Raw genomic sequence first — 72,089 nt, 5'->3', positions numbered from 1 at the left:
TGCACAGGCCTTATTCAGATTTCATCAGCTTTACCTTCACTCGTGTGTGTGTGTGTGTGTGTGTGTGTGTGTCTGTGTGTGTGTGTGTGTGTTTGGTTTTCTGAAAAATTTTCCATGTATATTCATATAAATACTAGTAGATTCAAAGATACAGAGTTCCATCAAGATGATCCTTTGTGCTACCCTTTATGGCCACAGCCAATTCCCTCTCTTCTCCCCTGTTCTTCTGGCAAACACTAATCTGTTCTCTGTCTCTATAAGTTTGTCATTTCAAAAATGTTATGTAAAAGATATCATACCATATGTTACCTTTGGGTTTGCCTTTTTTAATTCAGCATAACTCTCTTTAGATTCATCCAAATTGTTGCATGTATCAACATTTCCTCCTTTTTATTGCTCAGTAGTGTTCCATGGTGTGAATGCACCAGTTTGTTAAACCGTTCACCCACTGAAGGACATCTATTTTTTACAGTTATAAACATCAGTGTACAGGTTTCTATGTGGACATAAGGTTATCATTTCTGGGGTAAATGCCAACAGTGCAATTGCTGGGTCACATGGTAGTAGCATATTCAGTTCTGTAAAAAGTACCATGCCCATTTCCAGAATGGCTATCCCATTTTATATTCCTACTAGTGGCCTGGTGCACGGATTCCTACAAATTGAAAGGAAATTAATGAGAACGTGGCTGGTGGGGCGAGAATGGGTGAGATGGGCCAAACATGCCCTGGGGCCAACCTCCCATGGTTTCTCCCCAGCCGGCTGCACCTGGGATGGCACCACAGCTCAAAGGGCGTCTGCAGAGTGAGTGGGGTCCCTCAATGGGCCTCTGTGGAGTGAGAGGGTTCCTCCAGTTGGTGGGGTCCCTTGGCCTGGCCTGTGAGGATTAGGCCAAAACCAGCTCTCTGACATCCCCTGAGGGGTCCCAGATTGTGAGAGGGCACTCTGCGACGTTGCTTTTGCTCTGTAGCACCTGCTTTGAGCATCTGCCCCCTGGTGGTCAGTGCAAGTCATACCTACCAGCTGGTTGGATGGTTGGTCAGTCAGATTGTGTTAGCCTTTTATATGTATAGATTAGCAAATGTACTGTATTAGTGATCTATTTTCTTTGCATTCTTGCCAGCATTTAGTGTTAGCACTGTTTTTTATTTTGATATTCTGACAATTTCTAGCAATATCTGTTTGGTTGGTAAGGTGGAGGTGTTTAATGCAAGCAGTTCCAGGCAGACATGAGTTTTGGTGGGATACTGGTCAACCCAGTACACTGGGGCATAAGGACTGTCTAGGCACTTGCGCACGCACGCACACACGCACGCACACACGCGCGCGCGCACACACACACACACACACACACACACTGAAATGTATTACAAGGATATAAGGAATTGGTTTTCATTTTTATGGATTAATAAGAAGACCTGAGAGAGTTGATGATGTGGTTTCAGTCCAAAGGCCAGCAGGCTTGACACTCAGGAAGATGTGTTTCAGTTTGAGTGCAAAAACAGGAGACACCAAAGCTCCCTCCTCCCCCATGTCCCAGCGTGAAGACACTCAGGCTAGAGGAATTCCCTTTTATTGGAAAAGGGTCAACCTTTTGCTGTATTCAGGCCTCAACTGATTGGATGAGGCCACTCATAAAGGGAGCACAATCGGCTATATTCAGTCTTGCCATTTGTACGTTCAAGTCATCCAAAAACACCCTCACAGAAACACCCACAATAATGATTGACTGAATATTGGTGGCCAGCTAAGTTGATAATAAAATTAATTATATGTTAGTATTTCTTTTATATTGTCTTTAAATCATGGACATGGCATATTATGAAAAATTTCCAATTTCTAAGGACTAATTCTGATTAAAATTGAAAACATCCACCTTTTACATTTACGAACCAAGTCTTAAAATTCTTTAAATTGTTTAAAAGCAGTGACAGCACAAGCATTCCTCTTGTGAGCCAGTGTCTAAGGTAGGGGTCTTCAAACTACGGCCCGCGGGCCACATGCGGCCCGCAGAGGAGTCTGATCTGGCCCGCCAGGTTTTTTGGGCAGTGAGCGCAGCCGAGGTGTTACAGTAGGAATTAGTAGTTCATATAGTCCAGCCCTCCAGCTCTCTGAGGGACCGTGATCTGGCCCCCACTTTAAAAAGTTTGAGGACCCCTGGTCTAAGGCCATTCCCTTAACAGCTGTTTTTATACTGCACCCAACAGCTACAGACGGAAACATTTCCTTAGTGAGCCATCAGGCATTGGTTTTTCTCTTTGTGTTGGAAAGCTTTGAGTTCATGTAAATTAATATACTTTTATTGATCTCAATAATCAATCGGCCCAAGAGCAGTTGTAGATTTTTTAAGAGTTTATGAGCTGATTTTTCTTCTACATCATGGAAATTTTTTTGATTCACTGAAAATCATTACTTTGCTAAGTGTTATTTTTATTTATGTTTTTATTCAGGAACTTCTGGATTTTTCATCAGCTTCAGGTAGACAGAACCATAGGTTAAAACCATGTTAAAGTTTAGGGTTATCCAAAGTGGACATTGGAATTCCAAATCACTTTTAACTAAAATGTGCCATGTTACTAGCTAAACACAAAATTTATAATGGATGAATATTATTATTAGATGAATGGTGAGAATTTGTTCCCATAAAGGTAATATTTTTATCTCAGTCACCATATTTAATACAGAAGACTCTCAACATAAGAAACATTCAAACCTGTAGAGAATTTTAATGGATTGAGAGAATGCACTGTCTTTTTCTATTAGGATGCTAGAAAAGTCACTACAGAAATCTATTACTGAAAAATATTGGCAGTCCAAGCCATGGTTGATAAAATATGTGGATTTAGAACACAGGATGTCTTGGAATAACTATCTTATGTATAGCTCAGATCCTGTACAAATTTCTATCCTTTCCATTTAGCTTCTTTACTAGGATAGGAGAATTATAGGGCTTGTACATGGAATGATAAGTCCCCTTTTTAACTAATCCTATCTAATAAAAACCCTAATATGTAAATCGACAGAATGGTGGAATGACCAGTTGCTATTATGCACACCGACCACCAGGGAACAGAGGCTCAACGTAGGAGCTGCCCCCTGGTGGTCAGTGCACACCCACAGGGAGAGTGCTGCTCAGCCAGAAGCAGGGCTCACACTGGCGAGTGCAGCAGGGAGTGCAGCAGCGGTGGCGGAGCCTCTCCCGCTTCCATGGCAGTGCTAAGGCTCTTGGGTCCTGGACTGCTAGAGGGTGCAGGCCAGGCTGAGGGACACACACCTCCCCTCCTCCCCAGTGCTTGAATGTCATGCACTGGGCCTCTAGTTTTGTATAATGGGCTTACTTCCAGATAGTGCATCAGGTCTTAAAGGATACTGGTGAATATTAGGTAGAGGCAAAGTATTATCAAAAGTTATTTTAATAGGAGTGGCTGAATTGATCTTGACAATATCTGTACTGGAAAGGATCCAAAGGTGCATTGGAAGATACTTCAACAAATGTTCAGTTTTAACATTACTTTTATCTTGTGGGAAGTTCCTTTAAAATAATAATTTCCCCAATTGTTTCAGTATCTGATTGATTTAGTCCTGAATACTGGTACATTTCGCCTTCCTGGGAAAAGGATATGTGGGCATCATGGATTTCAAGAAAATCTTTTTCTACCCACTAAATTGGCACTGATTTGACCAGTAAAAATATATGTTGGCTCATAGCATTCCCTAATTGAAAGGAGACAGGTCCTGATTTAAAAACAGTCATTGGATGGTTATACATCCCTACCATGTGCGCAGAAGCTTTACTCTGATAGGGAAGCTTAGCTGGGTAGGGTTAAGAATGGATAACATAGGACCATAGTAACTTGTATCTCCAAGGACCTGAGTAACTTGTCCTTTCATGATAATTTCAGTTTCTCCTAAAGTATTAGTAAACAGTGCAAATACCCTCTCATAGGCCTTAAAGCAGCCCTATGCTTGCTTCTGTTCTTCTACTCTTTGTAAATCTCATTTCACTTTCCTACAGTCCTGATGCTGACCTGGCTTTTTATAGTAAAAAGATTCCTCTATGCCCTTGTCTAAGAAACCTCTGTATAGATCTGACTCGATTCCTTAATTGTTGGAGCTTTAAGTTCATAAAATTGGCAATTTTATGTTTTTCTTTCTTTTGAATAGGTTGATAGTTGACCAGCCAGAATAGCCAGTTCTGATGGTTGTCTGCCATTTCATGTTGTTTGACCAAAGTTACAAGCTCTTTATCTAGTCCTTCCAAAAATGCCAAGTTAAGGGATTATTTTGATGATTCTTAAAACTGTGTGGAGACAACTGAGAATTGTTTGCAAGTTTTTCAAAATGTCAAAGAAATTCAGCACTAATTCATCAGACTTTCTTTTATATTGTTGGATCTTGGTTCACTCCATTTTCCAGGCAAGAACCTCAGGTATGGCTTGGTAAACTGGTAAGATAATGACCTGCATTTTCCCCAGTCTGTCTCCATTTTTTTTTTTTTTTAAATCCTCAGGAATATGCCAGCAAACCTGATTCAGCCATCCTATTGCCTTGTTCTCAGAAACCAGTGTAAGTGTATTAATTTGAATAGGTCAAAATAGCCATAATCATATATCCTAACAGTTAAATCTAATGGCTTTGCAAACCTGTTGTGATCCTGAAGAGGGTCAGGGAAATCTTTGGTTAAATTTCTTAATTCTGTGCTAGTCCAAGGAATACATACAATCACTGGTTTTCCTCTACCTGAGACAAGCTGCTAAAGTCCCTGAATTATCTTCTCTGAATTTTTATAATTTTTCCTTTGGACAGTAGGAAGTGGTAGTAGAGGGGAGAGAGAAGGAGAAGGAAGAGGGAGGTGGAGGGCAAGTCTGTATAAGGAAGCTCAGAGAACAAAGGGTATAGTGGAGGAGCTGTAGAAGGGGAGGAATGAGGTCTTGGCATTTAGTGGCTCTGGAAGCCTTCTTTAGTTCAGAGACAGTCTCTTACATTTTCTTATTAACTTGCTGCAGGGAAGATATTTTAGGTGAGCCTTTCCTAAAAAGTTCCCAATTTCCAATCAAGATAAGCTTCCGATTCGTTCATTTTAGAGCTGGCTTTTTCTAATTGAGCATGCAGAAAAATCAATTTGGAGATCTTAAAAATCCCCCACTTTGCCCATTTCAAGCTGATACCATTTTTAGTTAAATTTTCCTATTTCTGTAGTGACTTGCAAGTTGAGATTCCATATGAATTATACATGTTCTCTGAGGGAGTATTAATGGGGAGCTGGGATTCTTGGGATTCATGGACCTTAGAGACACAACTGAGACCCATTTTAATTATAGGCTTCCTTTGGATATCTGCAGTCTGAACAAATTTTCTAGAAGGTTATATAGTGGGTCGAAGTGTGCTGCTTATAACATGAGCTCCTCTAGGCCAAGCATGTCAAACTCAAAGGCTAACACGGGCCAACTAAACAAGGTTTAATTTTATGAAGGCCACAAAAAAACAAAAACTTCAATTTTCATAGAAACATAGGTTTATTTCAATAGAGACATGTTGAATACAAAGGGCTGAAATAAATGAGTAATTGTTAACATAAAATAATAGAACATTTTAATAAAAATATTTTTTCTTGAACATTAATTTACTAGAAAATGAATAACCTCACACATTAATGTGTAATGCAAATAAATCTATTTTTCTTGTTCTCCGAAAGTGAAATATTTCCTTGTTGCACACATCAAACAAGTTAGTCCAAGACTAATGACGTGGCAATCAGCTGCTAAAATATTTGCTGTTAGTATTAGTGGAGAGAAATAGTGCACTGGCGAGTAAGGGAAGCAAATGCAACACAATTATAGTAATCAGTCATTAGTGAACACTGTAGCTTGTTATTAATAATTATAACAGGCTATTGTAAAAATTAAGTTATGAATTTTTTATTAAAATGTTTCTTACATACTGCTATATTGGCTGGGCCGCAAAAAAATTAGCTGTGGGCTGCAAGTTTGACATGCTTGCTCAACACGTGCTTCAGTTTGTCTCCCCAGTTGTTTAATATAGCTGTGAGGACTCAGAGGTAAACCACTAGGTAAACCACCTTTATATGTGGGTCTCCGTAGAAGTCAATTGTTTAATTCCAGCTGACTTGGAATTTTCCTATTGGGCTTCTGCAGGTTGTGAGGAACGTCCTCGGACACATCCACTGAGATTCCTAAAAACACCCCAGGTTCTGGCTGGAGGCTGGGTATGTCCTCATCTTCACAGCCCGAGTTCAGGGTCTCATCAGCAAAGGCCTTGGCTCAGATGTAGTGGAATGGTCCCAACTGAAAAGCCCAAATCAAAGCCAGCCACGCCTCTCAACTCCGATGTTTTAGTGCCACCTTGAGGATTTTCTAAGAACAGTTCAAATAAAGTCTGTCCCTCTACACAAGCAAGGGAAGGTCCTGGCTCTGAGACCACTCATCCAATTCCCTCAGTGTGGCGGGAGCCAGCGGGGCTCAGTGGGCTCTTGGTGGATCCTGTCAACGGACCGGATCCATCGGGGGTCCTGGGGGAGCTTCACTGAATCCTGCCAACTACTCTAAGTAAATGTGCTGTAAGAAACATTCAAACCTGTAAAGATTTTTGTGATTCTTTTCTTGGTGCCAAACTGATGGCAACTGCCAGGAAGCAAAGTTTCACCAGATTGAGAAAATGTCAGTTTTTGTATTGTTTTCAGCTCCAGAAAATGGCAGTTTTGCACCTTATTTTACACATTACAATCAAAAGAGGAGACCGTTGTGTGTTATATAAAATCTATTTGTGACAGATTAGGGAGGTGGGAGAAAGCAATAAAGGGGAGTCTCTGGGGTGGGGTAAAAAGTAAAATAATAGAGCCAAGACCGGTTTGGCTCAATGGATAGAGAGTCGGCTTGGGGACTGAAGGGTCCTGGGTTTGATTCCGGTCAACGGCATGTACCTTGGTTGCGGGCATATCCCCAGTAGGGGGTGTGCCAGAGGCAGCTGATTGATGACTCTTTCTATCAATGTTTCTAACTCTCTATCTCTCTCCCATCCTCTCTGTACAAAATCAATAAAATATATTTTTTTAAAAAGTAAAATAATAGACACACACTTCTGTATATAGGTGGGTGCAGAACAGTTAACAGTCAACAATTTTAATTCAATAACAATGAGGGGATGTTTTATGTCTACAGAGTGGCACCTGTGCTTCGAGGGGTCCAGAAAAAGGAATAAATTTCACATTCCAAAGATATGTTATCATAGACCAAAACAACAGACGTAGTGAAGGTGAACACTGACCTTTATCAGGAAAGATTTCTAGCCTAGGACATGACTACCCGTAATGAACTGCTTTTAGTTAAAAAGTTTTAATTTTGGACCATCCTTTGTGAGTTTGTGAGGCCACCATGCAGGCCTCCCCTGAGCTTGTCAGGTTTAGTATGTAGCGCTTTTTCGTGTGCAAGACACACAAAGTGCTTCCTTTTCCAGGGAAAGGCACTGCCGTCACGACGTGCTGTGCAGCACTGGCTTTAGGGTTTGTGTGATTAGTGTACAAGCAAGACAAGAAGGCAGTGGCTGCTTTCTCTTCCCATCAATTCAGAGACAAGCAGACAATTGTGTGATACTGCAGAATTCTAGAATTACAACAAAGAATTGGAAACTGCTGCTCAGAGATATATACACCTTCCTCGGCCTGTGAAAATGTGGACAGCCCGGACTAACAAAATAAACGGACAGTTCAGTGAACTGCACTGGAGCACATTTGCTGTTGAGACCTACCACGGGGGGACCTCCTGTGGCCAGAAATAGATGCAAGACTGAAAGGATGTTCATGTCACATCTGGCTGTCCAGTGCAGTCAGCACTTGTGATTGTCAAGGCCATTTCACAGGAGATTTTAGATCTAGCTACATATACATACATACACACATGTATACACACACACACGCACACATAGCTAAGTTTATTAAGAACTTGTTGAAAAGCAAATCTAGGGAGCCTGAGGTATTAGGAAGGGGTTTCATAGTAGCTATCCCTGTTTACAGTATTTCATATGGAAAACAATACAAAAATGAGAATAAACTGTGCTTCACCTACTCACAACTGTAAACCGGCTTTTGCTCCAATCTGTGTTTGTGACAATGTTCCTATCAGGGATAATGCCTGTGGGCTGTGAGATAACTGTACTGCGGGAAATGTATGACTCTAATGGCTGCCCTTTATGGGGCTGAAGCCATCTCTCAGGCTTTCTTCAAACTATTTGCCAGGCTGATCATTAGAGCTGCTCGTCTTGTGCCTTTTCTGGTTGCAGCAGTGTCACAGCGGGAGGAAGGAGCTCTCTAAAGTAAGTCTTTGTGGGACCTGAGGGAGGACTGCTGGGTGAGTTTCACCGTCCACAGGTACCGTGGTGGTTATGACGGATTTTCTCTCCAGCAGAACCAAGGACAGATTCCAGCCCAGTCTCTCCTGCCCGGGGGCCTTTTCTAGTCCACAGATCCTCAGACAACACGTGCTGTGTGGCCACCCCCTGCGACTTCCCCAAGCTCTTCTGCAGGAAGTCACTTCCCACTGGAAGCTCCAAGCTGCGTGAGAGGAAAAGCAGAAGATGGGAAGAGCGGAGCCTCTGGCACCGCGGTCAGCAGGCTGCAGCTAAGTGGGACTGCAAGCATATTCTTTGGCCCATTTCAAGGTCAGCCATACACAGGGTAGAAGGCAACAGAGGTGAAGGAACAGCCCAGAAGATGAATCCTGAGGGGGCAGACATGTTGACAGGGACAGGCTGCTCAGAATCTGGAGCAGTGCTGTGTGGAAGATACACCCGAGGCCGCAGCAGAGTCAGGCCTGGTTCGCCTCCAGAAGCATCATGTGTGCCGGGAATGTGGCCGAGGTTTCTGCCAGGTCAGCCTTCCTCGAGCTCCAGAGGATGCACACAGGGGAGAAGCCTCACGGTTGTGTGGAGTGTGGACGAGGCTTTGGCCGGAAGTCCTCCCTCACCACACACCAGAGGAAACACTCAGGGGAGAAACCGGACACGTGCAGGAATGTGCGACACTTCAGGTACAAGTCCTCGCTCTCTAACCACTAGAGGACACACCGGGAGAGAGGCCCTGTCTGTCCTGAGTGCGGGAGAGGCTTTTGCCAGAAGGCATCGCTCCCCCAACACCAGAGCTCCCATTCTGGTGAGAGGCCCTTCTTGTGCCTGCAGTGCGGCATGGCTGCAGGCAGCAGGCCCTGCTCCTCATTCACCAGGTCGCACACTCAGGGGAGAAGCCTTACATCTGTGCTGACTGTGGGCACGGCTTTGGCCAGAATGCCACCCTCATCAGACCCCGGAGGACGCACACGGGGGGGAAAGCCTTACCGGTGCTCTGTGTGTGGGCGGGCTTTCGGCAGGCCGCCCTCAGAAGACACCAGGGACTCACAAGGGAGAGAAGCCTACCGTATTTTCCGGTGTATAAGATGACTTTTGAAACGAAAAAAAGTAAACTGAAAATCGGGGGTCATCTTATACGCGGAGTATATCCCAAAAAACGTCTCCATATGCCGCTAAACGAATTTTCCAACTCGATTCCGCACCAATCACTGCAAGGGTGCTCGGACCACCTCTCTATCTCAGCCAATCCAAGCAGGCTTTTTATGCATGCAAATTATACATGGTCTGTACCCGAAGCTACAATGTGTTCTAGTAAAAAGCCTGCTCAGATTGGCCAGAGTCAATGGCCAATGAACCTTTGCTTGTTGTGATTGGCTCACTGTGGTACATACAGTTGCAGCACAGGAACATTCTATGTAGCCAAAGCTGCTGTATCAGGACACATAGAGTGAGTTAAAAGGTACCGTAATAGAACATTCTGTGTGTAGCTGAAGCTACAGTACTGTATAACCCCGGCCTAAAAGATTAGTGGGTGTACAACAAATGGCTGGTAGAAAAGAACCTATCATGGCTCCAGCAAGAAGAAGGAAATTTGAAGCCAGTTTCAAACTGAAAGTTGTAAACTTTGCCAAGGAACACAATAACTGTGCTGCGGCAAGACAATATGGAGTAACAGAAAAGATGGTCTGAGACTGGAAAGCAAATGAAGATGCATTAAAGAGTATGCCAAGGAGTAAATGTGCATTAAGAAGAGGCACCCCTTATTGGCCAGAACTCGAAAAGCATGTAGCAGACATGGTTCTTGAGCATCGTCAAAATGGTTATGTAGTGACATGAAACAAAATACGTATGTTTGCACTTCAGTGGGCCAAAGCTAACCCAGATAACAGTAAAGGATTTAAGGCCACTGTATCCTGGAGTACTAGGTTCTTGGAAAGGCACAATCTGGTACTGAGGCAAAAGACCAAAATTGCACAAAAATTACCTGCAGATCTTGACGTCAAAGTAAGTCTTTTCTATCAATATGTAATACAACAGTACAAGAAACATGGCTATACATTAAGTCAGATCGGAAATATGGATGAAACTCCTATGAATTTTGATATGGTTGGAAATAAAACTGTTAATCCAAAAGGTGCAAAAACAGTGTTAATTAAAACAACAGGAGATGAGAAGCCCAGTTTTACGGTGGTACTAGCAGGTACAGCTGATGGTGCCAAACTAAGACCAATGATTATTTTTAAAAGAAAAACAATGCCGAAAATCAAGTTCCCTGTTGGAGTTTTTGTACATGTGAATGAAAAAGGATGGATGGATGAAGAAGGGGTAAAGAGCCAAGTGCCATAAGCACATATAGTTTGTCAACTTTTTAAGAACAAAGGGAAAATAATGAACATAGTATTTTACAGTATTATCCTCAGTCTTGGGCAGAGTTTAATTTTACATGTGTGTGTTAGAATTATAAACAAATCCTAAACTCTTTAATGGGTTTGCTTCCTGTAGCTATATGGTGAAACAATTCTGAAACTATTTTGGTGGGGAACCTTTTTCTGCCAAGGGCCATTTTGATATTTATAACATCATTCACGGGTCACACAATATTATCAAGTTAAAAATTAGCCTGCTATCTCTGGTCAAACATTTAATTCATTCCTAATGCCTTGGCAGGATAGACTAAATGATTTCACGGGCCCCATAGTCCCAAAGGCCAGACATTCCTCACCCCTGCATTATAGGACTGAACAAGTGCTGATGTGGTTGAGAGCTAGAGTTCTCACTGTGGAAGGAAAGCCATTCAAATGGAGAATGGGACCAAGCAAGGAAGAACCATGTGAGGATGTACTAGCGTAAATTTAAGATTCTTAGACATTTGCACATGTGTGTCTGTATGTGTTTATGTGCTAATACATATTTGTGCATATGTATATATACACTTGTATTTATTTTCTATGTCTGCCTGCTGAAAAGACTAAGAAGCAAGGACAATCCTGAAGCAGCAAGCACATCTAGCATCCAGATTTTAGTCCTGACACCATTTTCCATTAGTAAAAACACAGGTTTCTTGGATTAATGGCGGGCAGGGTAGGTAAGAGATGATCCCAATCTTCTGGTAATGCCAAGGGGGCAGGAAGTGTAAAAAAAATACACCCCAAAACAAAAACTAGGATAAAGCATGATACTAAAACACAGGACCCAGTTTGAAGATTCCAACCCAGTGGCTGGAATCTGGGACAAGTCAAGCACAAACTAATTGAGTTCACTGAGCCATAATCCATTGGGGGAAAAAGAAACTAATGGGTCTATAACATCCTAATATACAAAAAGCCAGGGTCGTCATGACATAAACGACCAGACAGACAACCAAACAGCAGGCTGTGTGGGGAGACCAGGCCGGCAAAGGGGTTAGTGATGGACTGTTACATCCAGATTTTGTGATCCCCATGGACCACCAGGGAGCTGAGTCCGATGCAACTGCAGAAAGCCTGAATTCCACGCTAGCAATGACTCTATCCCACTCACTCGGACAGCCTGGCGGAAGAGAGACCAAAGTTCTGCAGGTCAAGGGGTTTTATAGGGGTGGTGATGTCACTGCATTGGCTGACCCTGATTGGTTGGGTGAGGGCTAGGGTCCAGTTACACAAAATGGAGGATAGCTCCCCCCTGCCCCACAGTACAAAATGGAGTCAGGAGTTAGCCTTGCCCCACCCTGCCCTCTCAGGACAATTAAACAACCAAACAGCAGGCTGCATGGGGCAACCAGGTCAGCAGGGAGGTTAGGGAAGGATGACCAAACAACTGAACAGCAGGCTTTGTGGGCTGACCAGGTCAGCAGGGAGGGCAATTGAAGGTGACCAGGCCAGCAGAGGGAGGCAGTAAGGGGCAACCAGGATGGAAGGGGAGCACTTAGGGGCGATCAGGCTGGCAGGCAGAGGTGGTTAAGGGTAATCAGGCAGGCAGGCAGGTGAGTAGTTAGGAGCCAGTGGTCCTGGATTGTGAGAGGGATTGGGCCTAAACCGGCAGTGGGACATCCCCCAAGGGGTCCTGGATTGGAGAGGATGCAGGCTGGGCTGAGGGGACCCCTCTTCCTGTGCATGAATTTCATGCACTGGGCGACTAGTATATAAATAAATGAAGTCTGTTGCTTATTGTACAGTGCCAACAGCAAATGGTAACCACTTTTTTCTCCTAAAATTAACATCTTACATAATTATATTTGTTGAAGTGAAGAGATTAACCTTGTGACAACACCACTAGAAACTGCACACTGTCTTAGAATTTTCCACCATTGTCTCTTTTCTAATCTAGAATCCAACGCAGGACTCCCCATTGCATTTAGTCACTATATGTTTTTAGTCTTCTCCCATCTGTGAAAGTTCCTCAGTCTTTCTTTGTCTTTCATAACCTGGATACTTGAAGAGAGCAGGTCGGGTATTTTATTGAATGCCCCTCAAGTTGCAATTGTGTGATGTTCTATTAGATGTGAATTATGAACTCTTTGGAAGAATAACACAGAAGTAAAATGTCCTGACTGCATCTCATCCAGAGGTACATGATGCCAACAGGACTTACTCCTAGTGATGTTAACCTTGATCACTTGGTACAAGTAGTTTGGTAAGTCTAGCCCATACTCCAAGGGTGGGAATTAAGCTCCATCTGTGCACAGTGGACCTTGTGACTAGAAGAGCAACATAGGGACCAGTGATTCTTACATCCTCCCCCTCCCAAAGGGAGTGGCCTGGTGTTTCTTGGTTCCCAAAGTAGGCCAGGCACATTTTCTTCCCCTGGATGGGGTATGAGTCCTGCTGCTAACACCAGGTAAGCCCCATAGCACCAGTGGGTGGGACATCCGGATTAGGCCCCCTACAGACAGTGATAAAGAGGACTGTTTTTTCACAGGATTGACACTGTCTTCACTCTGAGACAACAAGCAGTTAGGTGGCACCAGCCAGGGGGATTCTGCCACAGAAATACCTGTTCTGAGAAGTGCTCTTTATCCCCATAGACCTGAGACTCCCCACCTAGATCCAAGACAACTGGTAGCCAGGCAGTACCAGAAATGACATTCCTTGTAAAGTGCCCAGCCCAGGAAGGGGCTCCTGTCCCCTGACAGACATCTGGTGGCCAAGAGGCACAGGGAAGAGGAACCCTGACACCTTAGTGGCTAAGCTTGTGAAGTTTTTCCTCCCTTTTGCCCTAGAGCACATGTGTCAAACACAAGGCCCGCGGGCCAAATCCAGCCCGCCAGGCCTTGCAATGTGGCCCGCACCGCGCTGTCATCACAGCACTCCGCTGTCAGTTTATGACATTGTCAGTTTATGACTGTTCAGTAAACCATTCGGCCCGCGATTTAGGCTGGATTTTAGATTTTGGCCCCTTCTCTGATTGAGTTCGACACCCCTACCCTAGAGCATCCATTTCATTATCCTGAGATAAAGCAGCCTGTTTTGGAGAAGCTTATAATGCAAAAATAGCAAGGGAAAGTGCAAGCAATGATGCTACCAAACAGACTGAGCAGATTTACCTAGCATCCCAAGGGCTTTGAAAGTTAAATTGTTGTTGGAATAAGAAAAACAGGCCAGCATCTGTGTGCTAATCTTAAAAACAGGGAGGCTTCCTGCTAAAACTAAGGTTTTAAATAGGAACAAGAATCTCTTAACAGTTAAAGTTTAGAATACAATGGAAGATTAACCAGCATAACAAGAACCAGGAAATCACAACCTCAGTGAGGAAAGATGATCAACTGGCACCAGCAGTGAGAGAGTACAGCATTGGAATCATCTGACAGGGGTGCTAAAGCAGCTATTATTACAATGCTATAAGCAACTACAAGTTTTCTTGAAGTGAATGTACAAGATATTATCAAAAAGTAAAAGTTATACCAAAAATTCAAGTGGAAATTATAGGACAAACATATGCCTCATGATTCCACTTATGTGTAGTATATAAAATAGTGAAACATCTAGAAGTAGAAAATAGAATGTTCTTTGCCAGGATTTGAGGGAGTATTTTACTAAACCTTTGAGGAAGGTTTAATACCAATTTTATACTATCTCTCACAGAAATGGAAAAGAGAGGAAGCATTTCTTAATTTAGTATTTGAGGCCGATACTACCCTATACCAAAGCAGACAAAGTGCAAAATTGTAAAACTATAGCCCAATATCTCTTGAAGACATATGAAAAATGATAAAAAAATTATTAGCAAATTAAATCCAACCATGATTAAAAAAAAGAATTATACAGAAGAACCTTGGAGATATTGTGGGGTCGCTTCCAGACCATCACAATAAAGTAAATATCAAAATTAAACAAGTCACATGAATTTTTTGGTTTTTGATTATATATAGAAGTTCTGTTTATACCAAACTGTAGTCAATTAAGTGTGCAGTAGCATTATAGCTTAAAAAACACAAAAAACCAACAAACCAAACAATGTACATAACTTAGTTAAAAATGCTTTATTGGGAGATTGGCTCCTCCTCCTGGCAGCCAAGGCCTGTGGAGACAGACACAAATGGTGGAGTGTGGATCACCTGGACCTTCAAGCAGGTTGCTGAAAGCCGAAGGACAGTGCCTGACAGTGGTTAGCAGCTGCGGACCTAACAGGAAGCCCAGAATTGGCAGACAGGAGGGATCCAAAGTGAGCTCTCATGGGGCCCTAAGCTTGGCTGAAACAAAGGCTATTTTTACTTTTTCTTCCCTCTCCCTTTATTTCCCCCCACTTTTCTTCTCTTTTTCCATTTTCCTCTTTCTTTTTTACCTTTTAACGTTTATCTTCTTTATTGATTTGTTATTCTAATCTCTGTTGTTTCATTTATATATCTAATTTTCCTGCTCAATTATTTTCTTATTTCTTTTTTCACTATTCATTGTTTTCTCTGTGTCTCTTTTCTTTTTATCCTGTTTGCTCATCTTTTTTTCTTATTCTAATTTTAGGTCTATCTGCTTTCTCCCTTTCAATTTATTATTTTCCCTTTCAATCTTTTATTATCTTTTCATTTATTTTTTCCATCCTTTATTTTAAACCATTTCCTTCCCCTATTCCTTCAATCCTTTATTTTTATTTTCTGTATTTCATCTACATGTTCTTGTCCCCCCCTTCCTTCCTGTGGGTTGAGAACCACTAGCAGGGTTGCCCAAGACAATTGGAAAACACAGACATTTACATTATGATTCATAACGGCAGCAAAATTAGTTATGAAGTAGCAACTAAAATAAGCTGAGGACTGAATCAGTTAATTAGAAGATAAGGTAGGAAAAAAATAAATTCAGAGCAGTAAATGAAAAATAAAAAGAGAGTCTAAGTAGGCTTTGGGACAAAATGAAATGTAACAATATTGGCATTATAAGGGTACCAAAAGGAGCAGAATATAATAAAGGAATAGAGAACCTGTTTGAAGAAATAATGGCAGAAAACTTCCCAAACTTGGTGAAGAAAAAAGTCACTCAAGTTAAGGAAGCAGAGAGAGCCCTAATCGAGATGAACCCCAAAAGATCCACACTAAGCACATATTAATTAAAATGGCAAAAATTAAAGGTAAAGAATCATAAGGCTGCAAGAGAGAGATAGAAAGTCACCTACAAAGGCGCTCCCATTTTACTGTCAGCTGACTTCTCAATAGAAACATTTCAGGCCAGAAGGGAATAGCGTGAAGTACACAAGGTAATGAAAACCAAGGGACTGGACCCAAGACTACTCTATCCAGAAATGCTATCATTTAATATCAAAGGTGAAATAAAGAGCTTCATAGACAAAAAAAAAAAAAAAAAAAAAAAACTAAAAGAATTTATTACCACTAAACCAGCACTGCAAGAAACGCTAATGGGACTAGTTTTAGAAGAAGAAATAGAAACAACACAGGCATAAAAAAATGATGGCAATAAATAAATACCTATCAATAAGAACCTTAAATGTAAATGGCTTAAAAGCTCCAATCAAGATATAGGATAGCTGAACAGATAAGAAAAATGTGACCCAAATATATCCTGTCTACAAGAGATGCACCTCAAACAAAGGACTCACTTTTCTTCTATCCCCATTTTAGTTTTTCTATTTTCTTGCTTTTTGCCCCTTTGGGGACAGCATAACGTCCGACTGTGGACTGTGGGAAGGGAAAGCCACAAGGTTGCTGGCAGCTGGGGAATCTAGTCTAAGACTACAGCAACGAAATGGAAATGAAAAAAAAAAGTGGGGTAACAATACTTATATCTAGAAAAATAGACTTTAAAGTGAAGACCATAACAAGAGATAATAATTGCCACTTCATAATACTAAAGTGATCAATACAACAAGAGGATATAACTCTGGGAAGCATATATGCACCCAATACAGAAGCATCCAAATATATATATATAAACTTCTGGAGCATTTTAAGGAAGATATAAACAGCAATACAATCATAGTAGTATACTTTAATACCCCACTAACATCATTAGATAGGTTTAGAAAAAAAAATCAATCCTAAATGACACACTAGGACAGATGTAATTGACATTTTCAGAACATTTCACCCCAAAGCTACAGAATATACATTCCTCTCAAGTACACATGAGACATTTTTAAAGATAGACCACATATTAGGCACAATCTAAGTCTCTACCAGTTCAAGAAGATTGAAATCCTATCAAGCATCTTTTCAGATCACAATGGCATGAAATTAGAAATCAACTACAATAAAAGTACTCAAAAACATTTAAACACATGGAAACTATGTAGGATGTTATTAAAATGAGTGGATTACCAAAGAAAAATTTAAAAAAAAATATTGGAAACAAATGAAAATGAACATACAAAAACCCCACATCTATGGGACACAATGACAGCCGTCCTGAGAGAGAAGGCTACCTTGAAAAAAAAACAACAACAAAAATTGATAAATTGCCAAACACTGTAATGTACAGAATTAGAAAAAGAATAAGAAAAGCCCAGAGTAAGTAGAAGGAAGGAAATAATAAAGACCAGAAAAGAAATAAATGGCTTGAACTTCCGGCGTTATAAAGACTAAAATAAAGACAGAAATAAAGAGTAAAAACAATATAAAATTTTAATAAAACCAAGAGCTGGTTCTTTGAAAGGTTAAGTATGATGGATGAACCTGTAGCCAAACCCATCAATAAATAGAGAGAATCCAAGTAAACAAAATCATAAATGAATGTGGTGAAGTAACAACTGACTCCAAATAAGTACAAAGTAAAAGAATAAATAAATAAATACTACTAACAACCATATTCCAGTAAACTGGACAACCTGGATGAAATGGACATACTCCTAGAAAATATAATCTCCAAAACTCAATAAGAAAGAGTCAGAAAACTTGAATAGATTGATAACTACTGCCTTGCACAAATATTTCAAAAATACAACTAAAAGACAGAAGGCACATCATCCAGAACCACAGGAAAGCTGGCTGAGTGGAAATTCTACAACTAGAAGGAAAGAGAAAAACTCACAGAGAATCAGAAGAGCTGCAAAGGGCTGCATTACAGAGACATGCGTGCAGAGAGGAAGGGTGGCTGAGTGCCTGGCTGGCTTTCTCTGGCAGAAGGGAAAAGGAAGCTCCTAACTGCACTGAACCCCAGTTTCAGGCAAAACTCAATGGACACAGGCTCATACGGGGGGAGTCTGCACTATCAGGTAGAATGGAAGGTACAGGGAGAATCGAGGGAGCTATAGCAAGCAGGGGTCTGGAGGCGCGCACTTGCGAGAAGACTGACTGCAGAGGTTGTGACTGGCTTTCCCTAGCGGGAGGGAGTCGGAAGCTCCTGACTACACTGAACCCCAGTTCCAACTGCACTGAACCCTAGTTCTGGGTGAACCCCTGGGGACCCACAGTCTAACAGGGGGAATCTGGACTGTGAGGCAGAAACTCAGGGGAGCCTCAAAAGTGAGAGGTCTGGAGGCACGTGCGCAAGTGCGCGCAGAGAGGACTGACTGCTGAGTGTGCCACAGGTTTTCTCTAGCTGGAGGGAACTGGAAGCTTCCCACTGTGCTGAACTCCAGTTCTGGGCAAGAATCTGGGAATCCAGATTCATTGGGGGAAAACTGGACTGTCTGGCAGTAGGTGAAACTCGAGGGTGGCTTTCTCTTAGAGGTGCTTGCAATGATTACAGAGGGGCATTAAGGCCCAGAAGCCTCATAGTGCAGGAATGATGGGAAGCCAAGACTGTCTGCTCATCTCTTACACTCCGCCCCATTCAAGCTGAGCACAGAGACTTTTGCGATTTTGCAAGTTTGGTCCTATAAGGCTGTCTCCAGCACAGAAGTTCTCCCCACGTAGACACAGCTGATACTCAGCCAATTGGCCTGGAGGTCAACTCCTCCCAGTAATACCAACAACAATCAAGGCTTAACTACAAGACTGTGCACACAGCTCACAAAGGAGGTGCATCAAGAGTGTACACCTCAGGGAACTGGGAAGGCAGAGCCACTGGGCCATATAGGACAACTAGCACACAAGCCACTCTATCAACTCAGGGAAGCAGCGAAAATGTGGGGACAAAAAAAAAGATCACAAACGAAAGAAATGGAGGAAAACAAATGACTGGATATAGAATTCAAAACCACAGTTATAAGGTTTTTCAAAAATTTCCTAGAAAAGACTGATAAATTTATCTTGAGACCCTCAAGATAAAAAAGGTCTAATTGTAAATTAAGCATACACTGACTGAAATAAAAAATAATATGCAGAGATCTAACAGCAGACTAGAGGATCACAAGAATCAAGTAAAATATTTGAAATACAAAGCAGCAAAAAACACTCAACCAGAAAAGCAAAAAGAAAAAAGAATGAAAAAATCTGAAGATAGTGTAAGAAGCTTCTGGGACAACTTCAAACATATCAACATCTGGATTATGGGGATGCCAAAAGAAGAAAGAGAACAAGATATTGAAAACCTATTAGAAGAAATAATGACTGAAAACTTCCCCCACCTAGTGAATGAAATAGACTTACAAGTCCAGGAAGCACACAGAACCCAAAACAAAAGGAATCCAAAGAGGACCACACCAAGACACATCATAATTTAAATGCCAAGAGCAAAAGACAAAGAGAGAATCTTAAAAGCAGTAAGAGAAAAACAGTTAATTACCCATATGATTGTCACCTGATTTCTCAACAGAAACTATGCAGGCCAGAAAGAAGTGGCAAGAAATATTCAAAGTGATGAATAGCAAGAACCTACAACCAAGACTACTCTACCTAGCAAAGCTATCATTCAGAATGGAAGATTAGATAAAGAGCTTCACAGATAATAATAAAAAATAAAAAATAAAAAAAAGTTAAAGGAGCTCATCAACACCAAAGCAGTATTACATGAAATGTTGAAAGGTATTCTTTAAAAAGAGGAAGAAAAAATTAAAGATAAAAATTATGAACACATACATATCTAATGGCAAGTACATCTAAAAAGCAAATGAATTAAAAATCTGATGAACAGAATAATCTGGTTAATATAATAGAATCAAGGGCATAGAAAGGGAGTGGACTGATAATTCTCGGGGGGACAGGGGTGTGGGGGTGCAAAAAGAAACTGGACAGAAATCGTATACCTATGAATGAGGACAGTGGGGGGGGGGGGGAGGTGAGGACAGAGGGTGGTGTGATAACCAGGTGGAGGGGAGAAAAAAGGAGAAACAATTGTAATAATATGAATAATAAAGATTTATTAAATTAAAAAAAACACCTACTGGATTTAATAAATGAATTTGGCAACATAGCAGATACAAAATTAACACCCAGAAATCCATGACATTTTTATATATTAACAATGAGCTCTCAGAAAGAGAAACTAAAAAAGCAATACCACTTGCCATTGCAACAACAAAATAAAATACCTAGGAATAAACTTTACCAAAGAGATAAAATACTTGTACTTGGAAAACTATGGGACACTGGAAAAAGAAATAGAGGAAGATACAAAGAAATGGCAGTGTATAACATGTTCATGGATTGGAATAATTAACATCATTAAAATGTTTATACTACCCAAAGCAATGTACAGATTCAATGTAATCCCTTTTAAATTCTAACTGCATACTTTACAGAGTTTGAACAAATACTCAAAAATTTATATGGAATTGTAAGAGACCCTGAATAGCTGCAGAAATCTTGAAAAAGAATGAAATAGGGAGGGATCACAATACCAGATATCAAACTATTCTACAAAGCTCAAGAACAGGCATATAGATCAATGGAACAGAACAACTAACTGAGAAATCAATCTAAGCCCTTATGCTCAATTAATATTTGACAAAGGAGGCAAGACCATACAATGGAGTAAAGACAGTCTCCTCAATAAACGGGGCTGAGAAAATTGGACCGGTACATGCAGAAAAAATGAAACCAGACCATCAACTTCTATCATACCCAATAATAAAAAAATGGATAAAAGACTTAAATATAAGTCAGGAAATCATAAAAATCTTAGATGAAACCATAGGCAGAAAAGTCTCAGACATATCTTATAGCAATATGTTTACAGATACCTTTCCTAGGGTAAAGGAAACTAAGGAGAAAATAAACAAATTTGAAACTACATCAAAATAAAAAGCTTCAGCAAAGCAAAAGATAACATCCAAAAAACAAAAGGGAGCTCACTGCATGGAAGAACGTACTTGCAGTGACACATCTGATAAGGGGTTAATTTCCAAAATATATAGGGAACTCCCACGACTTAACAAAAGGAGGACAATCCAATTTAAAAATGGGCAAAGGACCTAAATAGATACTTCTCCAAAGTGGATATACAAAAGGCCAAGTGACATATGAAAAATGCTCAAAGTCACTGATCATCAGAGAGATGGATATTAAGACAACAATGAGATATCACCTGACACCGGTCAGAATGACTATCATCAACAAACGACAAGTGATGGCAAGGATGTGGAGAAAAGGGAACTCTATGAACTGGTACAGCTAACTGTGGGAAACAGCATGGAATTTCCTCAAAGTATTAAAAGTGGAATTCCCATTTGACCCAGTGATCTCACTTCTGGGAATATATCTTAAGAAACTCAAAACACCAATAATGAAAGAATATATGCACCTCTATATTCTCAGCAGTGCAATTTACAATAGTGAAGATCTGGAAGCAGCCTAAGTGCCCATCAGTAGAAGGAACAAATAAAAGAGCTGTGGTACAGGAAAGAGGAAAGTGGCAGCTGAATAGGCAGACATGTCATGTACCTCGTCCACGGGCAAGACTGGAAAAGCAACTAAATTGGAGGACAGCCACCGGAATGAACAAATTAGACACAGCTGAGGAGATAATTCACAACATGGAAGGGCAGAAGATTCCTGAAGAATTGTAGGAACAGGAATCTAGACTGGAGAAGGACACACAACCATCAGGCCGAGAGGGTGAAAAGGAAGCTGCACTGCACCAAAGCTGAGTCCCTTGCGGGCAGGCACAGCATCTGACTGTGGACAGAAAAGCCACAAGGCTGCTAGCAGCCAGGGAATCTAGGTCTAAGACCACAGCTGCAAAAATTGCATCCAGAAAGGCGGCCTGGCGGCCTTAAAAGTGTCCTGAGCAACGTGGTACTGGGGAGAGAAACGCACAGTTTTGTGGTTGTTTTGTCTGTGCTTTTATTAGCTAAATCCAGTTCATAGGACCTTTCAACTGCAAACACTCACCTAGGCCGGGGGGCAGGTAGAGACATAAACTTGTGGAGCCTGAGGAGAGGCTGTGGAGGGAAGCAGGGCAGGGAGATACTTGAGTGATTAAAAATGACAGCTGGCCGAAACCGGTTTGGCTCAGTGGATAGAGCGTTGGCCTGAGGACTGAAAGATCCCGGGTTCGATTCCGGTGAGGGGCATGTACCTTGGTTGCGGGCACATCTCCAGTGAGGGGTGTGCAGGAGGCAGCTGATCGATGTTTCTTTATCATCTATGTTTCTAACTCTCTATCCCTCTCTCTTCCTCTCTGTAAAAAAAAATAAATAAATAAAAAATAAAATTGACAGCTGGCAGATAGGCAAAGTGGGCAGATTGCTCTTGCTTGCTTGCAGCCAAGGCCTGAGGAAAGAGAAACAAGCAGAGTAATGTGAATGGCTTAGAGCTTCAACACTGTGATAACATCAAAGACAGTGCCTGACAGTGGTCAACACCTACCTACCTTTCAGGAAGTCCAGAATTGGCAGACAGAACAGAAGAGTGGGGTCCTAAAGCAGCCCCCATGGGGCATTAAAACTCGGCTGAAGTGAACATTTCACTTTTTACATTTTATTTTAAAAATTTGTTTAGTATTATTTTTCTTTATTCTATTTTTATCTAATAATTTTTCTTTTTTTTCACTTTTTTCTTCCTCCCTCTCCCCTTTTCATCCTATTTTTCTTCTCTCCACATGTACCTTGGTTGCGGGCACATCCCCAGTGGGGGGTGTGCAGGAGGCAGCTGATCGATGTTTCTTTCTCATACATGAAAAACCACTTTAGTTTTTCACCCCTTGCTAAAAATTGATCTTATTTGCTTTGTTGATGTTATTATTATTGTAGTCTCTACTAGCACAGTCATAATTTCCTCCTCCCTGCTCCTACTCCATACCCCTGTCTCTTTTCTTTTTTCACTAGTCATTTATTTTTCTCTCCTGTCTTACTCTTTTCTTTTCCCTATATGTTAATTAGTTTCACTTCTTAAATTTAAGCCAATCTGCTCTCTCCTCTATTTTCCTTTTCAAAAATAAATAATTAAAAAAATTTTAACTTTTCCATTTCCCCCCCTTATCCACTCATTCTCTTTTGACCTATACTAAAACGTAGTCCTTCCCCTATTCATCCAATTCCTTAACCCTATTTTCTGTATTTTAGATCTTCCTCTACAGTTTCTGCCCCCTTCCCCCACTTTTCTGGTTGTTTTTTGTTTGCACTTTTTGATTTATTTGTTTTGTGGAAAATGGAAAAATTAAAAATTTTTATTTATTTTCGAAAAGGAGAATGGAGGAGAGAGCAGATAGGCTTAAATTTAGAAAGTGAAACTAATAAATTATATATATTTATTTTTTCTCTTTACTTGTCTTGATACCCTTTTTTCTCTCTAATAATTCTCTTTTCTCTGGTGGTCACTTTTATTGGCAATATAGATATTTTGTGTACATTTGTGCTCTGTTCCTTTCGTGTCTGTCTTGTGTTGTATTTTGTGCTGTTCAGTCAGCACCTCCACAATAGTTGATACAACCTGGGAGAGAGCGAGTCATATAACCAGAACCCTGAGGGGAGACTCTACCCACGAACAGGACAATGCATTTAAGACCCAAATACATCAAGTGAACCCAAATATTTCAAGCAGGGGGCATCCCTAGAATACCCATCTCAGAATACCTGAGAGACTGCATCATTGGGTCCCACAAAACATCTACTACAGAAGACACATTAAAAAAATCTGGGTGGCATAGCAGTTTGATCTTATAGAACAATCACAAAAGAACAACAAAAATAGGGAGACAAAGAAACAACCCCCATATAAAAGAAAAGAATCACCAGAAAAGGAAATAAATGAAATTGAGGCAAGCAATTTGTCAAAGAAAAAATTCATAGTGATGGATATAAGGATGCTCAAAAGTCTGGATGAGAAATTCACCAACATTTGTAAAATCAAGCGGAAATCAAGAATGGCAAAGCTGAAGTAAAGAACACAGTGGAAGGTTTCAGTAGTAGACTATAAGAAGCTGGGGATCAAATCAGTGAGTTAGAAGACAAGGTAAAAAATAACAACAACAACAAAACACCCAAGCAGAGCAGCGACTGGAAAAAAACAACAACATAAAAACCAAGAGGAGAGTCTAAGGGAGCTTTGGGACAATACAAAATGAAACAACAACCACATAATAGGGCTGCCTAAAAGAGAGGAAGCTGAACAAGGAATAGAAAACCTGTTTGAAGAAATAATGACAGTAAAGTTCCCTGACTAGGGGAAAAAGTCACTCAAGTCCAAGCAGCACACAGGGACCCAAACAAGATGAACCCAAAAAGACTGACACCAAGACACATCATGAATTGTTAAACATCAATGACAAAGTAAGAATCTTAAAGACTGCCAGAGAGAGACGGAAAGTTCTGTACAAGGGAACTCACATTAGACTATTAACTGATTCTTCAATAGAAATGCATTAGGCCAGAAGCGAATGGAATAAAGTATAAAAAGTGATGAAACACAAGAGACTGAATCCAGAAATGCAAATGCTCTATCTAGCAAGGCTATCATTCAAAATTGAAACCTTAAATGTAAATGGATTAAATGCACCAATCAAAAGACATAGAGAAGCTGAGTGGATGAGTAAACATGACCCATATATATATGCTGTCTTTAAGAGACCCACCTCAGAACAAAGAACTCACACAGACTGAACGTGAAGGGATGAAAAAAAGGTTTAAGGGAAAAAAAAAAAAAAAAAAAAAAAAAGAAGGGAGACATACGTATGTAATATTTTAACAACAAAATAAAACAAATAAAAATTTAAAAAAAAGATTTTTCAGGCAAATGGAAATGAAAAACAAAAGCTGTGGTAGCAATACTTATATGTGACAAAATCGATCTTGAAGTGAAGGCCTTAACAAGAGTTAAGAAAGGCCACTTCATAATACCAAAGGGATAGGTTCAACAAGAAGATATATCCTTGGTAAACATATATGCACCTAGTACAGGAGCACCCAAATACATAAAAAAACAAAACAAAAAAACAAAAAAACAAACAAAAAACCTTCTGGAAGTTATCAAGGGAGAGATTGACAGCAATATAATCATAGTAGGGAACTTTTAATTTGCCATTGATATCACTGGTAAATCCTCTCGACAAAAATTCAGCAAAGAAACAGCAATTCTAAATGACTCACTAGATCAGACAGATTTAATTGACATCTTCAGAACATTTCACTACAATGCTACATATATATTCTTCTCAAGAGCACATGGGACAGTTTCAAATGTAGACTACATATTAGGGCACAAGCACAGTCTCTAGAAATTCAAGATTGAAATTATATCAAGCATCTTCTCAGATCACATTAGAAATCAAATACAATAAAAACAATAAAAAAACACATAGAGGCTAAATAGCGTGCTATCAAACAATGAATGAATTATCAAAGAGATCAAAGAATAAATAAAAAAACATTCTGGAAACAAATAATCAATAAAACCAAGAGCTAGTTCTTTGAAAGGATAAACAAGATTGATAAACCTCTAGCCAGGCTCACCAAGAAACAAAGAGGGAGGACCCAAATAAACAAAATCAGTAATGAAAGAGGTGAAGTAACAACTGCCCCCACAGAAATACAAAGGATTGTAAAAAAAAACAAAAAACAAAAAACAAACAAAAAACAACAACAACAACAACAAAACACTACGTACAACTCTACTCCAACAAACTGGACAACTTAGATGAAATGGATATATTCATAGAAAAAAATATACTCTTCCAAAACTCAATCAAGATGAATCAGAAAACCTAAATAGGCCAACAACTACTGATCAAATCGAAGCAGTAATAAAAACTTCCAGGAAACAAAAGCCCTGGTCTGGATGGCTTTACGAGGGAGTTTTACCAAACATTCCAAGAAGAACACCAGTTCTCAGACTATTCCAAAAAATTCAAGAGGAAGGAACACTTCCAAGCTCTTTCTATGAAGCCAGCATTACTCTAATCCCAAAACCAGATAAAGACACTACCAAGAATGAGAATTATAGGCAAATATCTTAAGAACATAAATGCTAAAATATTCAACCAAATACTAGCAAATCACACCCAGCAATATATTAAAAAGATCATACACCATGATCAAGTGGGATTTATTTCAGGGATGCAAAGCTGGTACAATATCCACAAATCAGTAAAGGTGATACATCACAAGTTGAAAGACAAAAAAACACATGATCATATCAATTAATGCAGAAAAATCATTTGACAAAACCCAACACTCTTTTTTGATACAAACTCTCAGCAAAGTGGAAATAAAGGTAAATTACCTCGAGATAAATAACAAATCTATGACAAACCTAAAGCTAACATCATACTCAATGGGCAAATACTAAAACCATTTCCCCTAAGAACAGGAACAAGACAGGGATGCCCACTTTCACCACTCCTATTTGACATAGCATTGGAAGTGCTAGCCATAATGATCAATCAAGAAGAAGAAATAAAAGGTACCCAAATTGGAAAAGAAGAAGTAAAATTATCATTATTCACAGGTGACTTGATATTATACATATGGAATCCTAAAGACTCCATCTAAAAACTACTAGATTTAGTAAAAGAATTCGGCAGGATACAAAGTTAATTCCCAGAAAAATCTATGGCCTTTTATATATCAACAATGAACGCACAGAGAAACTAAAAAAAAAAAAAAAAAAAAAGTCCATTTACCATTGTAACAAAAAATTTGAGATACTTAGGAATAAACTTAACTATGGAGGTAAAAGACCTGTACTCAAAAACCACAGGATATTGAAAAAAAGACAAAAGAAGATATAAACAAGTGGAAGAATATACTGAGTTCATGAATTGGTATAACCAACATCATTAAAATGTCCATTCTACCTAAAGGAACCTACAATTCCCCGAAACCAGTTTGGCTCAGTGGATAGAGCGTCGGTCTGCGGACTGAAAGGTCTCAGGTTCAATTCCGGTCTAGGGCATGTACCTTGGTTGCAGGCACATCCTCTGTAGGGGGTGTGCAAGAGGCAGCTGATCGATGATTCTCTCACATCAATGTTTCTAACTCTCTATCCCTCACTCTTCCTCTCTGTAAAAAATCAATAAAAAAAATATTTTAAAAAAAGAAAAAAAAAGAAAGTACTAAACTCTTTAAAAAAATAAATTAAATAAAGTAACCTAAAATTCAATGCAATCCCCATTAAAGTATGAATGGCATATTTCACAAACCTAGAAATATCCAAAAATAATTTATATGGAATAAAAAAAGACCCTGAATAGCTGCAGCAATCCTGAAAAAGAAAGAAAGAAAGAAAAAAAAAGAACAAAGTTGGAGGGATCACAATACCAGATATGAAGCTATATTAGAAAGCCGCTGTTCTCAAAACTTCCTGGTATTGGCACAAGAACAGACATGTAGACCTTGGAACAGAACAGAGAACCCAGAACCCAAGCCATTTTGCTCAATATTTGACAAAGGAGGCAAAGCATACAACGGAGTCAAAACAGTCTCTTTAATAAATGGTGTGGGGAGAATTGGACAGACACATGCAAAAAGTGAAACTAGACTATTAACTTATACTATACATAAAAATAAACTTGAAATAGATAAGAAACTTAAAGGTAAGATGGAAAATCAGAAAAGCCTTATAAGAATCCATAGGCAGCAAAATATTAGACATATCTTTGTAGCAATATCTTTACCAATACATCTCCTAGAACAATGAAAACTAAGGAGAAAATAAACAAATGGGACTACTCTATATAATAAAGAGGTAATATTCAAATTGATCCTCACTCCAACACACAAGATGGATGCCACATGTGGACACAAGATGGCCTCCACAAGATGGCCAGCAAGGAGAGAGCAGTTGGGGGCGACCAGACTGGCGGGGGAGGACAGTTAGTGGCAATCGGGCCGGCAAAGGCAGGGGGGGGGGCAGTTAGGTGTCAATCAGGCTGATGGGAGTGGTTAGGGGTTATCAGACTGGCAGAAGTGGTTAGGGGCAATCAGGCAGTCAGGCAGGCAGGCAGGTGAGCAGTTGGGAGTCAGCAGTCCAGGATTGTGAGAGGAATGTCCGACTGCCCGTTTAGGCCCAATCCCTCCAGGCATCCTAGATTGGAGAGGGTGCAGGCTGGGCTGAGGGATACAGCGCCCCCTCCCAGACATGCATTTCATGCATTGGGCCTCTAGTGTCAAAATAAAAAGCTTCTGCACAGCGAAAGAAACTATCAACAAAACAAGAGAGCCCACTGCATGGGAGAATATATTTGCGAATGTTACATCTGATAAGGGTTTAATCTCCAAAATTTATAGGGAACTCAGAAGTGAACAAAAGGATGAAAAACAACCCAATTTAAAAATGGCAAAGGATCTAAATAGACACTTTTTGAAAATGGACATACAGAAAGCCAAGAACCATATGAAAACATACTCCAAGTCTGTAATCATCTGAGAGATGCAAATCAAAATGACAATGAGGTACCATCTCACACCTTTCAGAATGGCAACCATCAACAAATCAATAAACAACAAGTGTTGCCGAGGATATGGAGATAAAGGAACCATCATTCACAGCTGGTGGGAATGCAGACTGGTGCAGCCATTATGGAAAACAGTATGGAGTTTCCTCAAAAAATTAAATATGGAACTCCCATTTGACCCAATAATCCCACTTCTAGGACTATATCCCAAGAAATCAGAAACATTAATCAGAAAGGATACATGCAACCAGTAGCACAATTTACAATAGTTAAGATATTGAAAACAGCCTACATGCCCATCAGTGGATGAGTGGATTAAAAAACTGTGGTACATTTATTTACGCAATGAATTACTCTGCTGGTGTAAAAAATAAAGAACTCTTATCATTTCCAACAGCATGGATTGACCTAGAGGGCATTATGGTAAGCGAAATAAGCCAGTTGGATAAATATCACATGATCTCACTCGTTTGTGGAGTATAATGATCCACATAACTTCAAGTGTAACAATATTCACATCACAGTTGTACCAGAAGAAGAGAGATTTCAAGGGATTAAAAACCTATTTGCAGAAATAAGGATGTGAAACTTCCCTAATCTGGTGAAGGAAATAGACATACAAGTCCAGGAAGCACACAGGGTCCCAAACAAGAGGAACCCAAAGAGGTCCATACCAAGACACATCATAAGTAAAATTATGCAGGTTAAAGACAAAAGAAATCTGAAAATCAGCAAGAGGAAAGCAGTTAGTTACCTACAACAGAGCTCCTGTAATAATCTTATTTCTCAAGAGAAACTTTGTAGGTCAGAGGGATTAAAATTCAAAATGATAAAAAGCAAGGACCTACAATCACGATTACTCTACTCAGCAAGGCTATCACTTAGAAGAGAAGGAGAAATATGGAGCTTTTCATAAAATAAAAAAAGCTGAAGGAGTTCATCACCACCAAATGATAGTTTATACAAATAAATAAAAAAAGCTGGGTTAGCAATACATCTATCAGAAAAAATAGACTTTAAATCAAAGGCTATAATAAGAGACAAAGAAGTAATCAGCAATTCCACTTCTATGTATTTATCCAAAGTAACACAAAATCAAAATGACATATGCATCCCAAATTCTTTGCAGCATTATTTATAATAGCCAAGATATGGAAGAAACCTAAGTGTCCATCGCATAGACAAATGGGTAAAGAAAGTCTGATACTATCTACAATCATATATTATTTACCAAAAGAAAGAATGAAATCTTATCATTTCCAACAACAGAAATAGAAATTATGCTAAGTGAAATAAGTCAGACAAAAACAAGTACCATATGATTTCAAATACATGTGGAATCTAAAGAAAACAAATGAACAAACAAAAAAGAAACAAACTCATAGGTACAGAGAACATTTTGATGGTTGCCAGATAGGAGGGAGGTTGGATGGATGGGCGAAAAGGGGGAAAAGATTAATATTTACAAATTGCCAGTTATAAAAGCAGCCACGGGGATGTAAAGTAGAGCGTCTATCCTATCTAATAAAGAGGGAATATCCTAATTGGCCATCACAAAGATGGATACATCCAGCGCTGAAGCTAAGTTCCCATAAGGAGCCTTAAGGAGCAATCAGCAGGGACCTAAGGCTATGCCCTACCCTGCCTCCATAGGGCTTGACAGGGGACCTCAGGCTGTGCCCCCAACCTGGCAGGGCTTGACAGGGGACCTTAAGGTGCGCTTCCTGTCCTGTTGCTGGGTTAGGGGACCTCAGGCTGATCCCCCAACCCCAGTGCTATGTTGGGGACCTCAAGTCGTGCCCCACACCAGGGGGGCTTGACAGGGAACTTCAGGCCTCGCCCCCCCCCCCCAATCCTGGCACCAGGCTGGGGGACCTCAGATCGCACCTCCTGCCCAGCAGGGCTTAATGTGGGATTTCAGGCTGCACCCCCTGGCCCTGCACCAGGCCAGGACCTGAGGCTGTGCCTCTCTGCCTGGTGGGGCTTGACAGGGGACCTCAAGGTGCAGCCCCAATGCTGGGTCGGAGGACCTCAGGCCATGCCCTCCACCCAGCGGGGCTTGACAGGGGATCTCAGGCCATTTCCCCCACCTGGTGGGGTTTGATTGGGGTTCTCAAGGCATGCCCCCCACCCCAGTCTGGGCTGGGGGACCTCAGGCCACAATCCCATCTTGGTGCTGGGCCAGGGACTGAGGCTACGTCCCCTGCCTGGCGGGGCTTGACAAGGGTGGGACTGGCCAGGTTTGGATCTAGCCCAATGGGGGCAGGGGCTGGCCAGGTCTGGGTCTCACACGATTTTGAGGCACATGTGGGTGGGCGGGGACTTGACTCTGGGTCCCGTGGTGCACCCCAAACTCTGACAGGAGAAAGGTTTTCATATACATTTTACTAATTTTCTTTCATCTCTGACACTTCTATTCTAGAGAAAGGGCAAATAGCAATATTAAATTATTTCTTCTTATTAATCCCCTTTTAATGTACACGAATTTCATGCACTGGGCCTCAAGTGTATGTGTGTGTGTGTGTGTGTGTGTGTGTGTGTGTGTGTATACTGACCACCAGGGGGCAGATGCTCAATGCAGGAGCTGCCCCCTGGTGGTCAGTGTGCTCCCACAGCAGGAGCACTGTTCAGCTGATGGATGGGTCCCAGACTCAGGGCTCACAGCTGGCAAGCACAGCTGCAGCAGTGTGAGCCTCTCCCGCAGACATCCCCCCTGGCCAGGATGAGCGGGAGCAGGCAGACACCCAGCCTAGGCTCGGGCTCCTCCCCAGCCGCCTGCTGCTTCGCACAACTTCGTGCTGTGTGGGATCCACGCAGACAGCGGGCTGAAGCCCCATGAGCTGGCAGGTAAGTCCAGGCTGCGGTGGTGAGGAGGTCCACTGATCCCTGCAGGCCAGGCCAAGGGACAGGCTTCTAGTAAGCCAATAACACTGTAAGAAATACATATGGTGTCAAATGGGTACTAGACTTTCTGGGGTGATCACTTTGTAAATTACATAAATGTCTAATCACTATGTTGTGCACCTAAATTGAATACAATATTGTATGAAAACTATAATAAAATCCCGCCCCCCCCCCTCTCTCTCTTTTTTTTTTTTTTTTTTTTTAGAGCAGAGGATTCCAAGGAGAGATGGGGAATAACATACACTCCAACAAAATATTGGGCCCTGAAGAACCAGCTCTGTCCAACTCCATTCATTCTACCTGGGGGTTAGGGGGGTTTCAGTGCTGATTCAAGATAATGAGATACTCCTGCTCCTCCCGCTAAAACTCAGCAGGCATACTGTCCCATTTCACAACCAAACCAAGGAAATTCAATAAACAAACCCAAAAACATCTATGGTACCTTATATACACATTATATTGCATTTTTGTTTATACTATAAACACCTAGAACACACAATATGATCAGTGCCACACACGGTCCTTTTATTGGGAACAGGTTAGTTAGAAAGGGACAGTGAGAGCCACTAGGAATCTGCTTGTGCTAAGAGAAGCAGTTGTTGGGGCATTCAAGCAAACGAGGCTGGCACGTTCTGTTGGAGGATTCACCATGACGAGAAAAGGCCCGGAGGAGACTCACCATAAGGAAGGAAGCCCAGAAATCCTCAGTGGAACCAAAGGAGCCAGGAGGCAGCTGTGGGATCAGCTGATAGATATGTTGATCACCTGGTTCCTTCTGGTGAGTGTGCAGCTAAACATGGAATAGAGAAAATAGGGTCAGGTCATCCTCTCAGTGAAATGCGAGGCAGAGATGAGCTTCATGTCAGTGGGAGAAGCATCCTGAGCATTCAGAAAACAAAGGAGAGCATGTGTAAAGGGTTTTTAAATGTCAGAGCCATATCTCATCAGAGTCACACACCCAAGTTTCTTCAGGTCTTAACCCCCAGTCCTCCACAGGCCCCATGCCTCCACACCTCCATCCCTGCCACTTCACTGACCCCTAAAGGACTTCCAGTACCTAAGGATTGAGGTTTCCAGAGATAGGTGGGTTGAGAACCAGTGACAGCACTGGCCAGCCTGATACCCAGTACAACCCACCACTGTGAGGCAGATGGTCTCAGGGACACTAGGCTCTGTAGACTTTCCCCAGCTGGCCCCATGTGAGAGGGTGGCCTTGCCCACCGACCTTATCCCAGAAGGGTCAGTAACACTAATATGTGCCCAGCTGATTCTTAGGGAGTTTGCCTGGGCGAACACTTGGCCATCTGACCTCCTTCCTGTTCAGGAAGCCTCTCCCGTCTTTCTAACTGTGGCCTGTTAGGCCAGTAGTACACGTGTGAAGTTTCTGCCCTGCATTGCTTTCTGTCTACCAGGCCCATCCATCTAGGTCCCCCGATGCCAGGACCATACAAATGCTAAAGAAGTGCCCACCTGCCTAAGGGACAGACACCCACAACCCATCTGCATGAAGGGGGGGGCAGATTTTACCAACATTTATGGGATTCTTTGGCCCTAAAGAAAAGGCTGACCTGATTAAGAACAATGCAATGATTCAGAATAACAGACCGTGCACAGATAGGAGGGCCCACAGCCGCAGATGCCTCTCTTACAATTCACAGAGAGCCTCCAACGCTTATGCCCACTGATACCTGACTATTCTTGCTCCACACACACAGGCACCCAGACACACACAAGTGGGGTGCTGGTGAATCTGACCACTCTCAGGAGGATGCAGGAAAGACTTCATTTGTGGTGAGTACCTGGTACAAATATTCCCAGCATGACTAATTTCAAGCTACCCACCTGATGTCACTGAACATAGATCCCAGAAGAGACATGTACCATTGACTACCCAAAGCTAGTATGAGCCAGTTTCAGTGCACTCCATCCCCTGTCAAATAACTATGTGCACACAAGCCACTTACACCCTGTTTGCGACCCTCCACTCCTACCCAGATATATTTAAAAATCATTTTACATAAATGAACACATAAGCACATTTCCATCCTTCTCCTCACTGAATATACAGATAGACCACTTCTTACTACCTACACTGTTACAGACAAAACCCTAATGATCCTTGAATATTCACAGTATACACCTACAATTATATATACACACATAGCATGGGCCTGAATACAAACATGGGCAACCAATATACCATCCAGATATAAACACTGAATACATACACACACAGGCCCTCTAAAACCATCTTGTACACAATTGTCTCATATGTCACCCAAATAAAGATCCATATGCAATCCCACAAGCTCTAAAATACCCATATTCCATGGTTCCTGAACACAAACACACACACACACACACACACACACACACACAAAAAAAAAAAAAAAAAAAAAAAAAAAAAAAAATCCTGGACAGTTTCCTTGCTTGCAAACACGCAAAGTGAACTCTCACATTCTCTATAATATACAGCCCATCCATAATCTCCAGGAACTTAAATATATACACAGTCACAAACAACTACTTATCAAATACATATAAGTCCACCTCACACACACTGAGACAACACATACAAGGAGCAATACCAAATTCTGTAAGCATTACATTCTGGAACAGGTGCAAAGAGGACCCTAAGCCTGCTGACACACTCACAAATCCCAAATACACAGACCTCAAATCACTCATGAATATCCACCCCACATGCTCAGATTGATACATGCAAAACACAAAAGCACTGAGAATCCCTTAACTCTCACTAATGTGCATACACAATTCTCACACACCTATGGAAACACACACACACACACACACACGTGCGCACAAATATTCCCAATCACTGAATATATCGATATATACTCCCCTCAAACACTATGCATTATGCTACCTCTCCAGAATATAACCAAATCACCTCCCCTCTGCAGTATGTAAGAAAAGCACACTGTACACATTTTTTCTCCAGCATCACTGAATATACAGTCCACTGCTTGATAACTACTAGCAAATACATGTAGCAATACTTTAGTATTCTCAAAAAAAAATACACTTTAAATACACCTAAGAGCCCCTGAACAAATTGCTAATTCATGCACCTGGTGATAGATATAAGCACAAACCAGTTTATATGGGCAAGACATGCAGAAATATTTCCAGCAAATCACATATGAAATAACTTCCAAATTACCCCTAGCTAATGAGTCAGATCTCATATCTACAAATACTAACCAATAGCCTTATCACACACCTCTGATACATAAACACAATCCTCCCACTCCACAGAAACCCCTTTCCCCAACAAACGCACATATACTCGGTACCCAAAATATATCCGCCCTAGAGCCCCTACTGAAAAATTCCCTGGAATACACAGGAATACACACGTCAGCTCCACACACACACTCTACACAAGCCCCAAATAGACCCACGAACACCCAGTGCACCGCAAATATGCAAACCCACCTCCCTATACTTATGTCCCAAATACACTTCATGCCACACCACCTGCATACACAGAACCCCACACTCCCAAATTCCCACAGAATTAACTCTTCCATCTTGCAGAATACAGCCACATACACACCACACCAAATCGCACTAACACTACTGAACAACCTCATATACAAGACCTACCAGTCCTAAAAATAGTCACAGATCTGCCTTCTGCACACAGAAACAGGCGAAGATCACAAAAAGAAATACACATAACATTACAACATGCCCCGAATACACAATGAAATGTCTACATTCCCCAAATACAAAACACAGATCATACACCCAAGCTTGTTAGGACATTGCCCTATGCGTATGCAGATAATCCTTCCAAATCAGCCATTAGAAAAAACCCACAATTCGAAGGGGGAAAACAAAACGAGTAAATTTCAGCAAACACCAAATTACAAACACATTATCACTAACTGCTTGAGTAGTATTTATGCACTGCATCTCAACACCCTCCAAATACAGCACTCAACCCTACACACTCACAGAAACACACGCATGACCTCCACGTGATCACAGACATCCACAGACAGAGCGAGCGCACACATTTGAATCCACATCTCAGATTCCCTCCACCTAGCGAACAGGCACAGACCCCAGGCCTGCCCCCCACCCCAGGCTTCACACACCCCAGGCCTCACACACCCAGGCCTGCCCTCCACCCCAGGCCTCACACACCCCAGGCCTCACACACCCCAGGCCTCACACACCCCAGGCCTCACACACCCAGGCCTGCCCTCCACCCCAGGCCTCACACACCCAGGCCTGCCCTCCACCCCAGGCCTCACACACCCCAGGCCTCACACACCCCAGGCCTCACACACCCCAGGCCTCACACACCCAGGCCTGCCCCCCACCCCAGGCCTCGGGGCAGAGGCATTATGTGGTCACAAGGCCGCTGCCCTCAGGGCGGGGTGCGGGGGAAGGAAGCCTCGGGCTGAGGGGCTCCAGGGGGAAGGAGCCCGGGACCTGAGGGGAGGGGAGGCTCCGCCATGTCCGCTCATTTCCAATGAGGGCAGCTTCCTGCTGACCCGGAGGCGCTTTCAGATCCGGAAGAACTGCCGGGAGCTGCGTGTCCAGAAAGCGGGGACACAGAGGAGCCCCGGGCGGACAGCTCACGGGCATCACTGGACCCCGGGAGGCCCCGCACACTGACCGCCCGCCCAGCACCGCCAGTCAGAGCCCATTCCCCTGTGAGCACCACCGGAAGTGAGCGGGGTGGGGAACACAGACCTGGGGGCAAACAGCAGAGAAGAGGGGGACACCTGAGGTGTGCAGAGGCCGCGCGCCCCTTCCCTCCTGTTCACCTAACGGACTCCCGAGGCCGCCATGCCAGGCCCCACGTGCAGCCTGGAAGGCAGTTGGGGAAGCTCCCTGCCATTAGCGCATGCGCGCCTATGGGAGCCAACTGCCTTAGCGCATGCGCCTATGGGAGCAACCGCCTTAGCGCATGCCCCTATGAGAGCAACCGCCTTAGTGCATGCGCCTATGGACCCAACCGCCGCAACGGACGATGGGAGCAGTTGCAGGACAGAGCCCCGCCCCCAGTGGGCGTGCTCCTGTGTCCTGGCGCGAGGCACCCTGGGAAGAGGCACCCAGGCTGTCCCTGCAGCAGAGGAAGGGGACCCTGACCCCGTCCCTCCTGTATCTATTCAGTATGTGGAGGTTTTTCAATAAATGCTGCTTCACAGATGTTTCCTTGGCAAGGTTGTTGTTCAAACATTGTTCAAATCGTGGCTGTCTGCGACAGTTTCCCTTGACATGGCAGGAAGCATGGGAATAATGTCAACCTGCATTTTTTGTATTATATTGCAGAATTTCAGTTGGTAATAAAATTCATGTATAGTAACAGAATCAACTTACTTGAGTTTGTCATACTTTCAAAAGAAATTAAAATCATCTGATCTCCTTCCTGGTCATTTACAAGAGGGCAAAGTGGCAGGAGAAAGACATATCACTGCATTTTCCATTTTGCACAATTTACTCTGAACTACACAAAGGCATTACATATTAAAATATTACAAAAGGTAAAAGATTAGACATTGAACAGCATAGTACTCTGAGAAACAAAAAGTGGTGATTTCTGGTCTTGCCCTGTAGGCTGCAGGCCTTGCCCTGATGGACTGGGGCAAAGGGGATGGGTTGTAAGGCTGGGCCGGCTGCATCTGCAGGGCTCCCAGCACTGGGCGGAACTTGGGGCCACAGGACTGCTCCCTAAGGAATGAGGTGCACACAGCAACCCAGCATGCTGCCTCTTTGGGGTCAATCCTAATTTCAAACACTGAGATCCATGAGCGATACATTCCCATTATTTCTTCAGACCCCATGTTCTGAATTTTGTTCAGAAAGTGTAGCCTGTGTTGAAATAAACTAAGACCAGAAAGGAAGCAGGTTGAAGGGCCCAGAACTAGGGTGATGGATCAAGAACAGAGATAAAGGGCATATCAAGTGTTGTTGGGTGCCTAGAACTTAACCTTGGGGGTCATTACTGTTAGTGTGTCTTTAAATTTATGACTTTAAATTTGAAAGGAACTGCTTATTCTTGCCTACCTATCAGAGCCCTCCATGGAATGCCCCCCACCACCCCAGCCAACCAGTCCTCTGCCCCTCCCCCGCTGCAGAATGACAGGAGCCCCACATTCTACCGTTTAAATCCCAACCTTCCCTCCACTGGATGGTGAGCAGCTGTTGGAGCAGGTCACTCTCTGGATCCTCCACTTGGCTATTCTCGTTGTGGAGGCTTCTAGGCAGCGGTGGTCCGTGAATGAGCCTGCGGGGATGGCTTCAGCAGGAGGTAGGACTATAGACTGGAGGGTGTGTGTTTTAAACACTGAGCTGTCCCTCAAAACTTGGGATTGAAATGTGACACTGGGGAAACACGGTTTGACTGAAGTAGGGGTGAGAGAGCACTAGACCTCCAAGGACCTGTCACCCGGGGAGGCTGGGAGCCAGTGGGAACCTGTGATGGCACTGGCCGGGAGGGCTCCTCAGAGGGGGTCAGGGTGGCTCAGGGACATGCCTGGGTGTGGAGAAAGACCAGCAGTAGGCATGTGGGTTCTTCCAGAGGGAAGAGTAGTGGGCGATGTCGTGGGGGTGGCACAGGGTGGTCATGGGAAAGCCCAGTCCTGTGTGCTGTTCTGTGGGCACCTGGAGCTGCCTGGAAGGTCCTCCTCCTGCTGCCGCCCAGAGCTTCTCCCCTGCCTCCAGCCCAGAGCTCACTGCTCCTCAGCCCAGGGAGCTGCCTGGTGGCTGGGATTCCACACGGGCAGGGCGGCCGGGAAACTTCCACCAAGACAGGGCCCGGTTCCCTGACTGTCCCCAATTGTTCCCCCCGTGCCACCGAGGTCTTCAGCCCGACTTCCTCTTGTCCTGCACCTTGGGGATGAGGGTTTTGCTGACAGTGCATGTCCCTGATTCAGGGACAGACAACAGATGTGGACCGTGGGTGGTGTTCCATGGGACGTCTGCGAAGGCGGGTTCCTTTTTAAAGGGGGAAGGGGAGCACAGGGGCAGGAGGACCAGGTCTGTGTCAGTAGTAAATGGCCAAGGCCGCCAGAGCAGACGTCTGCCCAGGGCCAGGCCTCTGAGGCTGGCAGGGTCGGTGCCGGGGAGTCCTTAGGGAGGATCTCAGGGGCAGCACTGGCTGGGCTGGTGCTTCTCGCAGACAGGGGTCAGGGAGCCTTGGCACACGGGGAGCAAGCTCTCCAGTGGAATAATTCCCAACTGGAGGTCAGAGCGTGACCATGACCTGAGGACATTTGCCACCTCCCCTGTTTGCCCATCCAAAGGGCCCTCCCTGGTGAGACTCACTGCCCTGGTTCCCCATCGGCTAAAGGGGCCCAGAGCACCTCAGTGCTGTTTGCTGGGCCTCCTCCTCCATTCCCCCTTTCCTTTGTCTCCACAGCATCTGCAGCACTGGGAGCAGATGTGAGCCTGAAGCCCGGTGCCTCCCTGACTCCTTTCATGGCCCAGCCCTGTCCCCCACCCTCTACTGGCCCCGCACACCGGCCCCCTGGGGAGCAGCACCTGCTGCCCCCCAGGACCCGGTCATTCCCTCCTGGCCGCCCCCTGGTGCTGCCGGCTTGGCCCAGGACACCTCTGGTGGCAGGAGATGCTGGACAAGGCCCCGTTGGGACTGGAGCTTACAACATCATGGCCCAGGTCAGCTCAGAAGGGAGGCGACCACAGCCCTCCCAGGCTCAGACCATTGTCCTGACCCAGGCCCCCCTCTACGGGAGCGCTCCAGGTGCCGCCTGTGGGGGTGCTGTGTGTCCTGCACCCCTCTTCTTGGAAGCCACTGCGGTGGAGAACATTATGCCTGCCTCGGCTTTCGGGGGCACCCAGGCCGGCGATGGAGGCTGGTGTCCCAGCCTTCCTCCTCAAGCTCCACCGCCAGCTGCCCAGCTGATCCCCATCGTCCCCCGAGTGGACCCCGGAACAGGGCCACACAGGGCTTTCAGGGAGGGTGGCCTGGCCGCCTCCCAGTCCAAGGCCTCGCTGGACTCCTCTGACCCCAAGAGTGTGTACGAGGACTTCCGTCGTTGGCGGCACTTCAAGGCCCTGGCCCGGGGGCACCTTCCCCAGAGCCCTGATGTGGACGCTCTTTGCTGCTTCCTCATGTGAGTGCACTGGCAGGGCAGGGGGCGCCCCTGGAGCTTTCCCATCACAGAGGGGGTGGGAGGGCTCTGCAGGAGGGCTGATGCTGGGACGGTGGCGGGAAGGCCTGAGGGTGGGGTCCCAGCTATGGGTGCGAGTGCGGGGTCACCTCCAGGCCTGGTTCACGGGCTGGTGTGTAGTGAGGCCCTGACAGCAGCAGCTGGAAGGCCTGTCTTTGCACACAGACGCCTCCTCCCTCACCTGCGGGTGCTCAGTCTTGCCGGTGGGGGTGGGACTGGCTCCACTGAGCTGGGGTGGCCAGGTGGGCAGAGGCCAGGCTGGGCTGTGACTGACCCTGAGGCATTACAGGCCAGAGCTCCGGCCCCTGTCCCGCCTGAAGCCCACCATGACGCTGGAGGAGGGAATAGGGCAGGCCATGCAGGAATGGCAGCGCAAGAGCCACTGTGACCGGAGGGTCTATTTCGAGATGGCAGAAAAGTGAGTCAGGGTCCTGGGTCCCCACACCGGGGGAGGAGGCTGACTGAGGGGCAGGGTCCAGCTGTGAGGTCTCATCAGAGAGGAGGGGTGGGAGGGTGTCACTCAGCACGGGGTCCCCGTGGACCAGAGGCCCCTCCTCCTGGGGAAGCCTCTCCCTCAGCTTCAGAGCGTGGGTGCTCCTGTCCTACTCCCGGGAGCTCCCCCTCCTCTGAGGCTGACCAGTCCTGGGCGGGACATGAAGGCTCAGGACAGGCTCGGGAGGGGTGCCCGCACAGGGGGCCAGACCCCAGCCAGAGGGGCTGTGCAGCAATGTGCTCAGCACCCTCCTGCCTCCCCAGGGTCCGGGCCCTGACAGCCCCAAGGCCCTTGCTCTCCATCCTCCGCCCGCTGCTGCCTGTGCGGGCTCCTGGCGGCTCCTTCTCAGCACAGCCTGTGCCCTCACCCCAGGTTCATGGCGTTTGAGGTGGAGGAGCAGATGCAGGCTCAGAAGTTGCAGTTGGAGAAGGGGGCGCAGACCCAGCCTCCTGCCCCACGGAGACCTGGTCCTCGGGGGCCCCCAGCCCCAGTGGTGGGCGCGCAGCCAGGTACGCCAGCACGTTCCCACAGGAGCCCCTGGCCCCAGGCAACAGGGCCCAGCGCAGGCCACTGTCCCCCACATGGCCTTCTCCTCAGGGGGCTTTGTTCTTGAAGGGAAGCAGCCCTGAGAGCCGGGCCTCAGCGCCCTGTGTCCCCATGGGGTCTGGACCTGGTCCCCTTTCTCATCCCCTCGCCCCGCTCCCTGCCAAGGGCCCACGTGAAGTCTGCTGAGAAGCGGGCTGGCTGTGGGGCCCCTTGGGAGTCAGTGGCTCCACACGTCCTCACCACTGACCCTCTTGGGTGCTGCCCTCTGGCCTCCCCTCACACAGTCACAGGCTTCAGTGGCCCAACCCAGCCGCACCCGTGTTAATGTCCCAACACTGCCCTCCGCATCGCGTGCCCTGCGGGTGGGAGCTTTGTCCCTTCACGCTCCCTCCTCTTCCCTGTGCCCAGCGCCCACTCCCAGGAAGGCTGTACCCAGCGCCCAGTGCGCCCACACCGCCCAGCCGGCCTGGGAGACCGAGTCACACGATGGGATACCCGCTGAGGCCGAGCAGGAGGACATGGACCTCACGGAGGTGCTGCCCATGGGGGCGCCCGCCGGAGGATGGGCAGAGGAAGTGAAGGAGTGGCTGCAGGATGAGGGTCTCCTGAGCTACCTGGACCAGCTGTGCTCCCAGGAAGACTTTGTCACCCAGGTGGGCTGGCCCGCAGCTCCGGGCCTACAAGGTCCCAGAGGGTGGCGCTGCTGCCCCCAGACCCGGGTTCCCCCAGGCTGATGGGATGGGGCTCTGCTCTTTCCTCCTGAGCTGGGCGCCTGAGAATATGTGTGTCTGTGTGTGCATGTGTGCGCTTCGTGTGGGTGTGGTGTGTGATATCTGTGTTCATGTGGGTGTCCCCTTGTGTGTGTATGTGCATGTATGTGTTTACCTGGGTATACATGTGTGTTTCTCTATGTGTGTGTGTGTACACGTGTGTGTACCTGATGACAGTGATGGAGGGGAACACCCACTTGTGCAGGAGGACGGGGGTCTTGGCTTTCCCACTTGTCCTCCAGGCCCCGCTCCTCCCAGTTCTCTCCCTGCCAAGGGGCTCACGGCCGCTTCCTCTGTCCCAGGTGGAGGAGGTCATTGACCCCCAGTTCCTGAACCAACTGAATTCCCCAGACGCCCAGCTGGACCCCTTGGCCCTCGCTGAGGAGTTGGAGCAGGAAGAAGGGCTCACTGCTGCCCAGGTGAGCCAGGGGAGGGTGCGACCTTAGGGCGATGGGGGTGGGGGGAGACCACAAGTGACCATAGGACCCAGGGACCCCAGGGGAGTTAGAGGAGGGACAGGCCCTGGTGAGTCAGGGAGGGAGGGATCCAGGTAGATCAGGGCGGGGGGACCTCAGGGAGCCAGGGCAGGGAGCACCCCAGAACCAGGACACACAGCCTGTGTCCACACCACCCCTGCCTGCAGGCAGCGCATGCCGAAGGGCCAGCCCTGGGTGGGAGCTGAGCGGGAGGACAAGGAGGAGAGGGCTACAGAGAGGAGGGGGGATGGGAGCCCAGAAGGGAGGGGCACAAAGCTGGGAATATGGCACAGGGGACGGAGGAGAGCCTCATGAGTGTCATGGATTCGAGTCACGGTGTCAGCTCCTCCCCTCCCCCCAGTGCCATTGTCCCATTGCCCGCTCCTCCTCCTCACACACGTGTGCAGCGCCAGTCACTGTCCCTTCTCCCTCCAGCTGGCAGAGAGGCGACTCCTGGCCTCTGAGGAGGGAGGCGTGCAGGCACCCCCGAGTCTCGGTGCTCCCCTGTGGGACTCACGTCCTTCTCCACCTGCGAGCAGCCAAGATGCCCGGAGGCGTGACCAGGGCCCCCAGCTGGGGGTCAGTGGCACAGCCTGCCCGCCAGAGACTGGCTTCCAGGACCCTCAGGGGCGCGGCCCAGCAGACGCCCCCCTCTCCCGGCCCCCGGCTGGTGCTGTCTCTTCGGGGCCTGAGGAGCAGCCACCGCTCCGGGCTGGATGCCCCCCCGCTGCTGCCCAGGGCCACGGGCCTGCGGACTCTGCACGGGCACCCAGGGCCGCCTGCGTCCCCGGAGAGGCCTCTGTGGTCGGGGAGACGCTGGGGCCAGCGGCCAGGCCCCCTGAGGACGAGGAGGACCTCCCCAGCCTGGCCTTCCTCTGGGCCTCCCCCCGCCGCCTGCTGCCCTGCGCGCTCTCTCTGAGCCCTGGCCCTGCCTCGGGCCCGGCCTGCCCTGGAGGCCGGGGGCCCCGGGGCGCTGCCCAGGCCCGGTCCCTGCAGAGAGGAGGCCTCAGCCGCGCTTCCCCTGCAGCTTGCCAGCCTCAGAAGCGCGCTCTGGGGGGCGGCCCCGCCCATGCGGAGAAGACCCCCCGCCCAGGGGCCGACCTCGGGGTCTGGGGGAGGCCAGCACTGGCTCCGGGGCCGGTTCCCTCCTCACAGCCTCACAAGAGAAAGCGTGAGCCCTCTGACCCCGGGAGCTGGAGGAAGCGGCACTGCAGCCAGAATGGAGCAGAGGGGAGCGCCCCCCACTGCCCGCGCCCCGAGGGGCCCAGACCTGATGGGACCTGGCTGTCCCCCGGAGGAGCCACGGGCTCCTTCTCATGGCAGGGCTGATCCTGCTGGTCCCCTGACCTGGGAGGATGGAGGCAGGATGGAGGGCAGGACCCTAAGGGGGGGTGGGTCTGGGGTGGGGTAGGAGGGAGGGCAGGACCCTTAGGGCGGGTGGGTTAGGGTGGGGGTAGGGCTAGCACCTGTGGGGCATTGTGGGTCAGTTATGAATAAAGAGAGTGTTGGTTGAAAATGCTCTGGGCTGCTGTGTCCACACTCGGGTCTGCGCTGCTCCTTGGAGGGGACCTGAGAGGAAGGGAGCATGCGGGAGGTCCTGGGCGCTCTGCACCCACAGGGACCCTCAGTCCCTCCTCCTGATTGACAGGGACCTCCTCCCACTGCTCCTGGGAGCACACAGCTCTCTCATCCCCGGGGACCCCTCCATCATTCTGCTCCCAAGGCCAGACTGAGGCCTGACCGAGAGGGACAGGCTGGGCCTCAGGGGCAGGCTGTCCCCCTGGGCCTCCTGCAGGAGGAGCACCCTGTCTCAGTGGGTGACTGAGAGTGAGGGGGTGCGGGAGGCTGGAACAGGGGTGACAGGGAGTAATGGCGACACGCCTGTTGAAGGGGGGACACGGGAATGACAGTGGTGGGAGGATACCAAGTCCCTTGCGGGATTTCTGTGCGGGACAGTCTAGTCCAGCTGGGGGAGGAGGACCCCTCTGCTGTGGCTGGGGGCCTGGGCTCAGGGACAACGGGGTTTCAAGGACCGACGACTGCTGTACCTTCCCTCCAGCCATGGCTGGGCTCTGTGTGATAGATGCTGACACAGAGTTACATCCGCGTGGGATCAGGTCCTCCTCACACCCCTGGGGCCCTTTCACCAGCGCCACCCGCAGGGGCGGCAGGGGCCCGGGTGCCTGTGGCCCATGGCTGGTGGGAGCAGAGCCAGTAGGAGACCCCTGTCTGCAGAACTGCCTGTCCCAGCTCTGCTCCCAGGTGGCCCCGTCCTGGCCCTCATCCCCTGCCTCTGGCCAATGCCTCTTCCCCAAGTTCACTATCTGATTCCTTCCCAGGCTCAGGCTGGGTGGGAAGGCTGAGGCTCTGAGCAGGGCCCTGCCCACCAGCAAGCAGAGCTGTGGCCCGGGCGGAGGCCCCGGAGCAGCCATGGGAGGGCTGAGGCCCTGCAGTTCCAGAGGAGGCCTGGCCCTCTGCTGCCCACACAGCTCAGGGGAGAATGGACTCATGTCAGGGCCTCCCCTCCCACAGAATCCCAGCTCAGCCCTCAGCTCCTCCTCCGCTGCCTTCCCTTGTCCCGTGCGGCGGGCACACCCACTCTCCGGCCTCTGGGCACTTTGTGAAGGAGACTTCTCACCTGGCCCGTCTTTCCTGGCCGCTGCCCCTCCCTGCCCAGCTGGGCCTCAACACAGAGAAAGGGGCTCAGAGGTTGTGCCAGACTCTGCGTGTGTCGTGGGCTGGTCCAGAAGCTGCCAGCCCTCCCGGGTCAGCACCCTCCCCATGGGCACCCGATGTGTCCCTGCCTGGGTGGCCGGCCCTGGATGCCAATGTGAGGCTGAGGGACACAGCCTGGACCCTCGTTCCCTGTGCGAATTAGTCCTGGGAGTTCCCTGCTTTCAGGGTCTCGGTGGTGAAACAAGTTACCCCGTCTCCCCCCAGGTTGTCAGGAACACTGAGTGTGTTTGAAGAGAACACACTTGCTCACCTGTGTGCCTTGTCACCATCACGTTCACACCTGGCCCCGGGTGTCTGTGCGCCTGTCCCCACTCGCCTGCTGTTTCTGCCTTTGAGTTATTGTTTGGATGAATGGTTCCCAGCGGGAGGCAGAGCCTGGGCTGCCCACACCTCGGAGACCTGGGAACCCCGAAATCTCCCTGGAGCCTGTACAGAGGGTCTGACTGGAGGCCCATCACTACCTCAATCATGGGCGAGGCCAAGTCCACGGCTATGTGGAATCCTGGAGAGATTGGCACATTAGCGTCTGTAAACACTAAGCTGGGAGCAATGGGAAGAAAAGGGAAGAAGTGTTTCCTATTTCCCTGCAGCCAACCCTCTTCATCACAGGAAATGAACTTGACAGGACACCTTGGAGGGCGGGGCATCAGGCAGGGAGCCTGCAGGGCTCCTAGTGACTGAAGTGGAATCTGTGGAAAGGGCAGTGCCCTCCCTTCACTCCTCCGGGAAATCACGATGCTCAAAAGGGGCTGCCTGTGTCCCTGTGTGCTCATTGCTGTCTGCTGCTCCCCTTCCAGTAGCTCCCGGGGTGATATTGTAATACCCCATTTCCCCGAAAATAAGACAGTGTCTTATATTAATTTTTGCTCCCAAAGATGTGCTAGGTCTTATTTTCAGGGGATGTCTTATTTTTCCATGAAGAAGTATACGGTACACATTTATTGTTAAATGAAAATAAAGGAAATTTATTACCTATATAGGGTATGGGGGTACTGTAGTTGTCAATACAAACCAGACAAACTGTGAATCCTACAGTATCAAGAATTTACTCATTTATTCAATGACAATCATGTCACCATCTTCTGGAACATCATCATAACAATCCAATTCCTGAATTTCCTGGTGAATTTCTTGTGACTCCATTTCTTTCAGAATCAGTGGGCCAAATCTCTCATGTTTAGCAATAGCATTCGGAGACAGAGCCTAGGGAGGGCAGGGGGGACTTATTTTCGGGGGATGCCTTATATTTCACTCAGAAGGAAACCTGTAAGTAGGTCTTGTTTTTGGAGGATGTCTTATTTTCGGGGAAACACAGGTAGTACCTCCTCCCTTAGAGAGCCTGGGAGCGAGTTCCTTTCCCCGTTTTTCTGTGGGGAAGTGGGGGTGGGGAGGTCAGGACTGAGGGCAGGTCACACAGCAGGAAGTGGGACAGCCTGGGAGGCACCTAGTAGGTGTGGTCTACTTATTATACTTTGTGCTGTCATTCCCTGCACTGCGCCTGGTCCCCTCCAGTTCAACTTTCAAGCCCCTGTTCAGTCCTCATCTCTTTAACAAGTCTTTTCTGACAACACCCTTCCTCCCTTGCTTCCCCTCCAGGTTGGATGCCCTTCTCACCTGCTCCCATGCCACCCACAGTTGTCCTATGTTCACATTGTCTGTGAACTTCCTTTCTCCCTAAAGGCAGGGCAATGTCTGCCTTCCCTCCCTAACGCTCGAGGCTTGATGGAGCAGCAAGTAAACTAGTATTTAGGTTTTCTTATTCATGATTCAGTCTATTAAAAATGAGGCTCTGTGGAGCCTCATTTTTGTCCAACAATTGAGGCCGCCTTTTCAAATTAACATACAGCACTCATTTTTCATCTCCGGTAACAATTTGCTCTAAAAACGGCAAACGGTTTTGAGGAGAGAGGAGCGAACTGCAAATTGTGACTCTTTGATTATAGAAAGGTTATATACTTCTAGGAACTTATTCATGTTTCCTAGGTTATTAAATTTGGTGGCATTTACTCTTTCATAATATTCTAGTATTTTCCTTTGTGTATCTCTGATGCCTGTGGTGACTTCTCTCTCATTTCTCATTTTGCTTATATGGGTCTTTTCCTTTTTTTCTTTAGTGAGTCTAGACAGAGGATTATTGATTTTCTTAAATTTTTCAAAGAACCAGCTCTTTGTTTTATTGATTTTTTTGTTTAGCCTTTTTGTTCTCTATTTTATTTAATTCTGCTCCAATTTTTATTATTTCACTTCTTTTGCTGACTTTTGGTTGTTTTTGATATTTTTCTAATTCTTTAAGATGTCATGTTAGGTTGTTTATGTGGGATTTCTCTTGTTTCTTGAGATAGGCCTGTAATGATATAAACTTCCCTTTTATTACTTCTTTCACTGAATCCCAGAGGTTTTGATATGTTGTATTGTCATTCTCATTTGTCTCTCTATATCTTTCATTCTTATCTTTAATTCAAACGATGAAAGAATAATCACTTATTTGAACCCCATTAAGATAGTCAACTTGAAAAAGGTATTTTCCCTCTGTGAACTATTCCCCAGTTGATCCCATTTTGTTCTGATTAATAAACTGAACCAGCGTATGTTGCACTGTAAAAAAGATCCAGTGGAATGTTAGCCGATGCCATGACCATATTCCATCATTTTATGATTCAGTGACTTAAGGGAGTTGAAAAACTGATAGTTATACACTTGTTAATTATGGGGAACCGAGGGCAGGATTACTTTTGATTGAAATAAATAGGCCAAAACCGCCCTGGTGTCAGCCCTGCTCCCCTTAAAGGCCTGAGGCCGTCCTCCCGATGGAGCCTCTGGGAGACTTACCCAGTGATACACACTTGACATTAAAAGAGATTTTACCAAGGCAAGGGCACCTGGCTGCCTGTGAGCAAGGAGAAGTATGGAGTCTCTCAGAGTGCACCCTTTGGAAAGCGCTGGATACCTATGTGAGGCCTGTTATTATTTCTTACAATACAAAGGCGGAAGGAATGACACTGCCTTCCGTTCAGAGGGTAAGCTCTCTTCCTACTTCAGGTATGGTTGGGGGCGGGGAGGGCAGCTGCACTAGGATTAGAGCATAAAGGGACCCCACCTCTCCTGGCCTGCAGCCCCCATTCTGAGGTCCCTTCCACCTTCCCATGTGCCAAGTCCTGTTTGATGGCCCCTTTAAGACTTATGTGATGGCAGCTGGTCTCAGCCTTCTGAGTCCCCATCTCTCCCCCGGAGCAGGCTTGGTTCATGTGTTTCTGTGAAGGTTACCACCCTGGGAGTGATATCTGAATTCCCTCGTCCTGGCTTTCCACGTGTCGTTAATCATCCTTTCTAGAACTCAGGAGGTGAGGGTGTGCGGGCTTATTAAGTATTGTGAGGACATTACCCCTCCGTTTGGCCCTAGAGGTGGCTTCTTTAGGTCTGTGGACTGGGAGTAGGAGCAGGTGAAGACCTGGGGTGCAGCCCTTCCCCCACCCCCAGGCTGTAGATGGCGGTGGGACCTCAGGGCTCCTCGGTCACTGCACAGTTATGAACACTCTGTGCCACTTTGCCTTCTTCCTTGGATCCAACCTTTCCCTTCTTTACCCACATTCTGCCTGAGGTTCATGGTATCCGACTGTCAGATTGGGATCCCACACAGTCACGCTCCATTCCGTCCAGCCAGAACTCCTTCCCTCGGATTTACACAGAGAGAGGCAGGTGACCCGTGGCCATGGCCACTCACTCATCTGGGGCAGAGGTGAACTCAGCCCTCAGCAGACTCCCTGTCACTGCCTTCTATCCACGTGGAGTGAAGAGTGCCTTCCTCGCTGGGCTCTAAGTGTGGGGCAGGCAGGGGTGGGGAGGGGAGCTGTATTTTATCCAGGCTAAGCTCAGAGGGGCTCACAGGGCCATCTCCACCCCAGCCTTCATCTTAAGGGCAGATGCTATTAATTTCCCACCAAGAGCTTGCTTTTGAACTCAGGGCCCAGCAACCTCCACACCACTACACCCACCCCCAAACTTCCATTTACTTTGCTCTGATACTTTCTGGAGCCTGAGTGGGATGCCCAGCCCTGTGATGTCCCTGTAAACCTGTTCCCTAGAGCTGCATAAAGTTCAAAGTAGAGCAGAAGCAGGAGAAATTGAGTTGAACCAGATCCTGGGGTGGGTCTTTATGGATTTTTCTCTTCTTGTTTTAGAGTTTTTGCTCTGTAGTGACATATTGTGAAAACACACAGTGAAAGAACTTGAGATAAGCTTACAATGCCAGTCAGTCTCCCTCTATGCCCCTCCCTTCTAGAAGCCAAAGTGTACACTGAGCACCACAGACAGAAGCCACTGCACCAGCTCTTAGGAGGAAACAAACATATATTGAGGAAAATTAAATATTTTGAATGTGCTGAGAAAATGGACTGATTTTTTTCATGGAGACATGTTTATGGACGAGCAGACAAGACACCTACCGGAAAAAGACAGTGCCTCGGGCAGTGCTGATGGTGGCCTAGGGCACCTGGCCCCTTTGGCCCATGCTGGCAGGATCTGACTGAAGACAAAGATGTCTTGGAGGCCAGGAATGTGGGGCGACTCAGGCCCACGGGCTCATCAGTGAATTTGATGCTTTTCAAGCACTCTGTCTGTCTGACTTGCCCTTTCCTAGTGGAACAACTCTGATTGGAGTTGGCCTGGTGACTGCAGGCTGTGTGACTCATCACTCCCCCTTTCGCGCAGAAAGGAAGCCTGCTGTAGCAAACATACCTGCACACTGGGGTTTTGGGTTCCTGTTTGTGCTCATTTAATGCTGTGGTACGAAGTCCCTGGTGAATTTTCTCCTCGAGAATCTGCCCTACAGTTGTTATGAGTGTCTGAGCCTCAGGGATCTTGCTGCCCGTAACTGATATGCTTTTGCCTGGTACTTTGTTCTGGGCAGTAGCTGAATTGAGTTTGTAGTCTAGCAGAGCATCCTGACCTTTGGGTTTTTTATTGGGGAAAATCCCCTGAAAAAAGAGCCTCATTGTTTGTCTGAAGAAACTTTCAGAAGGACCCTGTTTCTTCTCTGGCTCCAGATAGGGGTATTGCCTCTCAACAGAGTCTCCTGTGCCCCAAGCTTTGGCAGAGGGGGTCATTCTACTAGTAAGAGAAGTCCCCAATTTCTCAGGCCCTTTTGCCTGCTCTCTTGAGTTGGGCCTCCTACAATTCTGTCTCATGTAGGTAGGGGCAATCATTTGTCTCTGATTCTTCCACAAGTCCTGCATATATGACATTCTGGATTCCTGCTTCCCTTGGCTGCTCCTTTGGGGTGTCTTAAGGCCACATAACACATGGGACGCTGGCCTGACTCCAGGGGGCGCTTTCTGGGAGTGGCGGTGGTGCACCTTGTCTGCAGCAAGGGGCATGTGTGTGGGACTGTCTGGAGGTTGGTTCTTTGACGGTACCTGCACTTTAGACTTAAGTTCATTAATGACCTCTTTGTTAAGGCATGGCTCTCCTCGTTCTTGGAGAAAAGATGTTCTAGGGACTGGGGAGTCGTTACTGGTCCCTGGAGATTCTACAGTCTTCAAATGTGCATTGATGTTTTGGGATATTGTCTGTACATTGGTTCCCAACTCTGGTTGAAGAGCAGGGGACACACTGGCCTCCATTGTCTCCTTGATCTCTTTGGCCCTCAAAGATTGGGATATTAAGTTCATCACCTGCATTGCTACCCCATTGAAGGTCTCTTGTGAGGCCCTACCCCTGCCCTTCCCTCTTGGATCATTCCTGGCCATGGCTGAACCTGGACTGAGATCTAGACTATCCCTCTCAGCCCACTCCACAGTCTTCCTCTTCCAGGTCAGTGAGACAGACTGAGATGGTGGCCTACCCTCCTGTCTAGTCAGAGAGGCCTTTGAAGGACCCGGTGGGGTCCCTCCCAGAGCACTCTGCATTTCCTCACACACACGTGAGGGGGCAAGGAGAGATCTTGCCAGGGTGGGAACTGAGTCGTCTGTTTTCACTTTCTCTCCTGGACAGGCCTGAGATGGTTTTTCCGGGAACTCAACCATTTTGTCTATTGAGAAGGCCCCAGATACACAGGTAGATGAGTGGGGAATGGGTGAGGTTTGAGCCCTTTTCAACTTAACGAGACGCATGGGCTTGAGGACCTTGAGGGGCAGGCCCCACCTGTGCTTCACCCAAAACTTTGTAATATGTGCTTCCAGCACCTTTTGAACGTCAGTATCGAGAAAGACCACCCCATGAGAGGTGTTCATGCAGGGTTCCCAATCCTTCAAAATTCCCAGATTTTTGGTTTCCATGTGAGTGTCAGCCTTGGCAGAAGAGTGGCTGACATCAAGCCAGCGTCCATGCACACTCATCAGGCTCTTGCTCCTCTGTCCCAACTTGCTGTCCAAGTGGCCTTTTAGCGTGTTTTCTAGATTTTTGTCTAAGTTCCTCAGTAAATCACTTCCGGAGTCCCTTCTCAAAAGCATCACGTCACTTTCTGACTCCTCGGAGTCTACCCTGTGAAACGCCACTAGGGAGCTTTCTGAGCCCCTGGAGAGATCTTTTGGGACCTTCCCTGTGACGGGGCTTAGCTGGAGCCCCACGCTCTGTGTGTCATTGCTGCTTTCACCTGTGTGTGAAGAGGGCTGTGAGGACTCATGCTTGTCCTCTGCCTGACAGGTGTCTGGTAATTTGCTCTGATGGTGCCCTGGTTTGGGAGGTTCTTGGATCTTGGGGGACAGCTCCCAGCTGTGTTGCATATGCCAGTTTTGCAGATGCGGCTCCAGTTGCTTCCGGGGCTCAGGATTGATAGGAAAATTCTCAGGAAGGATGCTGTCCTTGGGACAGTTGGAAGTGAAGACACTGAAGACTTCCTGAGACCTTTTGACTACAGAGGATAAATCCCACCTGCTTTCTACTTGCTTCTGCAACAAGGGCCGTTCTGGATGTGGAATCTCAATTGGGAATAAAAATTGTGTCTCATTCTGGGCTGTGGGGCATGATACTCCACAGCTTCCAATCTGAGGCGGAGAAGAAGGTGGTAGGTCTGGTAGAGAGCATCGGGTCTGGACCTGAGCCAGAGGTGGGGGCAAGGGTGGAGATGGGAACGCCAAGGGAGACAAGGGCTGGGGATGGGAAAGCAGTGGAGAGACTGTAGCCTGCAGTTGAACTGGGCAGGGAGAAGTCGACCGAGGTGTGTGTGGACATGAGCTCTGCGGGACGGGGCCCAGTGTCAGTGCCACTGAGTCACACTGGGGAAGAGTCAGAGTGGAGGCTGGTGGTGGTGGTGAGGCAGAGGAGGCTGTGGGAGGTGGAGGGTGGGCCCCTGAATCAGGGGGAAGTGAAGGGGAATAGGAAAGTGCAAGTGGCTGTGGTGAAAGGTCATCCAGCAAAAGAAAAGGCTCTGGTGTCCGAGAGGCACTCAGGGATGAGTGCGAATGAAGGGGGACAGAGGAGGTGGTCGGTCCTGGTGACAAGGTGGAGGCCGGAGGTAACGGGCACTCAGTCACAGGAGCCAGAGAGGCCGAGGGGGACATGGTGGGAGCAGCATCTTCCACAGGCGCCCCACAGGGCCCGTTGGCTCCAGCAGGCGCTGCTTCGCAGACCTCACCAGAGGGGTCTTGACAGGAGCGCTGACGAAAGCCGCCCTGTTCAGGGGGCCTCCCCAGGTGGCTGCAGGAGATGGAGGCACAGGCTGCAGCCAGGAGCAGGCGGGTAGGCAGGCCGGGCGGGGTGGGCACCTCCAGGGTCCTTCATGGTCCTGACACTGACTTCCCAGTGCTCCTGCTGTCCCTCACCCCAGGGCCATCGCCACACCCTGCCCCATGGCCCCTCCCAGGGCAGTGCCAGGCGGCCTAAGGGGACGTCATAGGTTCGGGGGAAGAGGACCCAGGAGAGAAGGGGAAGATTCTTTACCTTCCGAGAAGGTTAATTAGGCCCCGAGTCTTTTCCAGGTCTTGCAGGCACTCTCTGCAGGCTGGAAATCAGGAGACTGGGTCACATGATGGATCAGGGCCAGGGGGTCTGATGGGAGGCTGAGTGCCATGGGCCTTTAAGAGTGACACCCTGGAGAGCTGCCTCAGGAGCCCAAGCATCAGGGTCAAGGCCATATGACCCCTGACAGGGATGGAAGGCTCAGCACAGGTAGTGCTCTGTCATTTACAAAGTGTTTCCATCCACTACCCCCTGCGCTCCCCCTCCCCCCTAGGTCCCTGTGGGGAAAAAAGGCAGGGGCACCAGGGAGGGCTCTGAGCAAAGGTAAGCAGCACGCCCACAGCTGGACCTGGGGTCCTGCTCCCAGTCCGGCACTACTGGTCCACAACAGCCCAGGGCCCTCCTGGGACCCCTGCTAGGGAAGCACCCAGGTCCAGGCCCTGAGGCTTCGTTCCCAGCATGGGATCTGGGAAGCATCTGCCTTCTGCCTCCTTCCAGGAGCCACGGAGGCCCTGCTTCCTGAGAGACAGCTCTGCCGCTGGCATCCTTGGACCTGCCTGGTCCCAGGGACAGTGCAGATGGAGGCAAAGTCTCAGGCAGCCTGAGTGAGGGCAGAAGCTCACCTTTCAAAGCTGCACTTTTCCTCCTGCTCCTGCTCCTGCTGCTCCTGCTCCTCCTGGGCTCCACTGAACGCTGAGACAAGAAAAACGGGGGGCTGGGACCCCATCTCATTCTCTTCTCTAGACAAGCGGCAGACGCTCAGGGTTCGTGAACAATATGACTCTCTACAGTTACCTCCCGGGCTCTCTGGTTCTGCCCCCTTCACTTATTACTATTTTCTAGTGTCAGAGTTTCTTTAATGCTCAAGTATTCTGTGGAGTCTTAGCTTTATTGTTTCTTCTCCAAAAGTATTGAGAAATTCATGGTTCAGTGAGTATTTATGATAGGAATAAAACCATGTTGATTTAAAGCTGGCCTTTTGCTTAGTTTTAAAGTGGGTAAAACATTTTGTTTTCTTCTTTGAGGAATGGAAAAAAGAATTTTCTATGTGAGATGCACCATTGAATTCTTTGATGTCTGCTTTTCCGCTCAAGAAACACACACACATCCTCAGACCTGCAGCCTGCCTGGAGCTCCCTCAGGTGGGACTGTGCTCCCTGAGGCCACAGCCCACGCCAGCCCCAGCTCAGCGGCCCCAGGGGCTCCCTCAGGCCACTGTCCTCTGATCAGCCCCACAGAGGGGAGGCTCCCCAGAGGCACCTGCCCAGGAAGGCGGTGGGGAACCAGGGCCCTTAGCATTCCGTCCTTGGCCACTGGTCACTGTGTTTGGGGCCGCGCCCTAAGCCCCACCACAGCTGGCCTCCTGGTGGGACATCTCTGCATAGAACTCCTCCCCTGCTCTAACCCTCCTGCCTGGCTGGTTCCCAGCAGGATGAGGTTCTATCCTTTCCTGAGAGCAGCTGCTCTCTACTCGCATCACAGGAGTCTCCATAGGACATTCAGAAAAGTGGGAATAAGAATAGAAAAAAGAGCCCTAATTGGCTTGGCTCAATGGATAGAGCATTGGCCTGCGGACTCAAGGGTCCCAGGTTCATATCCTGTGAAGGGCATGTACATTGGTTGCGGGCACATCCCCAGTGGTGGGGAGGGGGTGGTGGTGCAGGTCTCATTGATGTTTCTCACTCTCCCTCCCTCACCCATCCTCCCTGTGAAAAAAATTGATAAGATATATATATTTAAAAAAAAAAGAAAGGAAAAAAGATAATCTCCGTTGGGCCTGGGCCAAGAGATCCTCACCTTCCTGGTGTTTCCATGTTCCCTCCAGGGTGGTGAGGGTCCAGCACTCTCGGAGTGGCGGACGTACACAAGTAAGAGCAGCGCTCCACACACGATGCCAAGGATGACATCCATCATCCAGCAAGGACTGGAGCGCTGCCAGGTAGCAATGGCGCTTTTCAGAGGACAGAGAAGGTTCTCCATGATCTGAATCGCACTGCTGCCCTCAGGCAACTGTGCACTGCCAGTGCACTGGGGGCAGAATCCCTGGCCTGCATCACAGAGCTGTGACCTTGTCACAAAGCTTCCTGAGGGTGGGGGAGGGGCAATAAGAGGAGGAGGATGCCCATCCCCCACACCCAGCCCCGCATCTCCCTGTGCCCTTCTGGACCTTCTAGATCTCTCCTTCCAGCTCTTCTCTCGTCCTGCCAGAGAGACCTTAGCCAATTTCCTATTAGTTTCATCTGGAAGGTTCCCTTTGTCCCTAAGAGATCTTGACTTGAGGCTCACCAGTTTCATAAACCTTGAAAATCTGAACTTGAACCTGAAATTGTGGCTATTTCCCAGGGATTTTTATTTTATTTCCTTTGTCCTCAACTCCAGCTTCTGCACATCATATTTTTGTCTTGTATAAACCCAGGCTCAGAACTTTTGGACTTACTCAGTTTTGTGAATTTTGAGTAGTGTTTGTTTTGACAATAAGAGCTACCTACACACAAAAAAGTTATAATTTGTTATTCATGATGTATAAATCTAAGTATTAAAGAGTTATATGTAGTTAAATCTTTAAATAATAATCTTATAAATTTACAGCATTTATATTTCTGAGTTAGTAAAGCTTTAAATTGCACAAAGACTTTTGGGACATGTGTTTCTCTCTCTCTCTCTCTCTCTCTCTCTCTCTCTCTCTGTCTCTCTCTCTCTCTCTCTCTCTCTCTCTCTCTCTCTCTCTCTGTCTCTCTCTCCCTCCCCCCCCCTCTCTCCCATCCTTTTACAAACCAATGCAGTATTTTCAAATCCAAGACTCCATAATTTCTCTACTTAAAACTTTTTTTCAAATGTTCTGTTGGCCCAGTCTTCACTCTCCATATATGTTTTGAAACATGTTGTCCTAGTCCCTTAGGGCTGCTAGAACAAAATATCACAAACTGGACAGATTAAAAACAATAGAAATTTACTTCTCACAGTTCTAGAGGCTGGCAAGTCCAAGGTCAAGGCATGAGGCCACCTTCTGGTGATGGCCCTTTTCCTGGTTCACAGCTATAGCCTTCTCTCCGTGTTCTCACATGGTGGAAAGAGGCTAGGGACCTTTGGAGCCTTTTTCATAAAACACCAATCCCATTAATGAGGGCTTATAAGTACCACTCAAAGGCCCTATCATCTTTAGGAGTTAGGATTTCAACATATAAATCTGGGGACAATGCATAAACATTCAGACATGTGCATTTGTGCTATATTCAGAAACCAGGAATGGGTCAGGGTGAGCTGAGGTACTGACCCTTAAGATTTGTAGGATGGAAGGTGAGACAAGGGGTCCAAACCTGGGGCTGATTCAGGTCTTAAGCAGTCTCTTCGGATATCTCTAGTGTGTCTGTACATATTCTCATTTCTGACTGTGCCTTGCCTTCCATGCCCTCCCCTCCAGACATCTGGAGCCTCAAGTCCAGCCTGAACCATCTAGAGAGAGCTTATGGTACCATACAGACTTCCCTCTGCATCCCTTCAGCAGCAGTAATGGGGACCCACATGGAAAATTTGTTTTGACACCCCAGGTGCACTTAAAGGGAATGTGTGTCCCCTTCTCGCTGGCCTCATAAAGTGAACTTGGGGGTCTTCTATCCTCTTGAATTTTGGGGGTAGTTTGAGAAGGATAGATGGTAGTTCTTCTTTGAATATTTGGTAAAATTCACCTGTAAATCCATCCAGTCCAAGGCTTTTGTTTGTTGGGAGTTTTTAAAATTATTATTACTGCTCCAATTTTACTAGTTGTAATCTGTCTACTCAGGTTTTCTGATTCTTCCTGATTTTATTTTGGAAGGTTGTATGTTCCTAGGAATTTATATATTTCTTCTACTGTAGATTGTCCAATATTTTGGTATTTCATTATTCATAATATTTTCTTACATTCCTTTGTATTTCTTTGGTGTCAGTTTTTATTTTTATTTTTTTGTGTTTTTGTTTTTATTATTATTTTATTATGTTTTATCTTAATAAATCTTTATTGTTCAGATTATTACAATTGTTTCTCCTTTTTCCTTCCCATAGCTCCCCTCCACCTGGTCCCCATCCATTCCTTTGCCCTTACTACTCCCCCAGTCTCTTCCCATACCCCCCCACACAGACACCCCTTTCCCCCTGAGAATTATCAATCCCCTCCCATTCTATGCCCCTGATTCTATTATATTCACCAGTTCATTCTGTTCCTCAGATTTTTCATTCACTTGACTTTTAGATTCACTTGTTGATAGATATGTATTTGTTGTTCATAATTTTTATCTTTACTTTTTTCTTCTTTTTCCTCTTTTTAAAGAACACCTTTGAGCATTTCATATAATACTGGTTTGGTGGTGACGTACTCCTTTTTTCTGATCTGTGAAGCTTTTTATCTGCCCTTCAATTCTGAATGATAACTTTGCTGGGTAGAGTAATCTTGGTTGTAGGTTCTTGCTCTTCATCACTTTGAATATTTCTTGCCACTCCCGTCTGGCCTTCATGGTTTCTGTTGAGAAATCAGCTGATAGTCCTATGGATGCTCCCTTGTAGGTAACTGTTTATCTCTTGCAGCTTGTAAGATTATCTCTTTGTCTTTTGCTCTTGGCATTTAAATTATGATGTGTCATGGTGTGGTCCTCTTTGGATTCCTTTTGTTTGGGGTTCTGTGCGCTTCCTGGACTTGTAAGTCTATTACTTTTACCAGGTCGGGGAAGTTTTCGGTCATTATTTCTTCAAATAGGTTTTCAGTGTCTTGCTCCCTCCTTCTTCTGGCACCTCCATAATTCTGATGTTGGTATGCTTGAAGTTGTCCCAGAGGCTTCTAAACTATCTTCAACTTTCTGGATTCTCTTCTCTTCTTGCTTCTGTGGATGAGTGCCCCTCTCCTCTTTGTGCCGTTTTACAGATCTTTCATTCTTCTAAACTGCTTTTGGGTCTTTGTATAATATTTTTTATTTTAATCAATGTATGTTTAATTTCTAGTTGTTCCTTTTTCATATCCTCAAGGGTCTTATCAAATTTATGAGCCTTTTCTAGGAAATTCTGAAAAAAATTATAACCGTGGTTTTGAACTCTATATCCAGTCTTTTGTTCTCCTCCATTTCTTTTGTTTGAAATCTGTTTCCTTTTAATGCTTTTGAATATCCTTATAATCGTTACTTTAAATTCTCTGATAAATTGCTCACCACTACTCCATTAGCCCTTTTCCTGGAGTATTCTTTTGTTCCTTATTTGGGGTCTGTTCATTTGCCTCTGCATTTTGGCTGCCTGTTTGCATTTGTTTCTATGTATTCGGTAGGTCTGCTATGACTCCCAGTCTTGGTAGGGTGGCCTTATGTAGTAGGTGGCCTGTGAGACTCAGTGGTGCAGTCTCCCTGATCACTACCACTGGGTGCTCTAAGAATATCCCTTGTGCGTGCTGTGTGGGCTCACCTGTTGTAATTGAATCTTGATTGCTATCAGCCTGTTCACGTGAGAGCTCGACCCTCAGGCTGGTTGACAGTGAAGCTCAATCCCCCAACACAGTATGCAAGCTGCTGTGTAAATGCTGGTGATACGAAGTGGAATTTATCTCAGCTGGGTTTGGTGCCTGCTGAGATCTCCCTGTGGATATGCTGCTTGTGCAGCTTATTGAGTCCAGCTCCATTTCTGTGTAAAGCTGGCCACTGGGTTATTGTTTCTGGGCCTCTTTGGAGAAACTCTGGTATAAGCCAGTGTCAGACACTGTCTGTGTTTGGCCCCCAGCAATCTGTTTGGGGCTCTCAATGACCCACAAATTGTGGCTCTTTTTGCTGGGCCTGGGTGTGTATACAAAAGCCCAAAGTCTGCTTTTACTAGCATTGGGCCAAAGAGCAGAGGAGGCAAGAATCAAAGCACACAGGGATCTGCCTCTGTCTTCAGGCTGTTTGTTAGTTTCAGTCACTTAATGAGCCTGTGACTAGAGCTCAGCTTTACTTAACTTCCACAGGGTGGGGCAAGAGGGATTCCAATGGGTGGGGCTATTGCTTTCCCAAAGGGTAAAGCTGCATGGAGGGGAAAGGTCATCCTGAGAAATATCTGGGGAATGACTCAACACAGCAATCCAGGCAGCTATCCTCTCCTCTCTCTCCCCAGAGCTACCAAATCTAAACTCTCCTCATACAGCTCTAGTCTACTCTGCCCTCCCTCTGCCAGCGCCCAAGGTGAGTGGCCATAAATGAATTTGTGTATTGACCCTTTAAGAGGGTGCCTGAATTACTAGCTATCTCTCCCTGGTGAGCAGAAACTCTGCTGCTTTTCACAGCCAGATGTTCTGTGGACACCTTTCCTGGTTCTGGTGCTCTAGATGGGGAAGCCGATTTTGGATTTAGGGCCCAGATTTGTCGGGGGGAAACTTCCTACAGTTGAGATCTCCTTCTGGAACTTCAGCTGCTGCCTATGGGAGTCTGGCCAGGCCTCTTACGCCTCTGCCCTTCCAACCAGTCCCCATGTGGCCTCCTCTGTAAGTCTTTGGTTATAAGGCTTCTCTTCAATTAGACTTCAGTTGGTTATTCAGGATGATTTTTCTATATTTTAGTTGTAATTCCAGTTTGGTCCTGGGAGAAGGTCAGCGTAGCTTCTACCAAATCTGCTGCCATTTTGGAAACCCAGAAAATATTTTGAAGCACTACTTTGGTATTTTTAAAAAAACATTACTGATAATATTGTCCATAAATTGATTATGACCTAAAAATCATGTTTTTGCATTTAACGATATCATTAGTTATTTTCAGAGGTGATATTTAGAAGTTACTGTTTGCTCTGTGAGTAATAATATCCACAATAACAAGACTGAAGTTATTTTCAGTTGTTAGAATATGAAAATTTATAACTTAGCTAGTCTGTGATGCTACATAAATATTTATATAAGATCTTAAATAGAACTATACAACTGCATAAGCACTCTGTACTACATAATTTTACTCCTAAAATAAGCCATGATATAAAACATATGATAATCCCCAACTTTATAAATTACACAAAATATCCCAGACAGCTATCTCCCTGTGTAGGTCTTAAGGAACTGGCACGTAGCCATCATGCCGAGAGAAGGCCATTTGGAGGAATGCCCAGCTTTAGGGTATAAAAGAGTTTGCGCCTTTACTAAACTTGCTGCTGCAGTGCCATCGAGCATTCCAGCCCTCCTGAACCCCCGCTGTTTCTGTCCTTTTCTTTTTTCCTGAGCCACCTAGCCCGATCTTCAGGACCTGTAGTACCGGCTGGTTCCGGTAAATGGCGCCCGAAATAGGGACCCAAAGATAGGAGGAGAGGCTAGGAGGCCGCCGCTAAAAAAAGTTGCCGGCTGGCAGAAGTGAAAGTAAGTGGAAAGCGGCGAATTGGTGAGTGAATTCGGGAGTAAAAATGGGGCAGACTTCTAGCTAGGATCTTTTTGTACAAGTGCTATATAGCATGCTAACTTCCTACGGTGTCCATGTAAAGCATGGGACAAAGTAAAAGTGCTCTTTAGAGTGAATGTTGAAGTCTATGTGATCACAAAATAATGTTGTTTATTGTTGAAATTAGAATCTTAGTATATGTATGGAATTTAAAATCTGTAATAAGTGGAACTCCACTGCTGAAACTGCCTCTGATGCGAATAAATTCAAAGGCAGCTGGAGAGGGCAGGGCTATCTGATCTCCCACATTAAGATTACTTGCAATAAGACTACTTAATGCCTTGTTTAAAAATTATAAGAGAACTCGCAGGGAAATGCAAATCTTGGCCAAATTGGGTATTAGTTATTATTTCAGAAAGCCAAAAAGGAAGAAAAAAAAATTGAGATCTGTCTATCTTTTAAGCATGAAAAGAAATTCAGCCAGATCTATTACTGATGCTTTCCCTAAAGTAAGCAGGATATGGGGGAAGGGAGAGACATGAGGCGATCCAATATAGAAGCCGCTCTCCTAGTATATTAAATTAAAAGTTTCCTTTCTCACCATAAAAAAGTTTTAAAAATTTAGAAATGCATCTGGGATATCTGTACACGTGTAAAGAGAAAGCTAGTATAAGACTAAATGTGCGCACGTCCGATTTCGGATATTAGATAAGTCTTGAACTAGCCTTAACTCTTTACAAGGGCTACAGAAATGAAAAACCCAGAGCTGGTTATTTTTCCTGAGAAAAACAGCGAAAAAGTCTTCTTGAAAGAAATTCAAGCTAATTCCAGCAACAAGATTTGCATTTCCATAATAAAGAGTAGTTTTCAAAATGCTAGTGAACCTTATTGAAAAGTTAACTTTTAAGGCCTTCAAGAAAATAAGTAAATTTGTCTCTGTCATAGAATTTATCCAAATACTTTAAAATAATTATAATTGATTCTAGAATCTCAAAGAGATTATTGAAATATAAATAAATAATATATTAATTATAAAGATCTAAGTAGTCCAGATAACTGGCTACATCCTTTGTTGAGGGAGGAAAGGGTAAAGGCCCTTCCCCCAGCAGACAGTTAATATAGTGTCCTGCCAGTAGCCATCTTAAAGAATGTGATAATTTACAGTCGAAAAAACAAAACCTAGTTTCCCAGAGCCACTGGCAAATAAAAATTACAGTTTAAATTTGCCTCATAAAAAACCTAGAGGACAGAATTGAATCTATTAATTGATTATGTCTTGTATTTTTCTTAGAAATATAAAGTGTTATTAATCTAAGAACTACTAAATATATTTAACTTGCCAGCTCTAAAAATTCAAAGAACAAATTAAATTAGGAGAAATTATAGAGTTGTGGTGATTAAATACTTAAAGCATAAAAACTTATTTTTAAGAAAATAAAATGTTATATTTCCTCTAATAATTAGGAATTCAAAATAAGTTGCTTATTATTGATCTAACTAAAAAGAGGATTAATTCTATGATCTCAGCCAAAAATTTTCTATACAAAACCTAGTCTAAATCTAATTGATATCTTAAGATAATAATAACAAGTATTAAAATATTTAAATCATATATAGATATTTATTTGATGTTTTTTTCCATGTTAAAATTTCTAGGCCTTAACAGAGATAATTCTTGGAAAGCTCCAAGGGCCCGGAGTAATAGAAGAAATTTATTCTCTCTTCTTATAGGAAAACTTTTTAAAACAGATCTAATATACTTGAAATTCCATGGAAAGCCTTATCAAAAATTAATAGGTATATATTAAATATTATAAAAGTTTTTGCCTATAAGAAAGGCAAAAACAATATATTTCTTAAATATAGCCAAATTTTTCAACAGCAATAGAATTTCAAAAAAGATAAAAGCCATGCTTTTGGATCAGACCAATAAAGTATCAAACCTATAAGTTTTACTGAATAAGTTTCTTTGCCATTTTTTTTAAACTAAAAATACCTACTTAAGTTACTTTATAAATTAGCTTTTGCAATATAATCAATGTCATATAAATTAAGTTACATGAGAAGCCAATGTTTTATAAATAATTGAATCCTAACTGTATGTAGCCGCCTACATTTTAATTAAGCTAAAGGCAATGCAACATTTGTGGCTTATGAATTCAGAAGTAAATTTGCTTTATTTTTAAAGTAAAGATACCTTGCCATGATAGCAGTCAGCACCTGTACATTGCTACAAGTTGCCCAAGACCAAGGGCAAGGAAGGTCGATGTACACACCCTTCTACATAGAAGTCAAAATACTTAATATTTATTCTACCAGGAACCCTAGCTTAGGGGCTTGATTTATTTCTAACACAGGGAATAGTATTAACTACCACATTAAAAAAAAATTTTTTTTTATCTCAAGTATTAACCATTTTTACAGATAGATCCAATTCTAAAAAGCCTAGATATACTACAGCAAAGGAGCAAAGATCCTTCAAACCTCTTATATTTCAGTAGAAATACAAGCTCTTATTTATGCCTTAACAGATTTTACTATAGAACCCATCAATCTGTAATAATAGTACTTATATGGTAAGTATAGCAAAAATTATTAAAACAGCTACTATAAAGCACATTAATTCAGCTTGTATTGCCACCATTCAACAGCTATTTCAAGATATACAAGGGATTCTACATTCCCGGTCTAGCCCCTGCTTTATTGGACATGTACGGGCCCACTCTAACCTTTCAGAGCCTCTAGCTACTGGTAATCAAACAGCTGACTTACATACCCAGGTTTATGTTCTTCAGGCTCTAGGAGTCTAGATAATGTCGAGCAAGCTAAACGATCCCACTCTATCCATCATCAATCAGCTAGAGCCCTCCGATAGCAATTTAAGATTCCCTGAGAAACTGCATGACAAATAGTAAAGACGTACACGTGATGCCCCCAAATACTTCCCGTACCGCATTACGGGGTTAATCCTCGAGGACTAAAACCCAATCAACTATAGCAAATGAATATCACTCACATTCCTGAATTTGGCCATTCACACTATGTTCATGTAACTATTGACACCTTTTCTCATTTCATTCTGGCCACTGCCAGGCCGGGTAAAGGAGCTAACCATTACATTGCCCATCTGCTTTACTGTTTTTCTATTTTAGGGGTCCCCCAACAACTGAAGACGACAATGCCCCCGCCTATTGTAGCAAAGCCTTTTCTCATTTCTGTCATCAATACCGTATCCAACTCAAGCACGGCATCGCCTATAATCCCCAAGGACAGGGGATTGTCGAGCATGCCCATCAGACTCTTAAGAATCAAATTTTTAAAGTTAAGAAGGGGGAGTATTACCCCCTAACTCCTCAAAATATACTTAATCATACTATATTAATTTTAAATTTTCTGCAAGTGGATAACAAGGGCCTGTCGGCAGCCCAAAGGTTCTGGAATCCACAGGCAAGGACATTCCCTGAGGTGTATTGGAGAGGCCCGTTGACTAATGAAATGCATGGTCCTAACCCCATACTAATGTGGGGGAGAGGCTATGTTTGTGTTTTCCCAACAGGAGATGAGAATCCTCGGTGGCTACCCGAGCGGTGTGTGCGCCATGCCTCAAAGTCAGGTGGCAAAGCTGAGGGATCAACTGGACCGCCTGCAGTTGGGGCCATCTAGAAATGAAATGGGACTAATGTGGAGGACCTGCCGCAGTAATGTAATAGGGTGCCAGGGAAAGCTGTGCGACTGGGCCAACACTGATAATGACTTTCGCCCCCAGAACCTGGTGGCTGGACTGTGGAATATGGACAATATCACATTTCAGGAAGAATTGTGGAAATTTGTTGCCACCATGGACTATGTCACTATTGAAAAAGAAAATGTCTCCATTACCCCACAGGGAGTGATTAGTGGGAGTGGGAATAGTTATAATGTCAGTGTATCATCTTGTGTACCTGATCCTTATGTCCTTTTGGTAGGGGCTAATCTCAGTGTGAGGTATGACAATGTCACTAGCATATATAACATAAGCTGCCCTTCTTGCAGCTTGACTAACTGTATTAATGGTTCTACCATGGCCTTGATGATACTGCAGCAGCCTACCTTTGTTATGCTCCCTGTAAACACTACTTGTGCATGATCTGATGACTCAGGTCTGGAAGTCCTGCGAGAAGTAGAGAAGGCCCTAAGCAGCCCGAAATGGTTTGTTGGATTGCTTATAGCGGGTATCACTGCATTAGTAACCTTAATAGCCTCTGCTACTGCATCTGCCATCTCTTTAACACAAACTATCCAGACAGCTGAGTATGTTAACACGCTATCCTTTAATATGATAAAAGCCTTACAAGTACAAGAAGATTGGGACCAGAAAGTAGAAAAAGGTTAAACGCCCTTTATGACACTGTCCAGATTCTGGGAGATGAGATAGTCGCCCTTGAAATTAAAGGGAATCTGCGCTGTCATGCAGCATATAATTGGGTTTGTATTACTCCAAAAGAGTACAATGACACCCAGTTTCCCTGGGAGAATGTTAAACGACATTTAACCGGCATTTGGCATGATGCAAATACGTCTCTAGATCTCCGACTTCTACATGAGGAGATTCAGGAATTGGTGCATGCGCCCAAATTAGACATTGATATTGCCAAGGCAGCCTCAGATTTCATCACTCAGCTTCGAAATAATTTCCCATCTGTAATCTCCACAATGTATGGCCTTATTGGGTTCGTAATAACCGCTGGGCTACTGGTTTTGTTGTGTGCGCTTCTGCCGGTCCTCCTTAAGATTATATGCAGGCAGACCTACCAATTGGCAACTGATATAAAACTGATACAATTGTATCAAAATAAGGATAACGCACGCATACATATATAAAATTTAGAAGGGGGAGCTGTTGGGAGCCGAGTCCCCTGCCGACCTGAGAATCGGGGGATGGAGCAAGGGTAGGTAGCTCTGCCTGCTCTCCCCCAGGTGTCGGGTCACTTGGGGACGTGGCAAGCAACAGTGTCCTTCGTTCTGCTGTGCGTGCAAAATTGGAATCTGTAAACATGTCCTTGAATTAACATAGCAGAGTACAGCTAGACGAAATATCCCAGACAGCTATCTCCCTGTGTAGGTCTTAAGGAACTGGCACGTAGCCATCATGCCGAGAGAAGGCCATTTGGAGGCATGCCCAGCTTTAGGGTATAAAAGAGTTTGCGCCTTTACTAAACTTGCTGCTGCAGTGCCATCGAGCATTCCAGCCCTCCTGAACCCCCGCTGTTTCTGTCCTTTTCTTTTTTCTTTTCTTTCTTTTCCTGAGCCACCTAGCCCGATCTTCAGGACCTGTACTCTGAAGTCTGGTTCCGGTACTCCGGGGTCTGATGAGGGTGGCATTCTGGCCAAAACCGTTCCCACAGTCAGCACAGATGTAAGGCTTCTCCCCTGAGTGTGCGACCTGGTTTAGATAGTTCACTGGAAATATATGGAAATACGACTGACTTTTGTATGTTGATTTTTTTAAAATATATACGTTTTATTGATTTTTTTACAGAGCAGAAGAGAGAGGAATAGAGAGAAACATCGATGAGAGAGAATCATCAATCAGCTGCCTCCTGCACACACCCCACTGGGAATGTGCCCGCAACCAAGTCACATGCCCTTGACCTGAATTGAACCTGGGACCCTTCAGTTAGCAGGCCGATGCTCTATCCACTAAGCCAAACCGGTTTCGGCTGTATGTTGATTTTATATCCAGAGTTTCACATTCACATTCATAGGTTTCTCTCTACCCCTATGAATTTTCACTTGTGGATTCCCTGACACTTGTTGTAAATTTTGACTAAAGGTTCTTCACAGTCACGAGATCTTTGGGGTGCTGTGGGCTGATTGTGTCCTCCCAAAATTCATATGTTAAGCCCTAACCCCCAGTGTATGTCTGGAGATGTTGATACCATTGTAATTAACCTAGTTATTAACAACAGGAAAGGAGAAAAGGGACGAACAACAACAACTGCATAGTCCTCTGCAGGTCTGTAGCAGCTTTTTGGGGTCTCCCCTCCCTCAAAGCCAAATATTATAGGTAAGACATTTGGGCAGCTTCGCCAGGAAGCTAAAGCTTTACACTCCCCTGGGAGCCACCCGCCTATTCCCCACAGAGCACTGGGGGGCGGGGCTGGACAGGGAGAATAGACACGTGCCTGGTAAAGTCAGGGTGACATTAGGAAGGAACTTGCCTGCCATTCTCACCTGAGAACAGGTCACTGGTCAGAATGGGCGTGGCTGCTGCAAGGGTGCTAAACAATTTAAAGAATCCTAAAATGTGTAATTTCTATGCCTCAAACAACAAAGAGCAAAACAAACCCCTTTGGTTCTTTCAATCTTTCAAAATTAGTTAATCTTTGGTCTCTTTATTAGAGTGTGTTGAGTGCCTGACACTCTTCCAGGTATGGAAACTTCACCTTAAAAACCAGCCCACTCAGGTGCTCTTGCCTGGTATCAGCTTTTCACCAGGAAGCGAACCAAAGGAAGAAGTGTTGTCACAGACAGGATTAAGCTCAGGGTATGCTAAGGGTCCATGGGAAGTGGCAGAGTAGGAATGGGGAAAGTAAGCTGGTACAGCTTCTCCATCGACACTGTAAGTGGTAAAGTGAAACGTACAAAAGAACAGTTTCCCTCTTACATTAGGGAACATTCTGAATGTATACACTATATGCACATTTTTTTTCTCTCAAAGGTATAAAAGATTTGACGATTGAGGGACACACAGCTCTCAATGATGCCTGATAACATCAAAACCAAAGATTTTTAACTTGGGCAGTAATAGGAAAATATTTACCATATGAGCCCAGTATTAACATGAAGTTTAGATCTTCTTGAAAAAAAAAAAGAAAAAAAGAAACCTGCCTTCTTTACAGAACAGGCAATACAAATCTGAGTGAGCACAGTGACGCTGCGCTGAGTGGCTGGTATAGCAGCAGAGTGCCCACGGCGTCTGTTCAGGCGGCCAGTAAATGTTAACTGCACCCGATTACGACAATCTCCCATGCTGCCTGAGAGATTAGACATCTTTCTATCCATTCCATATACATTTCCAAACCCTTGATTTCAACATGGCAAACTCTTTCTCAGAACCCTTCAAAGCCCATCTTGCTCCAGGTTCAAGTCCATACTCAGCCTGGCTTCCAGGAGTCTGAACTGTCTCCATCCAGGCTCAGAGGAGGAGAAGGCAAAGCCTTCAGGGGCCGGGCAAGTAATGAGTGGAGTGAAGCCGGCACTCGGCCTTGGGGCAAAAGGGCACGACTACTCAGTGGAGATGCTGTTTGTCTCCAGCCACTAGCCATCTGCCCGAGAGTGTAGCTGTAGGACAGCGGGAAACAATCTGTTCGCAGAGGAGTTGGCAATCCAGACCGTTAGGTGTAATCTCCCAATGTGTGGAAACTCATTTAAATATGAAGCATGGGTCCAGTCAAACTAAATCTGAGTCACAAACAAAAAGAGTCATCACCCTTCCCTCAGCACAGAAGACTGATGTGACCCAAGGTCACTGGCAGCTCCAAGCTTCCCATGCGGTGAGTCACCCAGACTGAGACACACTGTGCTTCCAGCCTTTTTCAACAGAAAGGCCTTCCCTCAGCTCTTCAACTTGCCAAGTCCATAGGGAGACAGAGGGGAGGCGGAGGAGGCAGTCACTTCTTCCCTCAACAGCATTCCTCCACTTTATTAGGCCCTGGAGTCACTGGGCACTTAAGCACGAATGTCCAGTATTTTTAATTTAACTGCAATCAAAGTTTGATTCTTGGTGAATTGCTGAGTTGTGAATGAAAAGGCTCCAGGTAAGATGGGCCACATTCTAAGGTCAGGGTTGGGTATTGCCTAATACTAGCAAGGTATTAGGATAAGAAAAGGCCATGGGGCCATCTGCAAGAGCTGGAAAGAAATTTCAGGACTCACCTTATCCCTGGCTGTCAGGAGCCCTGGAGCCATATTCCTGGTCACTGAGTGCTCTTCCTAGAGAAGAGTCAAGTGGCAGGCAGAGCTGGGAAAGAGAAGAGCAGTGGGGGGATGCTGAGGAGGGAGGTCCCATCTAGCACCCCATTTCAGCCCGCATGAGGGGAGGTATGGAAGGCCGTAGCTCACCCTTAACCGATGTCCTGTAAATAGGGCCCCAGAGCTGGGCTGCCGTGGGCTCATCCCCAATGCCAGGCTGGGAAGTGAAGCCACAGCAGCTGGTGAGACTTTGTCACTGTGCGGACTCAATTAAGAGGAAGGGCCTCAGAATGGCCAAAGGTGAGCATTCACATTGAGAAATAAAGGGACTATCATAGTGAAAACAGAAGTTCCGCATTCACGTCTGCCCTGAGGCAGGAAATTAAAAATACGTAGAGGCTCCACAGAATGCAGATTGGGGCGGGGGGGGGGGGGGGGGGGGGTAACTTGAAGCAGGATGAAAGACATAACCTTATTTTAACCTCCTCTCCACTTATACCCAAGATTACCTTCCCAAAAATTGAAATATGTCTTGATTAAGAATGGCAGTCATGCCAAAACCAATTTGGCTGAGTGTATAGAGCATCGGCCTATGGACTGAAGGGTCCCAGGTTCAATTCCAGTCAAGGGTATGTACCTTGGTTGTGGGCACATACCCAGTGGGGGGTGTGCAGGAGGTGACTGATCAATGTTTCTCTCTCATCGATATTTCTAACTCTCTATCCCTCTCTCTTCCTCTCTGTAAAATATCAATTAAAAAAAAAAAAAAAATAAATATATATATATATATATATATATATATATATATATATATATAAAAGAATGGGCAGTAAGCAAATGGCACCGATCTTCAACAAATTAATTTCATAAAGAAGTTTTTAACAGGAGAGATTTTTCTTAATACCAAGCTGCATAGGAAATGAACCATTCATCAGATGTCATGTATAGTACTTGTTTGCACAAATGAACATTTTGAAGACTATGAATGACAGCTGGGTATTAAATTATGTTAGAGAATTATTGTGAATATTATTTGGTGTGATCATGATATTCTAGATATAGAGAAAATGAGTCAAGAAATTTAGGCGAAGTACTGAGAGGTGAATTGACATATTTGTAATTTTCTTAAAATGTAAAGTCTTCAACCAGTTAATAGCAGAGGCAGGAAGGGAGAGAAAGGGAGTGTGAGCTGGAGTGTACAAGCACTCTTAAGAAATTAAAGGACGATGAGGGGACATCGATCCATGAAAGGTGAAGACCTTTGGTTAGATTTCTTTTAACAATATTTTCCCATTGATCCTTAGAGAAAATGGACGGGAGGGAGCAGCGAGGGAGGGAGGGAAGTAAGAAGGGAAGGAATGAGAAACATCTATGTGAGGGAGACACAATGACTGGTCTGCCTCACTCACGTGCCCCAACTGGAGCCAGGGATTGAACCTACAACTGAGGTACATGGTCTTGAGCAGGAATTAAACCTGTGTCCTTCTGTCTGCAGACCAATGCTCTAACCAATGTGCCAAACCAGCATGGGCAACATTTGGACATTTTTGAGGCAATCATGGAAATCTGAACACTGAGTAGATATTAGATGGCATTAAGTAATCAGTATTAATTTTATTAGGCTTAGGATATCAATGGACTATGCCCACTGTCTCTTCACCTCTCACTAGGAAGGAGGCTTGTCCCATGTGGGATACCATCGCCCATCCTCTTCTGAAGAGCTCCAACCTGCCACTCCCACTCATCCCGGCCCCACTGTGCCTGCCACAGGCTCACGGCCAATCAGTCCCTATGGGGAGAGGCTTGGGCCATCGCAGCAGCCCTCACCAGCCATGAGCCCTGCATCCCGTGCCCTCCTAAAAGGAGTGGCCTGTGGGATCAGGCTCTCCTGCATGCCCTGAGGGGTCCCAGGTTGCAAGAGGGCACATGCCAGTCCAGACTGAAGGATCCCACTGCTGCACGATTGGGTGGGGGATGGGGGGAACTATGGAAGGGCTCCAGGGTGTGTCCAGCCCATCTCCCTCAGTCCCGAATGGCTGGACCCCAGCAGCAAGCTAACCTACCGGTAGGAGCATGTGCCCCCTAGTGGTCAGTGCACATCAGAGCGACTGGTCAGCCAGTTGACTATTTGCCCCTGGTGGTCAGTGCATGTCATAGCAAGTGGTTGAGCAGTCTTAACATATCATTAGCATATTAGGCTTTGATTGGTTGTTCAGTTGTTCTGCCATTTGGTCTGTTTGCATATTATCCTTTTATTATATAGGATTATCTAACAAATTCAAAGTACTCCTTAACATGTATTACCGTGATCTTCATGCTTTCAACATCTTAACCTCACAGTCCACAATGCTGGTTCAGAATGGAGCATGTTAGGATGAGCCTCTAGGGTTAGGAAGTACAAGAAGAAACTACAGGTTAGGAAGAACATAAGATGGTCATGGTATGGCATCCACAAAGAGGAAGGAAACAGAATTGTGTTTTGTGCTGCCTTACTTATTAATCAGGGAGTCATGCTCAAGGCAGTGCTGGACATAGTTAGAACCTGAAAGCACATGAAGGCTGCAGCAAAGGGGAAGTAGGGTGACCAGTTAGGTTTTAAGCTTTTCAATACTTTAGTTTTCCTGTTAAGAGCTGCTAATGAAATGATTTCAAATTTCTTAGATTTGGAAGTAAAAAATATTTTATTTGTATTCAGGACAGTGGGAGGCCATTTAATGTAACATAAAATTGTAGAAAGGGCTTCGGAAGTGTGGAGCAGCCGACTATGATGGGAGCACCTGACCATAAGCACGAGCTAAATGAGCAGCCTTTTAAAAAGGAGTTTTATTATTCTTGTGTTGTGGAATATTTTGTTTTGGTAGATGTTTAGTCATTTTAATTTTTAAAAATGTTTAAATTTTTGAATGAACCATCTGTTACCATCTGTTACCATTTTTTGTATTCACATTAATGGTTTTGTATTCTTAAACTTCATGCATTTCTACTTTTTATCCCCATGAGCTGTTTAGTACTACAAAGTATTTCCTCCCATGGAGTCCCTTTCACCATCTTCTTTTTATTGGACAAATAACTTGCAATTTTATTCCAGCTTTTCCTCTCCAAGCTCTCCTGTAGGGTTATGCAGTCTCTGTGTGCTCCCCCTATATCACGGCCCAGTTGTGATGAGCAGGCAGAGGAGACCCCCAGCCCAGCTCAGTCCATCCGACCCTGCCAGACTCATAGAAACAGAGAGCAGACTGACAACTGTCAGAGAGACTGGGTTTTGAGGGGTTAAGTGAAAGGATGAAGCTCCCCCAAAATCAAAGACACAGATAACTGTGTGGTGATTACCATGAGGAAATGGTGTAGGGCAAGATAAAAGAGAGTAAAGAGGGGTTAAGTCGTGACAGAAGGAAGCAAGACTTGGAGTGGTGAACACACAATACAATATACAGATTCTGTATTATGGAATTTTACCAGTACACCTTAAACCTATATTATTTTATTAACCAATGTCACCCCAGTACATTCAATTTTAAGAAAACAATGAAGGATTTTGTGTAATTTATAAAGTTGGGGATTATCATATGTTTTATATCATGGCTTATTTTAGGAGTAAAATTATGTAGTACAGAGTGCTTATGCAGTTGTATAGTTCTATTTAAGATTTTATATAAATATTTATGTAGCATCACAGACTAGCTAAGTTATAAATTTTCATATTCTAACAACTGAAAATAACTTCAGTCTTGTTATTGTGGATATTATTACTCACAGAGCAAACAGTACCTTCTAAATATCACCTCTGAAAATAACTAATGATATAGTTAAATGCAAAAACATGATTTTTAGGTCATAATCAATTTATGGACAATATTATCAGTAATGTTTTTTTAAAAATACCAAAGTAGTGCTTCAAAATATTTTCTGGGTTTCCAAAATGGCAGCAGATTTGGTAGAAGCTACGCTGACCTCCCAGGACCAAACTGGAATTACAACTAAAATATAGAAAAATCATCCTGAATAACCAACTGAAGTCTAATTGAAGAGAAGCCGTGTAACCAAAGACTTAAAGAGGAGGCCACATGGAAACTGCTTGGAAGGGCAGAGGCGTAAGAGGGCTGGCCAGACTCCCATAGGCAGCAGCTGAAGTTCCAGAAGGAGATCTCAACTGTAGGAAGTTTCCCCCCGACAAATCTGGGCTCTAAATCCAAAATCGGCTTCCCCATCTAGAGCACCAGAACCAGGAAAGGTGTCCACAGAACATCTGGCTGTGAAAAGCAGCAGAGTTTCTACTCACCAGGAAGAGATAGCTAGTAATTCAGGCACCCT

The 72,089-nt window shown here is 45.4% G+C and overlaps 1 protein-coding gene across 1 annotated transcript; it reads right to left on the bottom strand.

Annotated features, from left to right (window-relative positions):
• Positions 1–43,312: 43,312 nt before the first annotated feature.
• On the bottom strand, positions 43,313–54,462 carry LOC311629634 (putative spermatogenesis-associated protein 31C2; the record flags this gene model as incomplete). The annotated part of the gene is made up of 6 exons (XM_084897902.1): positions 43,313–43,319; positions 44,980–45,091; positions 50,300–51,490; positions 52,160–52,221; positions 53,106–53,175; positions 54,327–54,462. 6 exons carry the CDS (start codon positions 54,460–54,462, stop codon positions 43,313–43,315), a joined length of 1,578 nt encoding a protein of 525 aa, XP_084754028.1.
• Positions 54,463–72,089: the final 17,627 nt, after the last annotated feature.

The sequence above is a fragment of the Pipistrellus hanaki genome (assembly GCF_964339955.1).
Source record: "Pipistrellus hanaki genome assembly, chromosome: 11".
NCBI lineage: Eukaryota > Metazoa > Chordata > Mammalia > Chiroptera > Vespertilionidae > Pipistrellus > Pipistrellus hanaki.
This window is presented reverse-complemented; position numbering and strand designations above follow the sequence as displayed.